A 72,089-nucleotide genomic window follows, 5' to 3' on the forward strand; every position below is an offset into this window, starting at 1 on the left:
TTACACTGCCATTAAGAGCACCAGTTGTGGTCTTCTAAATCTGGAAGGAAAACATAACACCCTCCCCTCCTTCCCTGTTGTAGACACAGGCTCAGTTTGAACCAGTGTGTGTGCCATTCTTAATTAGTAGCATCATGAAGTAGAAGTGCACAGGAACTTTTGCATGTAGAAATAGCCATCCCAGACATCTGGTGCCAAACCTTATCTGCTGTTTTAGCACAAACCTGAACAAAGTGGAATTCTCCCCCACCCTGAGATGTGTCCTCCTTCATTCTTACAGATCTGTGCTGGGAGGGACCAGGTGGGGGGCGGCGCTGCCTTTCTTGGCTTTTCCTGACTGTGTGGCAGGAGGGTTTTGGGCCACAGAGCCCATAAACATGACGTGGCATGTACAGATCCAGGATTTCTAGCAAAAGCACGGTCAAGTAATGAAAAAAGGTCAATGCAGTACCACTGAGTGAGTTAGAATGCCAGGCAAAGGGTGTATTTTTAAATCTGGTTTTAAACTTGGATCCTCTTGGAGTAAGAAAATTCTTTCTAGAATAACACTCTGGTACTATTTCCCCAAGGTCCAAATCTAAGATTCCATCTCCAGGGCACTACAGCTGATCTTACTGTGTGCCAAACCATTGGGGAGAGGTATGATCTCTTAGGTGACCAGGTCCTAGGGGATGGAGTGTATTCTAGGTCAAATGTAGTGCTTTAAAAATACACCAGGTGTGAAAAGGACCTACAGAATATCTGAGGTTCTAAAGGCCTGGAGCTTATTGAAGGTTCCATTAGACCAGGGATGTTTCTTGTTCAGTTGGTAACTATGCACCTAGCACAGCACCTGCACAGACTATTTGCTCAATAAATTATAGTTGGATGAATGCACAGATTTATAGAAAGAACATTCCACAACAGGGAGAATGCCACATTCTGTACTAACTATGTTCCCATGGAAACATAGGAATTATGAGACTTATCCTGTTAGGTTCTAAAAAAGAAATAACTAGTAATGGTTTCTTAATAATACATTTATTCAAAACTGTCTAGACTCTTTTTAAAGTCTCTGTCTAGACCATCGCTGGAAAGTGATGGTGGAAGGTAGTGGAAGGAGTGTTCAAGGAGGAGTTCAGAGGGTAAGTATTCACATCCAGGCTCTGCTACTTACTGGCCCCAGGATCTGGGCTAATAGCTTAATATACGAGGTTAATAGGAGGATTAGATGAGATAATGCATATTTCTGGTCTTTGTATACTGTATATTGTTCTCAAGAATCTCTAATCCCATAAGTCTATTATTTACATCTCAGGATGCAGATTTTAATATCACCTGCTCTATCATAATCACTGCACCTGCCAAGGAAGATGGACATAATGGTTAAGCACTGAGAGTTCAAACTCAGACAGAAGTGTTCGTGGGCATGTTAGTTTACCTCCCTGGCTCTCATGTTCATCATCTATGAAATAGGGATGACAACAGTCTCTAGTGCCCACACTCGTTGCCAGGGATAAATTAAATGATACCGGTAAAATGATACCATGTCAAGCCCATTCAAACACTAAATACACAATATTCTGTTAATATTCTTCACGTTTCTTCCACTGTCTCATGTTTTCTGGTTTAACTCTAAAGTTTTATGTTCAATTTGTTCACTCTCCCTAAATTGAAATTTCCTGAAAACATTGTCCTTGGACCACCTGCATCAGAATCAGCTGGTTTTTGATATAGTTTCCTGGCCTATCAGAACTGTAATCTCTCCTTTGATGATCTTGTCTTCCATTTTTTATCTCAGAGGTTCACTTCCGTTGTCCTAATCTAAACTGTGGCATTACCCAATTGCAAGCATCATCTCCACTGCAAGCATACCGTGATTAATCGCTCTTAAATGGTTAACTCACTCCCTCAAGTACCCTTGGATTCAACCCCACTTCATTTTCATGCCCTTTAATCCATCTGGCCCTCACCTTTTTCCTTACATTGCTGAACTTCCATGTCAGTCACCATTAGCCCAGCCTTGAACACGTCTTCATCCCTGTCATCCCTCCTCCTTGACAAAACACCAAACCTGTTTAAACCCCACTCTCCCCTGACTGTGGGTCTGAGCCCCTGCAACTGGCCATGGCCAGAGGAAGGGTAGAGCCATGCTGACTGAGCTCCTTGTAGATTCATCAAGGAAAGCCTGCAGCCGACCCCAGGCCCTTCAGCATCACACCATTCCTTCTTCATCCCTTTCCTCTTCTACTCTTCTAAATGATTATTTCTTTTATTTTCCCTTCTTAAACTTTTTTTTAAAGGTTTTGTTTATTTGAAAGAGAGATATAGAGCAGGGGCTGAGAGCTGGGTGAGGGGCAGAAAGGGAAGGAGAGGCAGACTCCCCCTGAGCAGAAAGCCAGATGCCAGGCTTGACCCCAGGACCCTGAAATCATGACCCGAAGCCCAAGGCAGACGCAGCCAACTGAGCCACCCAGGTACCCCTCTTGTCAAATTTTAAATACTTCTCCCTTTACTCAGTGGATGCTTCCCATTTCAGTGAGAAAAATAAAGCAATCAGAAGAAAATGTGCAAAGCTCTCAGTACCTCTTGCCCCCTGGCCAACACTTGTACCCACATACTCAGCCTCCTGCCTGTACTGGGGACCTCCCATCCTCTTTCACTGCTCAAAAGCACAATTCACACCTAACTTCAATAACCATGGATTTTTCCCTCTGGGGGAACACCCCAATCAGTATACAAGCATGGTGTTATTTATCCATTAGTTAAAAAACAATGCAAAACAAAAAACAAACAAGTAAACACACACACACACACACACACCCCAAAACTTCTTTTGATTCCAATGCCCTTTTAGCCACCTCAAAATTCCCCTACAGTCTTTCACACAGAGTTCCTCTAGAGTTGCCTGGGCTGGCTTTCTTCAATTCCTCTTCTACCCTCTTGCATGTGCTCAGATACACCCAGAACAGCCCCAGTGAAACTGCCCTTACTACGTGTGCACCATCCATCCCTACTTCACTTCTCATCTTCCTCGGGACCTTCAGCATCACTGACCTAGTTGACCATTGGCTCCCTGTTCTTCACTTGGCTTTCACTGTACCACACAGTCATTTTTTTCCATCTCAAATTCTGCTTCTCTGCTAATTCTGGGTCCTTTGCTAATTCTTTCTCATTTCCTCTATCTTTAAATAGGCTCAGTCCTCAAATCTTTCTCTGTGTACTCTTGCTCCCTTGATAATTTCATGAAATCTTCTGTTTTAAAATACCATCTATATGGTGATAACTCCATATTTTTTTCTCCAGGCTGGATATGCCCTGAACCCCAGAATACAACAAACAGCTTTTTCAACGTCTGTACGCAGATGCCTAATGGACATCTCAAATTTAAATAGTCTGAAATTGCACTTCACATCCTCCCTCACCCCTCAAAATCTGTTCCTTCTTCCTCATTCCAGTTAATGGCAACTCTCTCCTTTTGTTTCTCAAACCAAAAAAAAAAAAAAAAAAAAAAAAAAAAAAAGTAGAGTCATCCTTGGCCTCTTTGTTCTCTTAGGCACTATGTCTCATCTGCCAGAAAATACAGAAAATACATTTTGGCTCTATGTTCAAAATGTACTTTGATTTGACCATTTTTTATCATCTTCCTTGATGCTATTCTGATTTGATTCGCAATTCTCTCCACCCTGGACTTCTTGCTTCCCTACTGGTCTTCCTGTTTGTTCCCTTGCTGCCCACAGTCAACAGAGTAGTCCGAGTGATCCTTCTGATAAGCAAACTGGATCATGCTATTCATCTGCTTAATCAGTTTTGGTGACATAATTTGTGGGGCCAGTACACAATGACCCTGGCAAGGGACAAGGAAGTCAATCTTCTTTCCCACAAGCCTCTGCTTCAGCCCACAGAGGACAAACAATCCTCAGATGGCAGCCTTTACGCTGAGACATGCTCAGTTCTTGGATTCTAGATGGGCAAGACACTCCTGGTGAAGGCTTCTGGGTCTGGCAGCCCAGGAAGAGGAAAGTTACCACCTTGCCTCACCCTGAAATGCCATGGAGCACACACCTGGCTCCAACCCTCCCCACTTCTGTGCCCAGAGAACCACTAAAGGTGGAGGACAATGGTGTTGGGACACAGAGGAGGGTGTGGAGGGGGAGATCAGGCAGGGCTAGAACACAAGGAGGTAGAGAATAAGTAGCAGAAGATCCATCCAAAGGAAGCAGGAAGGTGAAAACAGAACCACTTGTGAGCTGAGGCTCCAAGCCTTTGGTGTGTGCTTCATTGTCCCATCAGAATTCACTTGCAGACCACAGATTCAGAGTCAACGTTGGCAAATGCCATGCAGTGAAGTGTGAGGCCCTTCTAAGCTTGGAGCCCTGTGTGCCTGCACTGGTCACACACTTATGATGCCAGCCCTGGGTTATCTTCATTCAACACCTTCTCATCTTTCACCATAGAAAAAGAACATTTTTCATCTTGGCATGCAAAGCCCTACATAATCTGACTCCTGAGCAACCAGTTTCCTTTAGACCCTATTCATCCGTTCCCTCCCTCCTCTGCATCTACCCTGCTGTCCTTATGATACCTCAAATACACCTAGAAAGATGATCCCATGGTCTTTGAAGATGCTGTTTGTGCTTTCCAGGATGCTTTTCTCCAAGGATCCTAAAGGTTTATTTCATTTTCTTCAAGTCTTCCTCATTCATGAGACCCTTCACCTCCAGCAAAGAATGATAAGGTCATCCTTATTTTGAATAAAAGTCCTCTCTTCACCTTACTTCCCTTAATCCTTACATCTAGGTGAAGAGAAAGAAGCCAGAATCTTTCGCCTCTCTAAGGCCCTTACTCAAAAGTCTGCTTTTGAACCTCTCTGAACCTCTCACTCAAGGTTCTGCCTTTTTCTATGGAAGCTAGCATAGGAGACAGGCTAACCTCCCCATTCTGCGAAAAGCCCACACACTTACCAGTTGGTACTGAGCTTATCCTATAGGTTTCAACTTAGAAGCCACATCAGAATATGCATTAATGTTAACGTGTGACCCAAAGATTCATATCAGGTGAGGGTGGAAAGCAGACTTCGTTAGGGTTTACCTGGAGTATGTGTCTTTCTTTTTTTCCTTTTTTTTTTTTTTTTTTAGTTTAAATAATCTAATGTTAGAGAAGGAATACATGGACTCAGGAGAGATGTAGGGCGTAAAACAGAATCAATATTAAATATTTTTATTCAATTTATTTGACCTTGAAGAGATAGAGGTGAAAAATAAAGTAGACCCAGCTATTCCCAGCTATTCCCTATGGTCAGTCAGGAAAATCAGTGGTTAAATATTGATCAAATTAAGGATTCCACTTATGTTATGGTACAAATGGAATATTTGTCAACACCAGTCTGTGGTGCTATGTTCTAGCAGCCTGAGGATACTCAGACAGGGTGATTATCCATACTTACACTCCTCTCTTGTGTTTTTGTTTATTAATAAAAATTTTGTTTGGAAAAAAAAAGTTAACCTTATATTACTGAAGTAACTGAGTGTTATGGAGACAGCAGTCTTGATGAATAAGCCAGTGGTATATGTACTAGAACCTTTCTCTTGAATGTATTTAAAAAACTACCAAATTGAAGGTTTTTCACTTAAGTATCAAACATAAGGAGCTTCACATCCAGTCGTTTCAAATTAGTGCAGAACAGCTATTTGCTTTTACTTATTGGCCAACAACCCCTCCTATGTACCAGGACACCCTTCACTGCACCATCCCCCAGAGGTGGGGGATCTCCTCTCTTCTTCAAACATCTGGACTACATCTGTGCCCCACCACAAAACCCATTTTCCTAACTGTTGTCCATTCTTCAGGCTTCAATTTAATGAATAGAAGAACATATGGCTTTTAAATGTCAAAAAAAAAAAAAAAAACAAAGAAAGAAAGAAAGAAAAATAGAGTGTCCTGGTGGCTCCCTTTGTTAAGCAGTTACCTTCAGACCCCAGGGTGCTGTGGTCAACCCACCCCCCCATTACACTGGGATCCCTCTTCAGTTGGGGAGCCTGCTTCTCCCTCTCCCTCTGCCCCCCTCGCACTCTTTCTCTCTCTCTCTCAAATAAATAAATAAATAAATCTTTAAAAAAGAGAGAAAAAGAAAAAGAAATAAAATTATCTCCAAGCTTATTTTTCAAACACATTTGAAGAGATGCAGACAGTCGTCTAACCACTATTTGAAAGAAAGTGTGTCAAATGAGACCCTGGGAGTTTGAAAGACTGTTCCTTGGTATCACAATTCTTATGGGATAAGCTAAGAAGATGTATTTTCCCCTAAAATTATAGAGATTTCTGAAGCCTTCAAGATAAAAAGAGTGGCATCACTAATTTTGCATTTTGGAATAAGCAGTCTAGTAGCAGAGTGGAGAATTAAAGAGAGACCTTGTAAAGGACACTTTATGATGTATAATAGTCTACCAATCTTCCATGTACATACTCTGTGCCCAGAGTCTAACACAATGTCTGCCATACTAACAGGCACTTGATAAATATTCTGGGAGAAACGTTTCCCAGATAAATAACCTGTACCTCTTCTGAAGACCATGAGAACAATTAGCGTGATTTTCAAAAACCTAAGTTCCAAAAGCACAGACATCTGGACTGCTCAGAAATCAATAAAAATTTTTTAAGCAAATTTTGAAAAAGTACTATGGAAATTAAAGTTTAGAAGTAAGTTGGGGAAGGAGCAAATTAGTGCTAATGGATACAAGTACCAACAATGACTGCTAGAGGAAATTGGAGGGTTGCATTGCCCCAATATTTTAATTTCCAAATACGCATAGCAGCCCAAGCTGATTAAAAGCAAATACACAAGGATGCAATTTAGGGTTTAAAGTGAAGTGTCTTAAGAGCTGAGAGCACAGGTTTAGATTTGATGTAGAAAAAAAAGAGGGAGACTTGTGTTTTTTTCCATACTTCATAATAGCCTCCAACTGGCAAGGTGTTCTTTGTTTCTGAAGTACATTGGTGAGTCACTGAAGTCTTAAAATGCATTTTCCCATCAGAAAACAAACAAACAAATGGTGATTAAGTCCGCAAGCAGACCAACAAAAACCTGTTTAACTCTGACATAGTTGAAATGTATATCTGCAATAGAAAAGCAGAAAATGCATCGCATCATTCCCATCATTTTACTCACACAAATTTTAAAATTACTATAGTCTTGAATAAGAAAGAGTTTATTTTTATTAGATGCTGGTACTTGAGAGGAAAGACAAATGAAAAAAGCAGATGACCCCCTTCAGGAGAAGGAAACGAATTCCCTCCCTTACCTTCCACCCTGCATGTGACCTGCATTTGGTGACTTGCTGCCAAACAATAGAGTATGGGAAGGGTGGGGTGTAATTTTCCAGTGGAGAAATCTGGCAAACATTCCTTTGGCTAGGTGATTTAGGTCAACATTCACAGTGATAAGTCATGTTGATAGCACATACCCCTAAAAAATGGGATGACGACACTTCTTGTCTGTGGTCTTCCCCCAAACCTACAACTCCAGTCTAAACATGAGGAAATCAACAAAGAAATCCTAATAGAGAAACATTCTTTGAAAATACTCAACCAATATACTTCAAAACCCTCAAAACCATCAAAAATACAAAAAAAAAAAGTCTGAGAAACTGTCATAGTCAAGAGGAAGCTAAGAAAATAAAGATCAAGGATAATGTGGTATCCTGGATAGGATCCTAGAATAAAAAATTAGTGGATAAATTGTTGCAATTCAAATGAAGTTCAAAGTTGGGTTAGTAATAATCTATCAGTATTGGTTTCTTAGTTGTGACCAAAGTAATGTACTTTGTAAGATGTAACACTGAATGAGAGGTATATATAGGAACTCTCAGTGACATCTCTATAACATTTTTGTAAATCTAGATTAGGAAAAAAAAACATGTATTTTCTTATATAAGCTATAAAAAGGGAGTTTTATAAAGATATTGAAGGAGACCCTCCCACTCTCAAGAGCATGAGAAATTGACAGCAAAAATTCTTTATTCTAATTTTACTTAAAAACTTATAGTCTTTGTTTTCTATGATGCAGGAACATCACTGGCATTTTTCTTAATATAAGACTTCAGGGATATAGAAGACAAGAAACAAAACTCATGTTAGACCAGGGGCATGAATAAGAAAAGAGAGGGACAAGATTTTGGTGAAGGCTCAGCTAAGGCATGCTAAGAGATAAGAACAAGAATTTTATAATAAAGAGATGAAATTGCAAGACTGAATAAAATAAAGCAAAGGAGATGAGCCACCACAGTGTGAGGGGCAGCCAGCCTTGGACAAGTTTGGTATTGAGGGTGGGGCTGACCCTCTGGCCCTGAAGTTCTACAGGAAATTGAGACTCCTCTTTTAAGAAATTTATGTGCCATCTGACTTCACCCTGATACTTAGTGAAAAGAACAGCAGTTTTCAAAGTACCTATACTCTATGTGAAGATTTATTAGCTACCTTGAAAGCATTGCTGGAGGTATAGGAGAGAGTTGAACTGGTGGAGACAGAGGCACTGGTAGACACTGTTTTTGCACTCTCTACCTAGCTGGCTAGCATGGGTGAGCAATCTTGGATATGCCATCCTCCTGGTGCCTTCCTAAAATAGGCAGCATGATACATTCATGTCACAATCCCACCACCTTTCAAAAAACAGTGAACATGCCCTGATGCTTTTACTCTCCAGTTGCCTAGCCAAAGCCAGCAGGTATGCACAAGCCACAAAGGGGACACTCTTTGATTGTGTGACCCTGGTGGACAAGGGGCTGGCATTCCTGAGGTCCATGGGAATGTAACAATTAGAAAGACAGTTCTTAACAAGCCACTCCTCCCAGGACACTGCACAGAGTGTAAACTAAAACACAACTTCAATACTCCTTTGATAAAGGCATATTAATCTGAAGCTTCAGCTTGAGGGACAGACTTCAGGTTTCCCACATGTCTACAGGTGAAGAAGGCCCTCCGGGGGAATATGAACAAGGAGACAAACATCATCTTTATACAACCCTTTGACCTTACTGCAGGTCAATAAGACCTCCAAGAAAGGAGCTTATACACTCATCTACTTTTAAGGGACAACTCCTGACCTCCTGGTCTGTAGGCCAGCAGAGATGATGATTACAGTTCTACAAACTGTATATACTTGTATACTTTAAAAGTTGCCACCTGAGGGTCTGGCTTCTAATCAACCTGAACTTGATGCTAAATGAGATTCCTCCTGTTGGAAGACTGACAAATCTTGGCACACCCTCAACAACAGGGTCATATCAAGAAGAAATCAAGTGGTTTAAAAATCACAAAAGTTCAAGAGGCAACCAAGAGATAGGCAAGGTTGAATGAGAAAATCGTCACCTACACAAGGTGACTTCTTCAAGACTGAGGAAGGTAGACATTTCACCTCACACATAGATACAAACCAGAGAATCCAGCAAAATAAGGAAACAGAAAACTATGTTCCAAATGAAAGAATAAGAACAATAAACAATGCCAGAAAAAGACCTTAATGATGTAGGGGCACCGGCGTGGCTCAGTGGGTTAAGCTGCTGCCTTCGGCTCAAGTCATGATCTCAGGATCCCGGGATCAAGTCCTGCATCAGGCTCTCTGCTTGGCAGAGAGCCTGCTTCTCTCTCTCTCTCTCTCTCTCTCTCTCTCTGCCTGCCTCTCTGCCTACTTGTGGTCTCTCTCTGTCAAATAAATAAATAAAATCTAAAAAAAAAAAATCTTAATGATGTGGAGATAAGTTATCTACCTGGTAAAGGATTCAAATTAATGGTCATAAAGATGCTCACTAAATTTGGAAGAAGAATGTGTAAATACAGTGAAAAATTCAATAAAGAGATAGAAGATATTAGAACCAAACTGAAGTCACAGAGCTGAAGAATAAATAACCAAACTGAAAATATACTATAGGGACTCAACAGCAGACTGGATCAAATGGAAGAATGTATCAATGTGCTGGAAGACAAAGCAATGCAACTCACCCAGATAGAGTAGCAAAAAGAAAACAAGAATTTAAAAAAATGAAGATAATTTAAGGGACCTATAAGACAATATCAAGTGGAATAATATTTGAATTATAGGGGTCCCACAAGGAGAAGAGAGAGAGAAAGGGGCAGAAAATTTATTTGAAGAAATAAGGGTTGAAAACTTTCCTGAGGAAGGAAATGGACATTCAAGTCTAGGAGGTCCAGAGAGTTCCATATAAGATGATCCACACCAAGACAAGACATTATAATTAAAATTTTAAAAGTCAAAGATAAAAAGAGAATCTTAAAATCAGTAAGAGAAAAACAAATTGTCACATTCAAGGGAAGCCGCATAAACCATCAGCATATTTCTCAACAGAAACTTTGTATGTCAGAAGGGAATGGCATTTCTTATGCAAGATGCTAAGAGGAAAAAAAAAATTCCAACCAAAAATACATTATCTGGCAAAATTATCATTCAGAATTCCAGACAAGAAAAAGCTAGAAGAGTTCATCACTACCTAACTTGCCTCACAAGAAACATTAAAGACTTTTTTTAAGCTGAGTAAAAATAGCACTTATTAATAGCAAGAAAACGTATGAAAGTAAAAACCTCTCTGATAAAGGGAATTATATAGTAAAGGAAATGAATTAATTATTTAATAAAGCTATTTAAAGGTTAAAAGACAAAGTAGTAAAATTAACAAAAACTACAATAATTAGTTAAGGGGTATGTAAAATTTTAAAAAATGTAAAGTATGACATCAAAAAAATAAAACATGGTAGGTGGGTTAAAATGTAAAATTTTGGAATGAGTCCAAATTTAAGTTGCCATCAACAAAATAGACTGCTATATACATAACATGATACATGTGATCCTCGTGGTAAGCATAAAGCAAAAACTTATAATGGACACACAAATGAAAATAAGGAAGAATCTAAACAACATTAAAGAAAGTCATCGGACCACAAGCAAAGAGAGAAAAACTAGGAACAAAGAGGAACTACGAAAACATCAAGAGGATGATTAACAAAATGGCAATAAGTACATACCCATCAGTTATCACTTTGTTAATGAATTGAAACACCTATATTTGCTGAATGGATAAACAAACAAACAAACGAACAAAAACCAATAAGGCATACCTACATACTGCCTACAAGGAACTCCCTTAGTGGTAAGGACATGCAAAGGTTGAAGGTAAAGATATTTCATGTAAATGGAAACAACAACAACAAAAAAACTTGAGTAGCTATACTTATATCAGACAAGACAGACTTAAAAGACTGTAAGAAAAGACAAGAAAGGGGGCATTATATAATAATGGAGTCAAATTAGCAAAAACATATAACATTTATACATATGTACACCTAACATAGGACCATCAAAATATGTGAAGTAGAAATTAATAGACCAAAGGGAAAACAATACAACAATAATAGGTTTCCATCAAAAAAGGTTCCATCAATGGATGAATGGATAAAAAAGAAACACCCATCCACCAATACCCCCACCAACACACAGTAAAAATCAGCCATAAAAAGGAAAGAAATCTAGCCATTTGCAATGACATGGATGGACCTTGAGAGAATTATACTAAGTAAAATAAGTCAAACAAAGACAAATACTGTATGATCTCACTTATATGTGGAGCTTAATAAACAAAACAAACAAAACCTAAACTCATAGATGCAGATATTAGTTTGGTGGTTAGCAAAGGGGATAGGGTTTGAGGGTGGAATGGGTGAAATAGATAAAAAATACAAACTTCCACTTATAAAATAAGTAAAGCAAGAGGATATAATGTATACTATGGTGAACATAGTCAAAAATATTACACTAACTTTGTATGGTGTCAGATGATAACTAAACTTATTGTGATGATTATGTCAAATAACTATGTTTTATATTTAAAACTAGTATGATATATGTCAATTACATTAAAAAATTAAAAAATATTAAAAATTGCTTGATGATCTTTGAAGAGGCCATAAGGAGGCCAAAGGATTAGCTAACTATGTCCAAGTTGTTCAATATCATGTGTGGATTGTGACAAAAACTCATAGAGGAACAAAAGACCCTCAGTTTTTAAAATAGTACTACTTCATAACTCAAAATCAAAACAAACAAAAAATGTCACCAGAAAGCCACCTGAGTTAGATAGGACTCTCTCATTTCTTTACTAAAAATTTAACTTCGGAGAACTGGGTAGCTCAGTTGGTTGTACATCTGACTCTTGATTCCCTCTCAGGTTGTGATCTCAGGGATGTGAAATCCAGCCCTGTGTTGGGCTCCATGCTCAGCAGGGAGTCTGCTGGAGATTCTCTCTCTCCCTCTACAGCTCCCCCTTCTCTTAAACAAATAGACTCTTTAAAAAATAAAATAAAATAAAATTTTAACTTATTTGGACTCCTACTTCAATTTCATGAGTTCAGATTATCCCTCTACTTTGAAATCTTTTTTCCTAAGAAAGAAAGATTTAATTTTTGCTGACATCTAGTGTGCTTTGGAATGTTAAAAAAGGTGGCTGTATACAGATGTAGTGAAAAGAAGGGCCATCTGTACCCCAATGTTTATAGCAGCAATGGTCGCCAAACTGTGGAAAGAACCAAGATGCCCTTCAACGGACGAATGGATAAGGAAGATGTGGTCCATATACACTATGGAGTATTATGCCTCCATCAGAAAGGATGAATACCCAACTTTTGTAGCAACATGGACGGGACCAGAAGAGATTATGCTGAGTGAAATAAGTCAAGCAGAGAGAGTCAATTATCATATGGTTTCACTTATTTGTGGAGCATAACAAATAGCATGGAGGACAACGGGAGATGGAGAGGAGAAGGGATTTGAGGGAAATTGGAAGGGGAGGTGAACCACGAGAGACTATGGACTCTGAAAAAAAATCTGAGGGTTTTGAAGGGGTGGGGGGTGGGAGGTTGGGGGAACCAGGTGGTGGGTAACAGAGAGAGCACAGATTGCATGGAGCACTGGGTGTGGTGCAAAAACAATGAATACTGTTACGCTGAAAAGAAATAAAAATTTTTTTAAAAATGGTGGCTGTTTGAGTCAGGAACAGCCTATCTGATGAATACATAGATGTAGAAAGCCTTATTGACAGACAGATAGCTGGTCTACCAAGACAAGTCTCCAGTACTAAGACAATAGGCATTTTTGGAGAGCTTAGAAGAAATTCCTACAAGTCAAAAAACCTCCTGTTTCTAGTGTGTAATACTTAGTAGTATTTTATACTCAAACAGTTTTTTTGGAAAGAATATTTAGCTTGATGTCATTGTGCTGTACTGACACCAGGAATCAGTCTAATGTGGGCTTGATAAGAGCACAGAGGCATATTAAAATGAATTTTATGTTTGACCATCTTTAGTTTTACCATTACATAAAAGAAAAGGTCTTAAAGGCTGCAGGCAGTTCAGAGAAGTATTATTAAAAAGAAACAAAAAGAGTAAAAATATTCTACAGTAACAATGGAGCCAAAAGAAACACTTCATTGTTATTTTTATGAAATATAGATGATAAACAGTAACAGTTTAATTGTCTTATTGTCCTCATATTTTCCTTGTTGTACAGTGTTACATTTATTTATATTAAGAATATACAATATGAGTATGAAATTTAAATATCCAAGAGTTAAAATAAACTATTGTCAATAAGGACAGAAATATTGTTATATTTTCTCACACATATCATTTAATTAGTCCTACTATTAAATACTACTACTTGCCTCTGTTAATTAGTCTTATTGTTTTATGCAAATAATAATATGAATGTAATAGAAAGTAAATGATATAGATAAACATAATTTTATTTATTTTATTTATTTATTTATATTTTTTGAGAGAGAGAGAGTGCACACATGTGAGAAAGGAAGGGGAAGAGGGAGAGAGAGAATCCCAAGCAGGCTCCATACCCAGGGTAGAGCCCCATGTGGGGCTTGACCGCAGGACCCAGAGATCATGACCTGAGCTGAAATCAAGAGTCAGATGCTCAACTGACTGAGCCACCCATGTACCCCCCAAAACATAATTTTAAATGAACATCTATTTTTCATATTTTATATTAAAGCAATAACACATGCATACAATTCTTTTTCAGTGAGAGTACCCTTCCTTTCAACAGACAGAAAGCAACCAGGAGCTAGATGAGGCAAAAACGATCCTCCCTATAGAGACTTCTGAGGGGATATAGTGCTGCAATTTCTTTTCTTTTACTTTCTTTTTCTTTTTTCTTTTCCTTTGCAAACATGCAAAAATATATTTGGTCAATGTTCATCACACTCTGTGGACCAGTAAGTGCAAAAGGCTAAAAGAAAATTAATCCCAGGGCATCTGGGTGGCTCAGTGGGTTAAGCGACTGACTCTTGGTTTCAGCTCAGGTCATGATCTCAGGGTCAGACTTCTGTTCTCCAGAACTATGAGGATCAATTTCTGTTATTTTAAGCTACCCACCTTGTGGTACATTGCTAAGGTAGCCCTAGGAAAGTAGGGCTTTTCACATCTACCAAAAATATTCAGGAATGGGGTCAGAATGATATAATCATATTACTATCAGCCTTTTAAAATTCATCATGAATTTGTTATTGTTTCCCTCGTTCCAGGTGTCAGAACCTGGAATCCATCCTTCCTTCCTTCCTTCCTTCCTTCCTTCCTTCCTTCCTTCCTTTTACAGAGAGAGAATATGAATGTGGAAGGAGGGGCAAAGTGGGAGAGAGAAAGAGGATTTTAAGCAGGGGCTCGATCTCACAACCTTGAGATCATGACCTGAACTTAAGTCAAGAGTCAGATGTCTGAGATGTCTGTTTAACCAACTTTGCCACCCAGGGGAACTGGGGTTCATTTTCTTTTAGCCTTCTGCTCTCACTGGTCCACAGAGTATGATGCACGTTTAACTAAATATGTTTCTGCATATTTGCAAAGGAAAAGAGAAGTTGGAAAAAAGAAGGAAAGAGCACAGTAAAGATGAAGAGAAAACTCATGTTTTAATAGAAGAGAGGTACAAATGAGTGTATATGCATGGATGTGTGTGCATGCTTGTGTTGCACATCACTGCTTAAATCAGAGGTCATAAAACAAATTGGAAATAAAGTGACTTCCTTGTTGCATAACTTTCTATATGGAACATACACTTTCAGAGCCAACCATATTATTAGATACAGTATCCTTATTTTATCTAGTACCAGGTTTTTTTCAGATCTATTTTGTAGGACCTTTAAGGTTGGAAAAATGTTTTTACATGTTTTATGGACTAGTAAGAAATCATATTTTTTCTTTTTTTTTTTTAAGATTTTATTTATTTACTTGAGAGAGAGACAGTGAGAGAGAGCATGAATGAGGAGAAGGTCAGAGAGAGAAGCAGACTCCCCATGGAGCTGGGAGTCTGATGCGGGACTCGATCCCGGGACTCCAGAATCATGACCCGAGCCGAAGGCAGTCGTCCAACCAACTGAGCCACCCAGGCGTCCCAAGAAATCATATTTTTAATGAAAGTAATTTTGTATAAAAAAAGTAACATGTAAAATAGACTTTGATGATCAACTGAAGGGAGGGTATTGTGGTCCTTTAACACATTTGTAGACTCTGTTCATCTATTTTTATTACAACTGTCCCTCTTCCTCTCCTTTCCCTCTTTCTTTGCCTCTCTGTTTTCTGTTCTTTTTGTATCTTCATATAATCAAGTGAAGTTATATGTGAGCTGTGTTGACCTGGCTCATGTAAGTAATATTCTATTTAGAAATTTTGTCTTCTAATTGTCCTGGTTACCAAGTAAAATTATCTTTAAACCCCAATGATAATTTCCTTCACAGAAAAGTTACTAAAATAAAAAAAAAAACTAAGTAATAGAAAATTAATAATACTATTGTTAAAATAAATAGAGTATTTTTAAAAAAATTTTATTTTTCAGTTAAACATGCAGTGTAATATTAGTTTCAAGTATACAATTTAGTGATTCACCACTTCATACATCACCTGGTGCTCAGCACAAATGCCCTTCTGGATCCCCATCAGCCATCCTCCCACCCATCTCCCTTTTGGTAACCAGCAGTTTGTTCTTTATAGTTAAGAGTTGGCTTCTTGGTTTGCCGAGAGTATTTTTAATAAAAATACAAACCTGGAATTTTAGTAAAGAAGTAACATCAATTTTTTTTAAATAGTGACTTTGGAATAGACTATTAAGTCTAACTCTAATTCATGAATAAACAAAAATATAGATCAATTGAATTCAAATTCAACAAAATCAATCTCCTTAAATTCTTCCTGCTTTTTGAGTCTGTCACTGTTCTGCATGGTTCTGAAAATACAAAAGTTTAAGTTTTTGTTTTTTGGTTTTTTGTTTTGTTTTGTTTTGTTCTTTAAGTAGGCTTCACACCCAATGTGGGGCCTGAATTCACAACCCTGAGATTAAGAATCACATGCTTGGGGCACCTGGGTGGCTCAGCCTCTTAAGTGCCTGCCCTGGGCTTAGGTCATCATGCCAGAGTCCTGGGATCCAGTCCCTTGGAACCCCAGCTTCTCCCTCTCCCCTTTGTTCCTGCTCTCCCTCACTAGCTCTCTCTCTCTCTTGCTCTCTCTCTCTCAATTAAATAAATAAAATCTCTAAAATTTAAAAAAAAAAATCGCATGCTCTTTTAACTGAGCCATCCAGAAGTTTCAATTTCATAACCAAGAGAAGGTCTAATGAGACTGAAGCATCTCTTCCCTGGGAGCCAGGAAGGCTGGGTTCTAAATGCTGTATAAACCAGGATCCCCTTTTATGTGGCTGTAGCTTTGGGGGATCTTGGTTAATAGAGAAAGAAGTGGACACAAGGTCTGGATCACAGAAACATAGGAAACTTCTGTGATGTCATTTTTCTAGCCAGCATCATGGGGACAAGGTATTTTGTTTGTTTAAAAGATTTTAACCCACTAATCCATGCAGGTGCCTCCCCTTTTCAAAGATTTTTTTTTTGTTGTTTATTTGACAGACAGATCACACGCAGGCAGAGAGAGAGGAAGGGAAACAGGCTCCCATTTGAGCAGAAAGCCCAATGTGGGGCTTGATCCCAGGACCCTGGGATCATGACCTGAGCTGAAGGCAGAGGCTTGTTTAAAAGATTTTATCATTTATTTAGAGAGAGAACATATGAGTGGGAGGAAGGGCATAGGAGGGAGAGGGAGAGAGAGACTCTCCAGCACACTCCATACTGAATGTGGAGCCCAATGTCCCAATGTGGGACTTGAACTCACAACCCTATGAAAATGACTGCACCAAAATCAAGAGTCAGCGGTTTAACTGACTGGACCACACTGGTGCTCCTCATGGAGATAAGGTTTTGATGGTCTCCCAACGTTAGTCAAGTAAATAGTTTTGGCCATGGCTATATAGTCACTCACCACAATATTCCCTCATCTTTTTCTAGTCTAGACTTTCTTTGCCCTCCCTGCATTGGCCTCTCATTGCCACAACAACTCACATCTGAATAGAAGCGACTTGAGCATTATTAAGAGAAAACACAAGTGTAACTTTAATTGCCAACTCTGCTTTGGACAACTCATCCCGTAATTTTCTTGTGAGTTCTTGTCATCAACATCTAGAGCAGAAATGTTTACAGTAGATCTGGTCTTATTCCCACTTTGGAACCAAGGGAGGTTACACTGGCTATCTTAACCTTCAATCCCCCATACTCAGAATCTAAGAGACATGCAAAGTCTGAACATGCACAGGTAAAGGCATGATCTTCTACAACAAAACAAGGTACAGGTTATCAGCAGTTCGTCCTATTCAGTAAAGAAAAAAATACAGAAAAATGAAATGCTAACCTATGCCTACTGCTCAAGAACAGAGAAGTAAGTAATACTCAGGCATGTGTTGGTTAGCATGGCTCCACATCGTTAAGCCCAGATCACTACCAATTCTGGCCAAAGTTCCTTTACCAGTCCCCTCTTTGCCACTTGTTCTACAGTTAACTTGAACCATGTCCGCTCATCTTGTGGATTCTACTCCACTTATGTGACCATGAGGGAGGTACCCTCAGTGTTTTGTGTATCTCACTCTTCATATTCATGCAGCTCTTACATGAGGGGGATTTCCTGGGGAACGAGAAATGATGCAATAGCTCTGTCTTCTAGGATCTATTACTTCTAGAAACTGGCATCTCTCTTTCTGACCAGGAGCTGATCTTCATGCACGTAGTACAAATCACCACCAAGCATGGTCTGTGTTTTTAAAATCAATGACTCCATTAATTCCACAAACACTGCATACATACTTTCTAAATGTCTGCAGGTGTGATCTGTATAGCAGTCTGCAGGATGTGAGAGCATAGTGGTACCTTAAGTGAGTCCAGACTTTAGGACTCACTCAAGCCATGATTAAGTGGGTGATTTCATTCTGGACTGGAATTCTGGGTGTTTCCCCTTGGGAATGTTGTTTCTGTGAACAACATCGCTTGAGCTCAGTTTCTTCACCTAAAAATAAATTGGAGATACTACAGCCTCTTTGTGTGATGGCTGTGAAACTGCTATGAAAATTATGGTACATAATCTATCTGTCTATTGATGTATCGATCTATGATGTATCGATAAATCGATCTATTGATGTATCTACCAGGGGCCAGGTTTAGTTGTGTGTGGTAACCTGGCCCCTGATAGATGAGCATAAAAGATGGAGGATGTGTGAATCATTCCTTCAAAATGCTTTAAGTCTAGTGTAGCAAACCCACATAAATACCAGTAACAGGATGAAAAATTCATTAGTGGTATTTGTATGATAGAATCAGGATTTATAGTAGTGCATAATTAACTCTCTGGAATCAGGGATGGCTTTGTAGAGTTTGTTTGTAGAGTTTGTTTGATGAGTTTTCCTAAAAAATTAGTAGGAATTCCTCAGGCAAGCAGAGAGGGAAGTGCAGTCCAGGCAGAGCCAGCAGAATTTGTAAGAGAGAAGAGGCAAGAAATAGTACACCATATTTGCTTAACTATATGAAATTATATTTCACAAGAAGATAAGGATATAAGAACAAGAGAATTGTCAAAACTATAAATAAACTCAAGACAGCTAGTGAAAAATGGGTCTACTAAATCTTTGTTGTTGTAACATGTATGTTTCTGGTATTGATATGACTGAATTCTGTTCCATGGCCCTTGCTCCCCATTACCATCAGTCCTCCTGTAGATTGGCTCCCTGGGCTTCCATCATTCAAAGAAAATGTAGAAAGCAGGTCCTGAAGTGCCAAGAGGCCCCATGTTCACCTCTCATCTCCTCCTCCCAAATCACTTTGGCACCAGGAGCTCCCTTTGAAGTATGAGAGAGTACTGGGCCCTGTTCCAGAGGCTGCTGATTTCCTTTTTCCTAATTAAGTTTCCAAGTTCCTTGAGAAAGAGTATAATAGCAAACTGAGGTGATTAATGCATGCCTCAGAAAATATGAAGGTGTGGAAGACAGTGGAAATGGGAACTCCCTATTATTTATCTAATAAAACTGGAAGTAATTGAAAAACTTAATGGCTTTACATTTCAACTTAACTTCATAAATTATATGTAGATTTAAATTGTTCTTAATTATTCTGATAAAAATATATGAATAAACATAAAAATTAAAATAGGAAATACTGGACTAATTCCCTTTTCTCTTATACTTGAGCTTATATACATTTAAAAAATAAAAACTCAAACAAAAATAAATAAATAAATAAATAAATAAATAAACAAAACCACCAAACTCTCTTCCAGAATTATAATAGGTATTTAATGTTTTAATGGTTCTGCTGCTTCCAAAATGCCCTAGTGCATGTTATAGATAAATTGTGGAAACATAATAAAATAAACCACTTTTCAGGAAGAATAAAGATGTGATAATCTTTTACATAAAAAAATCTCAGAAGAATTTGAATTCAATTGAATTAAATTGAATCATGACAAATTTTTTAAGGTGATGATAATCAGACTTTTGTGAGTAAAACTTTCACCAAAATATATAGATATTATTTTGGACATTGGGCAAATATTAAGGAATTGCATAAATATATTCAAAATGTACAGAAGATTGATGTGAATAATTAAATTAAAGAGCATAAAAAGACTAACAAGATAATTCCTCTACTCCAATGCAGTTTTTATTTTCTAAATTTATCAAGGTTAGGTCTAACTCTGTTTCACATAGGAACAAGAACAAAAAGAATTGTAGTCTCTCATGAAATAATTCTCAAAAGGCAGATTCAGATGGGACACTTGGTTCATTTTACCATGCAGGAGACATGCAATGGATATTAAAGGTTCCCCAATAACTCAAAAGTTCCTGGACTTGATTCCTGAGCAAATGTTCCATAGTGTATTCGACACAAGTATGTTTTTGAATAGGCAAGTTATACACGAAATGGACATGTGCCTTATTCACATGGGTTCCAGTTCTAGTTGAGCAGGATGTCATTGAGTCCAAGGGCACAGAGGTCAATTGGACTCTGTTTTTTGCAATAAAGGATTGGGTTTCCTGCTTCTGGGGAGTACTGTCTTCTCTGAATCAAGAAAATAAGGAGTTGACAGCTTTTTTCATAGGTGATAGGCATATGTCCAGGAAATACTTTGTAGAGAGGAAGAGGATCTGGCCAGAGTGGGAATGAGGCAAATCAAGAATTGTCACTGCCATGGTTCGGGGATCAACAGTGGGAATAGAGATAAGCTCTAGACTCCTGAGTGTTGGGTTGCACTGGAACCCTGAACTGTATTGATAATCAAAATTAGCTGAAGCCCTGCAGGTACCTAATTATACCAAAGTGTTCTTGCCAAATCATCCTCAGGGATAGTTATGCTTCCAAGTGTGTCAGAAACATAGGTGTAAAGACCTGGGAGAAATGCAGAATGTGGAGAAGAGGACAATGATCTTCACTCAGGAACACTGTATTGATGACCATGCAATTAGCCACTACTTGGGATCAGGACAGATTTACTCACTCTTGGCCAATAATGAAAGGGTATGTCAACACTTAAAAAAATAGGAATTGTCTATTGTTGTGTTTTCCAAAAAGGTGAGTAAATTCAGATGAAACCAATGAGTGAAATGGACTTGTATTTTGAAATTTTAAAAACAAAAACCCAAGTATACTACTTAGCTTGAGCTGAAAGAACACTGTAAAAATCGTTGAAGGTGCCTGTACCATGGAACAAATTATTGACAAAATTTCACCATTAAGAAACCTTGAGTAGTAGTCAAATTTTATTATATTGGTAACAACTACAATATATCCAAGGTGATTAATTCAGGTGTGTATTGTTGAGAAAGACGAATTTTAAAGATATCCTACTTGTTTCTAGACTTATGCAGGATTTTTTGGAATGATTTATTTACTAAAAGTACCTCAATTAAATATGTAAACACATATGTGACTATGTACCTCCCCATCCAGACTCTCCTATATTAAATATCTATATGAAGTGCTAGAAATTTTGAAAGCAGAAAGAGAAATGCCCTTTTTATTTGTTAAAATTGGATACCCCATTTTTCAGTTGGTGCCTTCTGTTCCCTTTACAGATAAATCTTTTCTAGTTACTCATTCAGTTGTTCTTCCCAGCACTCCACTCACATAAGCGACATGGGAATTACTCTCTTCTTGAAAAGCCTGAAACTATAATTCCCAAGCACAATCTCTAAAGTCAGAGAGTGCAGTTGGTACCCTCACTACTTGATCAAAATGAAAACAATACATTTGAAAGGGTGTAGAGGTCAAAATACATTCCCTATGTTGTTGATCATCTGGGGATGAACACACTGATCAGACAGACAGGTGTGGTGAAGGCGAGCTCCCCTGCCTCCAGAAGTAATAAGCCACAAAAGGAAAGCATTCTTTATCAGTAGTGGGAAAGAAATAGATTAGTTAGGGCTCATGTAAGCCTGAAAATCAAATATGGTACGACAGAGAATTAATATTATACACAATTAATGGGAAAACCTGGTAATGAAACAGAGCTGATAGCTAGTCACAATGAGATGGTTTAGGATACTGAATATTGATACCAAATAACCAGACTATACTCTGGGATTGGAGTTAAAATCTATTTCAGGCCCTACTGTAACAGTACAAAAGGAAATTATATTTCTGAAGAACTAATATTATGTCATTATTTGTCTACTTGGATTCTTTAAGGAACCACTTGAATTATTACATTTTGGGACACAGAGAAACAAAGATAAACTTCTGAAAGGACTGTATGGTTTTCTGTTGGAAAGTATGGAACATGGTTAGTCAATAATCACTCCTGAATCTGATTTTTAAAAGCAAAAAGGTTTTACTTCAATTCTGAAATTAGCATCATTGCAACATATAGACTTTGTACTAAGCATATGACTACTATGAAGATAACACAAGTCGAGACAAACATTTGGTCTACAAGGAAACATCAAGAGAGCTTGGGCAATATCAGGGTCTGGATCTGACATTTAAAAGCTCCCATGTGTATGTAGAACTAAGACTTTTCAGGTTCATTTTTCTAGTTAATTTTCTCCAACCTCTATACTTTTTATTTCTGATCATAGCAAGAGGCAGATGCCAAATCTTATAAGAAAGGCTGTTCACAGGGTATTTCTAGCCTGTCTGAAAATAGGAAGTGCTAGAAATTTCATAAGGAAGTCAGTTCTTGTTAGCTTTCAGATTCAATTTTTGCAGACCAAAGTGATTTGGATAATTAAAGCCTGGGATAAAACAATAAAATCATAATTATTAGCAAAGGTGGCACTAATCAATGTGATGAGGCAGTAAAGTGTAATGAAAGACCACTGACCATGGATTAAGAAACCAGGAATTTCCTTTAAGTCTGAAATTTGCCATGAGATCTGGGACAAATCATTTAACTTCTTTTAGGCACAATTTTGCAATCTTTAAGATGAAAAGTTTAGACTAAACCAGTGGTTCATATATTTAACTGCATGGTAGCTTATTCAAAATAAATATTATGTGGACATCAAGTAGTAAAAATGGATAAAAATGGAAGCACTCTTTGAAGAGAGGACAGTTGTTACATACTATGTGTTCATTAAATTCTTGAATGACTCTCAAACTCCTTTAAGAGGCAAGTGGGAAACCCCACAGAGTATTCCAGTTAAATTATTTATGAAAATTTGGATAAGAAGTTAAGGCCTTTCTGATATAGAAATATCCAAAGGGAAATATAGAGAAACCTTGGGAAAATTACTGCTAAAATGGAGTATATGTATGATCTTTCTTAGATAACTAGAAGATTGCAGCCATTAGCATGCTTTGGTTGCCAGAAACAGAAAGCATGAGGCAAACTGATTTGAGCAAATTGAGTAATATACTGGTTAATGTAACTAAATCATAGAAGACCTAGCTTCAAGAAAGGCTTAATCCAGAAACGGATGCTGGATTTTGTCAAATGCTTTTCTGCATCAATTGAGAGGACCATGTGGTTCTTCTCTCTCCTCATATTAATTTGTTCTATCACATTGATTGATTTGCGAATGTTGAACCATCCTTGTAGTCCAGGGGTGAATCCCACCTGGTCATGGAGGATAATCTTTTTAAAGTGCTGTTGGATCCTGTTTGCCAGGAACTTGTTGAGAATCTTAGCATCCATATTCATGAGTGATATTGGTCTGAAATTCTCCTTTTTGGTAGGGTCTTTGCCTGGTTTGGGGATCAGGGTAATGCTGGCTTCATAGAAAGAGTCTGGAAATTTTCTTTCTGCTTCATTTTTTTGAAAATTCAGCTTCAGGAGAATAGGTGTTATTTATTCTTTGAAAGTTTGGTAGAATTCCCCAGGGAATCCGTCAGGTCCTGGGCTCTTGTTTTTTGGGAGGTTTTTGATCACTGCTTCAATCTCTTACTAGATATCTGTCTATTCAGGTTGTCAATGTCTTCCTGGTTCAATTTTGGGAGTTTATAGTTTTCCAGGAATGTATCCATTTCATCTAGGTTGCTTATCTTATTGGCATATAACTGTTGATAATAACTTCTGCTGATTGTTTCTACTTCCTTGGTGTTAGTTGTGATCTCTCCCTTTTCATTCATAATTTTATGAATTTGGGGTTCCTCTCTTTTCTTTTGGATTAGTGTGGCCAATGGTTTATCGATCTTATTGATTCTTTCAAAAAACCAGCTTCTAGTTTCATTGATACGTTCTACTATATCTCTGGTTTCTACCTCATTGATCTCAGATCTAATCTTGATTATTTCCCTTCTTATATGTGGAGTTGGTTTGATTTGTTGTTGATTCTCCAGTTCTTTAAGGTGTAGAGACAGCTGCTGTGTTCTGGATTTTTCAATTTTTTTGAGAGAGGCTTGGATGGCTATGTATTTCCCCCTTAGGACTGCTTTTGCTGTATCCCATAGGTTTTGGACCGAAGTGTCTTCATTCTCATTGGTTTTCATGAATTGTTTCAGTTCTTCTTTGATCTCCTGGTTGATTCAAGCATTCTTAAGCAAGGTGGTTTTTATATTTCAGGTGTTTGAGTCCCTTCTGAACTTTTCTTTGTGATTGAGCTCCAGTTTCAAGGCATTGTGATCTGAGAATATGCAGGGAATCATCTCGGTCTTTTGGTATCGGTTGAGTCCTGATTTTTGACCCTGTATGTGGTCTTTTCTTGAGAAGGTTCCATGTGCACTTGAGAAGAATGAGTATTCTGTTGTTTTAGGGTGGAATGTTCTGTATATATCTATGAGGTCCATCTGACAAAATCCAGCGTTCGTTCCTGATTAAAACGCTTCAAAGTATAGGGATAGAGGGAACATTCCTGAACTTCATAAAATCTATCTATGAAAGACCCACAGCAAATAACATCCTCAATGCTAAAAAGCTTGCAGCCTTCCCGTTGAGATCAGGAACATGACAAGGATGCCCACTCTCACCACTCTTGTTCAACATAGTATTAGAAGTCCTAGCAATAGCAATCAGACAACAAAGAGAAATAAAAGGTATCCAAATTGGCAATGAAGAAGTCAAACTCTCTCTCTTAGGAGATGACATGATTCTTTATATGGAAAACCCAAAAGACTCCACCCCCAAACTACCAGAACTCATACAGCAATTCAGCAACATGGCAGGATACAAAGTCAATGTACAGAAGTCAGTGGCTTTCTTATACACTAACAATGAAAATACAGAAAGGGAAATTGGAGAATCGATTCCATTTACTATAGCACCAAGAACCATAAGATACCTGGGAATAAACCTAACCAAAGAGGTAAAGGATCTGCATTCGAGGAACTACAGAACACTCATGAAAGAAATTGAAGAAGACACAAGAAGATGGAAGACCATTCCATGCTCTTGGATCAGAAGAATAAACATTGTTAAAATGTCTATACTGGGGTGCCTGGGTGGCTCAGTGGGTTAGGTCGCTGCCTTCAGCTCAGGTCATGATCTCAAGGTCCTGGGATCGAGTCCCGCATCAGGCTCTTTGCTCAGCAGGGGGCCTGTTTCCCTCTCTGTCTCTCTCTCTCTCTCTCTCTCTGCCTGCCTCTCCGTCTACTTGTGAGCTCTCTCTGTCAAATAAATAAAATCTTAAAAAAAAGTCTATACTGCCTAGAGCAATCTACAGTTTTAATGCCATTCTGATCAAAATTCCACTGGTATTTTTCAAAGAGCTGGAGCAAATAATCCAAAAATTTGTATGGAATCAGAAGAGACCCCGAATCGCTAAGGAAATGTTGAAAAACAAAAATAAAACAGGGGGCATCATGTTACCTGATTTTAAGCTTACTATAAAGCTGTGATCACCAAGACAGCATGGTACTGGCATAAAAACAGACACATAGACTAGTGGAACAGAGTAGAGAGCCCAGATATGGACCCTCAACTCTATGGGCAAATAATCTTCGACAAAACAGGAAAAAATATACAGTGGAAAAAAGACAGTCTCTTCAATAAATGGTGCTGGGAAAACTAGACAGCTATATGTAGAAGAATGAAACTCGACCATTCTCTTACACCGTACACAAAGATAAACTCAAAATGGATAAAAGAGCTCAACGTGAGACAGGAATCCATCAGAATCCTAGAGGAGAACATAGGCAGTAATCTCTTCGATATCAGCCACAGCAACTTCTTTCAAGATATGTCTCCAAAGGCAAAGGAAACAAAAGTGAAAATAAACTTTTGGGACTTCATCAAAATCAAAAGCTTCTGCAGAGCAAAGGAAACAGTCAAGAAAACAAAGAGGCAACCCACGGAATGGGAGAAGATATTTGCAAATGACAGTACAGACAAAAGGTTGATATCTAGGATCTATAGAGAACTCCTCAAACTCAACACACACAAAACAGACAATCATAGCAAAAAATGGGCAGAAGATATGGGCACTTCTCCAGTCAAGACATACAAATGGTTATCAGACACATGAAAAAATGTTCATCATCACTAGCCCTCAGGGAGATTCAAATTAAAACCACATTGAGATATCACCTTACACCAGTTAGAATGGCCAAAATTAGCAAGACAGGAAACAACATGTGTTGGAGGGGTTGTGGAAAAGGGGAACCCTCTTCCACTGTTGGTGGGAATGCAAGTTGGTGCAGCCTCTTTGGAGAACAATGTGGAGATTCCTCAAGAAATTAAAAATAGAACTTCCCTATGACCCTGCAATTGCACTACTGGGTATTTACCCCAAAGATACAGATGTAGTGAAAAGAAGGTATACCCCAATGTTTATAGCAGCAATGGCCACGGTCGCCAAACTATGGAAAGAATGAAGATGCCCTTCAACGGATGAATGGATAAGGAAGATGTGGTCCATATACACTATGGAGTATTATGCCTCCATCAGAAAGGACGAATACCCAACTTTTGTAGCAACATGGACAGGACTGGAAGAAATTATGTTGAGTGAAATAAGTCAAGCAGAAAGAGTCAATTATCATATGGTTTCACTTACTTGTAGAGTATAACAAATAATACAGAGGACATGCGGAGATGGAGAAGAGAAGGGATTTGAGGGAAATTGGAGGGGGATATGAACCATGAGTGACTCTGGACTCTGAAAAACATCCTGAGGGTTTTGAAGGGGCGGGGGGTAGGAGGTTGGGGTACCAGGTGGTAGGTGTTATAGAGGGCACAGATTGCATGTAGCACTGGGTGTGGTGCAAAAATAATGAATACTGTTATGCTAAAAATAAATAAAAAATAAATTTAAAAATAAATTTAAAAAAAAAGATAGGCTTAATTCAGAGGTCCTGGTTGTTAAGCTTGTGCTTTCTTTTGTTGCATTTCCTTGACATTGGCTTCCTCTATGTATTTTCATGATCTGGACCAACTCCCTTCCTGGTAGTATCATAGCATCAGTTCAGATCTTAAATCTACACAGCACACCATGTAGAGAAAGAAACTACCTCTTTCTGGTAGTCTCCAAAGAAGAAGAGGCAGTTTCTTTTCCAGAGGTCCCTCAGTAAGCATCTCAGTCTCATTGGCCCAAATATTAACATGTTTTCAGTCATAGAAAATCCCAGAGAGATGGAGCATAGTGATGGAGCTAAGTCAAGGCTCACCCCTTTGGTGGCGCATGAAGGCAATCCCACCCAAAGGACACAGCTGGGAATTAATAGAGAAGAAAGAAAAGTCTTTCAACAAACATCCAGTCCAGTTTAGCTATTAACATCATTAATTTATGGCATCACCATGTTTCTCCATATAGATCAAGTGAAATATTTTTTGGAGGAAAAAAATGTATCCCCACACCTGAACATTATTCTCTCATGTCATCTTATTGAAAGTCAATATGGACCATGAGCCACTGAGTGGAAGGACAGGGTCTTAATTCAAACTACTTAGGAGCTAACTTGAGTGTATCAAAAATATACACAGACTACAAATTCACAGCATAAGTCTTTATTTGTTCTTTATTTACATAACATTCTAGCAAAGTACTTAGTATTATGAATGAATGGATTACATATTAAAGAGCTTTAAACTCATAATGTTAATAATGTATTGTTTTGATATTCTTCCTAAATAATTATGGGACCCTCATAATTTCATGTGAAGAAATCTGGGAGATAAAATTAGCGCTTACTGAAAAAAAGAGAAGTACATGGAGAATAAATGTTGGGATAAAAGAGCAGATTCACTGGCAAAGCTTCATAACAAGGAGCTTATTAACATCACACTCTGTCAATCACCTGTGTGGAGGAGAGAAAACACATGCTTGCCTCAGGAACAGCCCAGCAGAAGTCCAAGAGGCAGTTAGTAAACATACTCACTAATTCTAAGGACTAATCCCGCTTTATAGGAAACCCAATCAGCTTGCTCATGCCCTGAAGATGAACTAAATTGGGATTTTTAGTTACACTAAAAAAAAAAAAAAAAAAAAAAAAAAATCACGGGTTACTAAGACTTTATCCAAAGCACACATGCAAGAGATAACCCGTTGAAAACCTGCCTTTTTCTCTAAGTTTTATTAGGTGATGTGAGAAAGTCTAAGGGCGAGTTGAAATGTGAAGAACTTTATTTTCTTTTTTGCAAATATGATATGTTTGGTGTAGAATTCTACAGCAGAAATAAATATCTGGCTCCTTGAAGATATTAATTGGTCTTATTATGTAGGAGAATGGCAGGTACTGATATAGGAACTGTTGTTAAAAATCTATAGACAATGTACACAGTTCTTTGAATATGTAGTTCAAAATAGTGAGAAAGTCTTGAACTGCGTGGCGGCAGAATGCCGGAGGAATATACAGAAGCATTATGCCAGAGAGAGGGGAAATGGTCCTTGGTTAGAGAACTTTAGAGTCACTGGAGGGGCCAAAAAGTGCTCATGAGCATTGGGTACACCTTGGTGATAATAGGTGATGAGTAGGGGGCCTGGTGAAGCCCCCACAACAAACCTGCTCTTCCTCTAGAGAGGGATGTATTAAGCGGAGTTTTGGTCTTCTGACCTAGGAGGGATTTAAAGCTTTGCTAAGGCTTGCTAAGAGACTTTGCCCTATTTTAAGTGACTAAAATCCTGCACATTTCAATATTACAGCTTTATAAGCAGCAGCACAGGTAACATCAATGCAGGACGTGAGACCCTGGTTTCTCAGCTGGCTCCTTGACTGACCAGTGAGTGAGTTCCACAATTAAATCTTTCTGAGGCTTGGTTTTTCTGTCTGTGTAGTAAAGAGATCAATACACTGGCTGCAGAGTTTTCAAGCTTTTAAATGAAATGCATGTAGAGTATCTGACGGGATATCTGGTGAAGGGCTATTTGGAAAATGCTCATTTTCTTCCCTTTCCACCTGTATTTCATTCCAACATAGATTACTTTCTGATTTTGAGCCAGTGGTGCTGGGTTGAGAGGATTGAGAAATAAAGCTGAAGATAAAAGCAAAGCAAAGAGCCCAGGTGAGAGATTTATTATTTCATTTTTGGGGGATGGATTATTTGGATATTTCAGGACAAGAGAAAATCCCTGCTTTATGTTTGCTATAAATGAGATAGTTCTTGAGCCATAGGCTTTCTTCCTGGTTCATAAACCTCTTGGATGGCAGGCAGAAGAGCCGATCAGAGAGGATTTGGGGGTGACACCGAAGCCAGGAGGACAGCTTGAAGAGGAACATTTCAGGTTTGAGCAGTGGTTCATATTCTGTACATGCAGAAAGCACTACTCAAAAAGTTAAAACTGAATAACACTACAAAGAAGGGCCCCTTCAGGGTTGGATGGAGCATAAATTCCCATGTCTGCTTCGTCTGGTGCCAGATCCCTCAGTAGGGCATTTTGATTCATGCAGCAAAACAGGTACTAATCAGGAAGGTTAAAACTATCTTTATAAATTGTTATTTAAAGAAGGAAAAATTCTTATTTTATTTGGATTGGCCTAGGTTATAGACTGAATGTTTGTGTTCCTTCAAGATTCATGTGTTGAACCTGAAGTCCTCAGTGTGATATTTGGAGGCAGAGTATTAGGAGGAATTTAGGGGTGACCATGACCATGAGGGTAGGGTCATGGTTCAATGCGATTAGTGTCCTTATAAGAAGAGACTCCAGAGAGCATTCATTCTCTTTTCCCCCTTCACTCCCCATTTACCTCCCTTGCCCCCTACCCCATCTCTCTCTCTTTGTCCATGCACATGTGCTGAGGAAAAGCCATGTAAGAGCACAGCAAGAAGGCAGCAGTCTACTTGCCAAGAATTGAATCAGCTGGTGCCTTGATCTTGAACTTCCCATCTTTCAGACCCATGAAAAATAAATTTCTGTTTGTTTGTTTGTTTTGTAAAGATGTTATTTATTTGAAAGAGAGAGAGATCACAAATAGGCAGAGGCAGGCTGAGAGAGGGGGAAGCAGGCTTTCTACTGACCAGAGAGCCCGATGTGGGGGCTCCATCCCTGAGATCATGACCTGAGCTGAAGGCAGAGGCTTAACCCACTGAGCCACCCAGGCAACCCTTAATTCCTGTTTTTTAAGCCATCAGTCTGTGGTGTTTTGTTATAACAACTTAGGGAAACTAATACAGCCTATCTACTTTGAGAATTATAATAATAGGAAATCTCAATTTCTAAAATGTATGCTACAAAATTTGAACTATTCAGTTTTTTTGGAAATGTATAACAACCAGCTGTATGAGGTCCATTATATTCAAAGTCCTTAGCCTGACATGATCAGATCCCAAGTGACTTTCTAGCCCCATTTCTCCCTCCGTCCCCTCTGTGTTCCAGGCAAGCCAGGGTGCTCCCTCTCCTCCTCTCCCTCTTCATGTGTCCACTTGCTCCCTCTGTTCTCCATTAGCAATGCCTTTCTCTCATATCTGGCAATGCCAAGCCTATGCAATGCCCCCCCTTTTATAAAGCCCTTCTTTACCACCCCAAGAATGTTGGTAAAGAATGTAAGGATATTTTACATTCTTTATATGTATATGTATGTATATTTTACATGGGTGGGTAAACCCCACCTAAAGGTAAAATATCAGTCAGGTGTCTGCCTTCAGCACAGGTCATGATCCCAGAGTCTAGGGATCAAGTCTGCTCCCCATCCCCACTCCAGGATCTATCTACTCTCTCTCTCTCTCTCTCTCTCTCAAAAATAAATAAAATATTTAAAAAAAAAAAAGTCAGAAAAGAACAAACATTGATTTTGGGGTTTGCATTTCATTCCAGCTTTTCTAGTCTAATGTTCCATGGTGATAGGTTCATCTTTCTGTGAAAAAAATCTTGTCTAGCTTGATAAAGGTTAAATGATGTACATTCCTTGTGCTGCACACAATATATGCCAATTAGGAGGGGCTCAACAAATAAATACTATTCCTTTCTTTGCTTTTTTCCCCTGAAGTCTTACCTTGGAAAAACATTTCAAATGCTTGCTTTCCAATTCCTTAACTCCTTCTTAGAAGAATACCAATGTATTAACTCTCACCACCCCCTGCAGGAAAAAACAAACAAACAAACAAACAAACAAAAAACAAAACACCCAGGAAAACAAGACAAACTAAGGAAATTTCCTGCTGGACAAATATTGTCCCTGAACTAAGAGACAGAGAGGGAAGGAGAAGTTGGAGATAAACACTAGAGTAGAGTTATCAGCAGAACAGGGGAGGGTGTCTGTGACTAGGTCATGTGTCCCCAATGTAATAAGGGAGCAGAAAGTCGGAAGCTTACTGGCAGAACAAGAAAAATGAAGCAAGCACATAGAGAGAAGCTAAGAAACCAAGAGACAGAAGAGGCAGAGAGGCTGGTCCCCAAAGCCGACTTGCAACTTATATCTGCTCTTCACTCAATCATTGATTTATCCAATTATTCTACACATATTTACTATGAACTTTCCATGAAGGAGTCTAGATGAGAAAGGGAAGATTAACAAACCTAGGAGCATATACAAGTTGAGATGTTGGTAAGTGATGTGCGCAAAGATAAAGTAGGGTAAAGCAAATAGGTACAAAGAATAGGATAAGTGTTACTGCAGAGCAGGTTTCAAGGAGGGCATCTCTGACAGGTGACACTGAGCAAAAGCCTGAATGGGGAAGCAGCAAGATGTAATACCTGGGAAGGAATATTCCCTTGTTTCAATGCTTCGAGGCAAGAGGGCGCTTAGCAAACTGGCATTAGAGCCAGGAGAATGACTAGACCTGGAGTCAGAGAAAAGAGACAATTCTCTGTGGTCATGGGGTCTGTGTCCTCAGAATGTTTTTTTTTTCCCCCTGACCCTGGGTTCTTATAAGACCAGTCTGATCCCTTCAATAGGAGACTTTATTGCTTTAATTGAGCAGATTTAAATAGAGTTTGGATCCTTGAAACAAAAGGTATTTCTGTGGAAACATATTTCTTTAAGCTTTTTCAGCTTTTTCGGTTTCTATTGTCCTGTGACTTTGTCTCAGTTCACAAGTGCTACTAGGCTTTGTTTGGGTTTGTTTTCCCATCTGGATAAGGCAGGAGGGCCAGGTGGGGATGGAGTTGGCTTGTTTTCTCTTCTCTGGTGAGTGAGCCTCTGATAAAACCCCAATAGTTTAGGCTCTGGTGATGGTTTCTCCTGAGGAAAGGGCTTTTCAAGAATAGAAAGTTCTGGCATATTTCAAAACAGTTTCTTTTTTTCTTCTCCTGATGGAAGCATGAGAGGTTATTTCTCTAGTCTTCACTGTGATAAACTGGTAGAGCTCCTGGAGTTAAAGCTCAAAAAAGTGTAGGGGTTTCTCATGATTAGGTCTCTCCAGAATTCTTAATTCTCACTTGGAGCCCCCAACATCTGTCAGTTATGGCTTAGATTTCCTATCCTGGAATTGGTTCCTGGTGGCTTCTGTTCCTGAGCTTCCACTCCACTAAACTGAGATTCTCAGCATGGCTAGTCTGTCTCTAGAAGCACAGGATAGAAGTTTGGCCTGTAACCTCAGTTCTCTGGTAAATCTAAGAAAAGTTGTTGATTTCCAGTTTCCTTAGCTCTTTTTTCTTCTGTAAATAGGACAGAAATGAAATGGACAAATTACTAGAAAGACACAAGCTACCAAAACTGACTCAAGAAGAAATAGAATATCTAAATAGACTTGCAACAAGTAAACAGATTGCATCAGTAATAAAAAAAAGTTTCAAAAAAAAAAAAAAAAAAAGCCCAGGGCTTGATGGTTTCACAAGTGAATTCCATCAAACTTTTAAAGAAGAATTAATACGAATACTTCTCAAACCCTTCCTAAAAATAGAAAGAACAATTTTAATTCATTCTTTGTGGTCAGTATTACCCTGATAACAAAATCAGACATCCATTTTAAGTTTGTATTTGTTTTAAAACTAGGTAAGAGGTATCTCCCTCTGGGTTCGAGTGAAATAGTCCTCCTTGGAGATCATATATATCAGCCTGTGTGCCTCTTCTGAGGACAATATTGTTGGGTTCAATGAGTAAGTAAAATCTATATAACATTTCTTTGGTTCATACATTTATGTTCTGAATTTTGCATGTGTATGTAGGGAAGAGAATGGCAAAAAATCTAAAGGTAAAAATTAAATAAATAAAAATAAAGAGTCCAGAGGACAGGTTTGTGATTTCATCTCATGGATGCCTCTTTGGACGTTTTTCAAAGCTCAACTCTATGTGTTTGATGCATATGTATTTGCTGCTCTCTTCAAGAGACCTTTAAAACTCTTCCCTAAAAGAAGGTGAGAATGTCAGAGAGAATGGGAGGAAGGTGAAAATTGGGTTTAGAGTAATAATTAAAAATTAAATCCCAGTGTCTATAACAGATAAAGTATTTTACAGGGTGATATTTTGAGTAATTGGATATGTAAGTTAAAATTTGGGGATTTTGAATGGGAAGGGGAATAAACTAAGTGAGCAAAATAAGTCAGCATTTACAGAAATCCCTTAGGGTATCCCCTTCCAAAGGTTAGAAATCTTAAAGATCAAAGAGAGAAGTTAATTTGATTTATTTCTAAAGTAGATATTATTATTTCTTTTTTCCTTTCTTGAACTCTTTAACTAGTAAGTGTTGCCTTTGGGCAAAGACAAGCTGTTTTCTTTTACCAAAAAGTGCAAGAAGTTTAAAAAAAATAACACTGGTTTCCTACTAGTCCTAATCAGTCAGATTTTATTTTTCTCATCCCAATCTTCGGCTTGTTCTTTCTTTCACTCGGTTTCTCCTTCTTCTTCTTAACTTTTCTTACCTCTTTTCTCTGAAACATGTCACAGCTTGCCAGCTATTATCACCTTCTGAGATGATCCCTGGCAAAAATGGTCTGAAACTTGGTAACCTAATAAGAATTCTCAAGGTGTTCTCAGGCCACTGTCCTTACCCATTATGCTGTCTGATTAGCAAGGCCATACTCAGGCACATGCTGGGCTCTCAGAAAAATAGGTCTTTACAGTGTGATATAATTAAGAGAGAACAGAACTTGGAGTCAGAAAACCCATGTTTGAACCCTATGTCTGTGACTTTACCAGTTATATGACCTGATAAAATCACAATCCCACTGAGTTTCATCTTCCTCTACTAAAAACTGGATATTAATGACATCTAACTCAGTGGGGGCTTTGGAGACTAAATGAGAGAATACAAAACTCTTGTATGAGACAGTTTTGTGCACCTACATAAAAAGGTGAATATCAATCATTGTAACATTAAGCTCTTCATGGGCTCTTCATTGGGATGGTGGAACCTAAATCTTCATTTCTGGTTTGAGAAGCAGAGGAAATAACAATAATAATACTAGTAATAATAATAATTTTCTTGATAACAATAGTGTCTACTGCTTTTTTAATAGCTTGCTTGCCCCACATGTTATGCCCTATATTTTACATATATTATATCAGTAAATCCTCAGGAGAATCCAATGAGGGTTCTCATAGAAGCTGAAGCTCAGAAAAGTTAGGGTTGCAAAGCCAATGCATTGTCAATTGAACCTGTATCTTCTCTGACACTGAAGCTTGTGTTTTAATAAGTATGTAACCTGTTTGCTGACAGCCATTCTGTTTTCTACCAGATGCACCTTTGAGATCTACTTCTGTCCATTGGCAGGAAAGCTGCACTCACCCTTACACATGCAGAAAGGAGAGTGGAAGGCTTGTTTAAGGGACAAAGACTAAAGAATACCCCTGTGCTGAGGAAGTGGTAGTGTCTCCTCAGACACAGAAGGGGGTAATCATTAGTAATAGCACCACCACATTTTGTCTGTTGGAGGCATGGGTCTTATCTTTAGGCTACCCCAGGTGAGAAAGCTAAAGTCAAGTGTGCCAAACTATGATAGCTGTCATTTTTGGTCTTCCTAGAACATTTTCCTATACCTTTTCTTCTGATTATGACATCCTTTTCTCTTTGCAGAATTCCTTCCCATTCCTTGAGGTTCTGATGGAGCTATCAAATGGAAGCAACCCAAATGTCCATTAATAGACGAATGGCTGGAAAAGTAGTATATGCATACAATGGAATATTATTCAGCCACAAAAAGAATGAAATTTTGCCATTTGCAAAACATGGATGGAATTAGAGTGCATTATATTAAGTAAAATAAGTCAGTCAGAGAAAGATAAATACCATATGATCTCACTCATGTGTAGAATCCAAGAAACAAAACAAATAAGCAAAAGAAAGAGACAAACCAAGAAACATACTTTTAATTATAGAGAACAAACATGGTTACTAGAGGGGAGGTCAGTGGTGGGGAGGTGTGATTGAAATAGCTGATGGGGATTAAAAAGTACACTTGCTATAATGTATAAGATTATTGAATCACTATATTGGGCACCTGGAACTAATATAGCACTGTATGTTAACTATACTAGAATTAAAATTTTAAAAAAGTAATTAAAAATGAGTATACAAGTTATAAGATGTTTCCACTCCAAGACAAAACAAATTTGTATTGTAAAGAAAGGACTGTATTTTCTCCCTGAACTTCTATAATTGCTACTTAAAAAAAAAAATTCAGCCATAGCTATTGGAGAAAAATACTCAAATGAGAACATATTTTAATATGTTAACCATCCAGATATAGATAAAGAATCTCTGTGTACTTCTTCTTACCACTAGCCTGAGGGTTATAGAGAAATCCTGCTTGAGAGGTATTTATTATTCTCCCCAGACCCCACGCCAAAAGCCATAGCAGAAAGCTTACAGATGTTTTAGAAAGTTATTTAGTGGTGATGGTGGGGGTTATAAGGATAAGTCTCAAAACTCTGCAGATGAGTTTTGATCTCATTTAAAGTACAGTCCAAACAGCAGCTTAGTGAATCACATCAAATTAACAACATGAGGCAACACAAGACCAATTTCTACATTTTAATTTTTCCTGCTCCCATGGTGAAATGCTATTAAAGAATGCTGTTAGAACCTAATGATGTAGATCTTGATGCTCTGGCCAGGTAAGACAGCAAGTCATGGGAGATTTTACTTTTTCTGAGAAAAATAGAGATTACAGAGTAGATTAGACTTAAAGAAGAGAACTCACACCATCACCTTCAGACTTTAGACTCATTGAATATATCAGAGATTTTGGTAAGCATATAACAATTTCAGGTTTCCATTTTGAATTCTTACTACTAACTGTATTTTCTGTTCTTAAAGGCTTCTTTGCTGACGTGGGCAGTTGCAGTGGGAATATCCATGAATTTGGTCAAAAGACAACTAGCTCCACGATATTCACCTCTTTGATCTTCACTCATTTCATTGATAAAATTACAAGTCACTTATCCAGTTTCACTAAACCAAATTTCTGCTAATACAAATACCAATTTGTATTGGTATTTCCCAAAGAATGGCACTTTGTATTCTTCTCACTTGTACAGAATCAGCTCATTCTTAACATTTCAGCATAGTTCTGGCATTTAATAAACATGAGTGGTTGTTTTCTTGGCCTAAGTGATCATGACAGTCTAGTTGATTTGTGTTCATAAAATATAAGAAATATACTTTTCTACCACTATTCCAAGGAGAGATGCTGACATGTAATTCATTGATTTGACTTATGACAAAACACATGAAAAAAAAATAGACTCAAGCATATTTAAGTACATTTATAAACGCTCAGTGAAATTTGATTGAAATGTATGGATTTTTGTATGCTAATATTTTAGTAAACACTATTATATATGCAGATATTCATTTCCAAAGTTAGACAGTCTACCCTATTATTTTAAAATCATTGGTAGAAGAGGATACCTATATAGTCTAGATATTTTTCCCATGACCTTTACACTGCTGAAGAAAGATAAGGATTTCTTCAAAATCTCAACCAGAAAGGGAAGGGTGAATAATAAAAAACTGATTAGAGCAAATCATCCATCAACTCTTCAGTTCTGGCCAAATCCTGACCAGTTAAAAACACGCTGCACAACTATGGATTTGGTAGATTTTATAGATTTGTAGAAGCTGTACATAAAATTGTTTATGTGAATGAGAATTTTCCATAGCTTAATTCATTTATATTTGTTTGTATAAATTGCATTTATAGTAAGTCACTTAAGTCTCATAGTAACTGGATGATGTAAATACTATTGTTATTATCATCGTCCAGATAACTTTACTAAAAGAGAAAAAAGACCTTTCAAAGTCGTAAGCTCCAAGATACAGAGCCAGACAATGAACCCAAGTCACAAAACTCTAGCACCACACTTGTGACCTTGAGGTCATGGAGCCTCTCACCTTGAGGAGGAGATCTAAGATTGACTTTGGAGGATCATAGTTTGTAAGTTGGATATGAATATTTTAGAATGATTTCCATTGAGTGCTGTATAAAGGGAGATACTATAGAGTCTTTTCTTTCTTCTAGGACATCCCTCGTGGTTGGGAAGAATACGGCTACATATAGAGGAGGTCACAGCAGTAAAGATTTGAGCTGCCTGGCTAAGGGGAAATGGGCTCAAATGAACAGAGTATTCTAGTGACACAGGAGGATCCTGGTGGGTAGAAGTATATGGTCTTAAATGTCAGTGAATGTAGGCCAGGGGCATAAATGTCTAGAGCCTAGAGATTATGCAAGAAATTGTGTCCCATTGGTCAGCCACAATGACAGAGAGTAAGTTCATGGGAAATAGATGTTACGTATTCATCTGCAAGAAGTCAGAGATTTTCTTCACCCATTAAGATCCAGAAGCAATCATCACATTCTGCTAGAGGGGACAGGTTGGGCCAGATGTCCAATAAGTGGATCTCAGGGCACCAATCAAGGGGATGGCCAGGCTTGTGAAGAAGCTGGTGGGTAAAGTGAAGTCAAGCTTTAGGAGGTCTAAAAGCCAATGGGATCAGGGGATTTAAAGTCATGTGGCATGGAGACTTGGATTCCCCTCAAATTTCACATGCATCATTCTGGGTGGTTTAACCAGTGTCACACGGGAGCCAATACCCATTAATGAATTCCTAGATGCAAACAAAAAAACCTGAAGCTCTGGAAAGCAGCCAGTGATCTGGCTCTACTGAAACCCTGCTTGCAACTTCTCTGATACTCCAGATGTGAGGCTAATACATGACCCGCAGATTCAGTACACAGGAATCACAATAAAGTGAATTGAAAGTGGGGAACAGAAAACCTAAGAGTATATGCTGCTTTACAGTTCTGAGCCTCAGGAAAGATGGCTGGAGCACAGCTGGACATGAGGACTACTAGAGACAGTGTGACTTTCCAGTTCTTTCTTTTCTTTGTCTTCTTTTTGCAGAAAGCAGGATCAAAAATAGCAACAAGCTCAGCAAACAGCATCCACAGCTGCTAAGGAAAGCACAGCCTTAATTCAAATGCACTGTATAAAGGACAGCTGCTCACACTGGTCTTTCCAGCCTTCCTCGCCCACATATTTAGCAACAGAGTCAGTGGCAGTATCTTTGAATATAAAAGACACTGATAGATATCTGGGATTGCTCCAATTCAGTTACATTTTCCTTAAGGAAAATGTACTGGGTCCTTTACCATTATGCCCGAACATAATTCTCTCTAGTTGTCCCAGATTTCTTTTTGTTTTAATGTGGACTGCCTCGGTCTTTAAAATAGAAAGAGATAGGGCTGTTAAAATAGAGAGAAGTCAGAGCACTAAAAATTGAGGTCTTGGAGCGTGCCTTGGTGGTTCAGTGGTTTAAGCCATTGACTCTTGGTTTCAAGTCATGATCTTGAGGTCATGAGGTGGAGCCCCCTGTCAGGCTGAGCAGGGAGTCTTAGATTCTATCTGCCTCCTTTCTGTGCCTCTCTCCCTACTTGTGCACTCCCTCCCTATCTAAAAATAAATAAATAAATTTTTATTTAAAATATATATATATATTTTTTAAATTTTTTATTTTTTATAAACATATATTTTTATCCCCAGGGGTACAGGTCTGTGAATCACCAGGTTTACACACTTCACGGCACTCACCAAAGCACATACCCTCCCCAATGTCCATAATCCCACCCTCTTCTCCCAAACCCTCTCCCCCCAGCAACCCTCAGTTTGTTTTGTGAGATTAAGAGTCACTTATGGTTTGTCTCCCTCCCAATCCCATCTTGTTTCTTTTATTCTTCTCCTACCCACTTAAGCCTCCATGTTGCATCACCACTTCCTCATATCAGGGAGATCATATGATAGTTGTCTTTCTCTGCTTGACTTATTTGGCTAAGCATGATTCGCTCTAGTTCCATCCATGTTGTCGCAAATAGCAAGATTTCATTTCTTTTGATGGCTGCATAGTATTCCATTGTGTATATATACCACCTCTTCTTGATCCATTCATCTGTTGATGGACATCTAGGTTCTTTCCATAGTTTGGCTATTGTGGACATTGCTGCTATAAACATTCGGGTGCATGTGCCCCTTTGGATCACTACGTTTGTATCTTTAGGGTAAATACCCAATAGTGCAATTGCTGGGTCATAGGGTAGCTCTATTTTCAACATTCTGAGGAACCTCCATGCTGTTTTCCAGAGTGGTTGCACCAGCTTGCATTCCCACCAACAATGTAGGAGGGTTCCCCTTTCTCCACATCCTCGCCAGCATCTGTCATTTCCTGACTTGTTGATTTTAGCCATTCTGACTGGTGTGAGGTGATATCTCATTGTGGTTTTGATTTGTATTTCCCTGATGCCGAGTGATATGGAGCACTTTTTCATGTGTCTGTTGGCCATCTGGATGTCTTCTTTGCAGAAATGTCTGTTCATGTCCTCTGCCCATTTCTTGATTGGATTATTTGTTCTTTGGGGGTTGAGTTTGATAAGTTCTTTATAGATTCTGGACACTAGTCCTTTATCTGATATGTTGTTTGCAAATATCTTCTCCCATTCTGTCAGTTGTCTTTTGATTTTGTTAACTGTTTCCTTTGCTGTGCAAAAGCTTTTGATCTTGATGAAATCCCAATAGTTCATTTTTGCCCTTGCTTCCCTTGCCTTTTGCGTTGTTCCTAGGAAGATGTTGCTGTGGCAGAGGTCGAAGAGGTTACTGCCTGCGTTCTCCTCAAGGATTTTGATGGATTCCTTTCGCACATTGAGGTCCTTCATCCATTTTGAGTCTATTTTTGTGTGTGGTGTAAGGAAATGGTCCAATTTCATTTTTCTGCATGTGGCTGTCCAATTTTCCCAGCACCATTTATTGAAGAGGCTGTCTTTTTTCCATTGGACATTCTTTCCTGCTTTGTCGAAGATGAGTTGACCATAGATTTGAGGGTCTATTTCTGGGCTCTCTATTCTGTTCCATTGATCTATGTGTCTGTTTTTGTGCCAGTACCATGCTGTCTTGATGATGACAGCTTTGTAATAGGGCTTGAAGTCCGGAATTGTGATGCCACCAACGTTGGCTTTCTTTTTCAATATCCCTTTGGCTATTCGAGGTCTTTTCTGGTTCCATATAAATTTTAGCATTATTTGTTCCATTTCTTTGAAAAAGATGGATGGTACTTTGATAGGAATTGCATTAAATGTGTAGATTGCTTTAGGTAGCATAGACATTTTCACAATATTTATTCTTCTAATCCAGGAGCATGGAACATTTTTCCATTTCTTTGTGTCTTCCTCAATTTCTTTCATGAGTACTTTATAGTTTTCTGAGTATAGATTCTGTGTCTCTTTGGTTAGGTTTATTCCTAGGTATCTTATGGTTTTGGATGCAATTGTAAATGGGATTGACTCCTTAATATCTCTTTCTTCTGTATTGCTGTTGGTGTAGAGAAATGCAACTGATTTCTGTGCATTGATTTTATATCCTGACACTTTACTGAATTCCTGTATAAGTTCTAGCAGTTTTGGAGTGGAGTCTTTTGGGTTTTCCACATATAGTATCATATCATCTGCGAAGAGTGATAATTTGACTTCTTCTTTGCAGATTTGGATGCCTTTAATTTCCTTTTGTTGTCTGATTGCTGAGGCTAGGACCTCTAGTACTATGTTGAATAGCAGTGGTGATCATGGACATCCCTGCCGTGTTCCTGACCTTAGTGGAAAAGCTTTCAGTTTTTCTCCATTGAGAATGATATTTGCGGTGGGTTTTTCATAGATGGCTTTGATGATATTGAGGTATGTGCCCTCTATCCCTACACTTTGAAGAGTTTTGATCAGGAAGGGATGCTGTACTTTGTCAAATGCTATTTCAGCTTCTATTGAGAGTATCATATGGTTCTTGTTCTTCCTTTTATTGATGTGTTGTATCACATTGACTGATTTGCGGATGTTGAACCAACCTTGCAGCCCTGGAATAAATCCCACTTGGTCGTGGTGAATAATTTTTTTAATGTACTGTTGAATCCTATTGGCTAGTATTTTGTTGAGTATTTTCGCATCTGTGTTCATCAAGGATATCGGTCTATAGCTCTCTTTTTTGGTGGGATCCTTGTCTGGTTTTGGGATCAAGGTGATGCTGGCCTCATAAAATTAGTTTGGAAGTTTTCCTTCCATTTCTATTTTTTGGAACAGTTTCAGGAGAATAGGAATTAGTTCTTCTTTAAATGTTTGGTAGAATTCCCCCGGGAAGCCGTCTGGACCTGGGCTTTTGTTTGTTTGGAGATTTTTAATGACTGTTTCAATCTCCTTACTGGTTATGGGTCTGTTCAGGCTTTCTATTTCTTCCTGGTTCAGTTGTGGTAGTTTATATGTTTCTAGGAATGCATCCATTTCTTCCAGATTGTCAAATTTATTGCCGTAGAGTTGCTCATAGTATGTTCTGATAATAGTTTGTATTTCTTTGGTGTTAGTTGTGATCTCTCCTCTTTCATTCATGATTTTATTTATTTGGGTCCTTTCTCTTTTCTTTTTGATAAGTCGGGCCAGGGGTTTATCAATTTTATTAATTCTTTCAAAGAACCAGCTCCTAGTTTCGTTGATTTGTTCTATTGTTTTTTTGGTTTCTATTTCATTGATTTCTGCTCTGATCTTTATGATTTCTCTTCTCCTGCTGGGCTTAGGGTTTCTTTCTTGTTCTTTCTCCAGCTCCTTTAGGTGTAGGGTTAGGTTGTGTACCTGAGACCTTTCTTGTTTCTTGAGAAAGGCTTGTACTGCTATATATTTTCCTCTCAGGACTGCCTTTGTTGTGTCCCACAGATTTTGAACCGTTGTATTTTCATTATCATTTGTTTCCATGATTTTTTTCAATTCTTCTTTAATTTCCCGGTTGACCCATTCATTCTTTAGAAGGATGCTGTTTAGTCTCCATGTATTTGGGTTCTTTCCAAACTTCCTTTTGTGGTTGAGTTCTAGCTTTAGAGCATTGTGGTCTGAAAATATGCAGGGAATGATCCCATCTTTTGATACCGGTTGAGTCCTGATTTAGGACCGAGGATGTGATCTATTCTGGAGAATGTTCCAGGTGCACTAGAGAAGAATGTGTATTCTGTTGCTTTGGGATGAAATGTTCTGAATATATCTGTGATGTCCATCTGGTCCAGTGTGTCGTTTCAGGCCTTTATTTCCTTGCTGATCTTTTGCTTGGATGATCTGTCCATTTCAGTGAGGGGAGTGTTAAAGTCCCCTACTATTATTGCATTATTGTTGATGTGTTTCTTTGATTTTGTTATTAATTGGTTTATATAGTTGGCTGCTCCCACGTTGGGGGCATAGATATTTAAAATTGTTAAATCTTCTTGTTGGACAGACCCTTTGAGTATGATATAGTGTCCTTCCTCATCTCTTATTATAGTCTTTGGCTTAAAATCTAATTGATCTGATATAAGGATTGCCACTCCTGCTTTCTTCTGATGTCCATTAGCATGGTAAATTCTTTTCCACCCCCTCACTTTAAATCTGGAGGTGTCTTCGGGCTTAAAATGTGTTTCTTGGAGGCAACATATAGATGGGTTTTGTTTTTTTATCCATTCTGATACCCTGTGTCTTTTGACAGGGGCATTTAGCCCATTCACATTCAGGGTAACTATTGAGAGATATGAATTTAGTGCCATTGTATTGCCTGTAAGGTGACTGTTACTGTATATGGTCTCTGTTCCTTTCTGATCTACCACTTGTAGGCTCTCTCTTTGCTTAGAGGACCCCTTTCAATATTTCCTGTAGAGCTGGTTTGGTATTTGCAAATTCTTTCAGTTGTTGTTTGTCCTGGAAGCTTTTAATCTCTCCTTCTATTTTCTATGATAGCCTAGCTGGATATAGTATTCTGGGCTGCATGTTTTTCTCGTTTAGTGCTCTAAAAATATCATGCCAGCTCTTTCTGGCCTGCCAGGTCTCTGTGGATAAGTCAGCTGCCAATCTAATATTTTTACCATTGTATGTTACAGACTTCTTTTCCCGGGCTGCTTTCAGGATTTTCTCTTTGTCACTGAGACTTGTAAATTTTACTATTAGGTGACGGGGTGTGGGCCTATTCTTATTGATTTTGAGGGGCGTTCTCTGAACCTCCTGAATTTTGATGCTCGTTCCCTTTGCCATATTGGGGAAATTCTCCCCAATAATTCTCTCCAGTATACCTTCTTCTCCCCTCTCTCTTTCTTCTTCTTCTGGAATCCCAATTACTCTAATGTTGTTTCGTCTTATGGTGTCACTTATCTCTCGAATTTTCCCCTCGTGGTCCAGTAGCTGTTTGTCCCTCTTTTGCTCAGCTTCTTTATTCTCTGTCATTTGGTCTTCTATATCACTAATTCTTTCTTCTGCCTCATTTATCCTAGCAGTGAGAGCCTCCATTTTTGATTGCACCTCATTAATAGCTTTTTTGATTTCAACTTGGTTAGATTTTAGTTCTTTTATTTCTCCAGAAAGGGCTTTTATATCTCTCGAGAGGGTTTCTCTAATATCTTCCATGCCTTTTTCGAGCCCGGCTAGAACCTTGAGAATTGTCATTCTGAACTCTAGATCTGACATATTACCGATGTCTGTATTGATTAGGTCCCTAGCCTTCGGTACTGCCTCTTGTTCTTTTTTTTGTGTTGAATTTTTACGTCTTGTCATTTTGGCCAGATAAGAGTAAATGAAGGGGCAAGTAAAATACTAAAAGGGTGGCAACAACCCCAGGAAAATATGCTTTAACCAAATTAGAAGAGATCCAAAATCGTGAGTGGGGATAAAGGGGATAAAAAGAGGTTCAAAAAGGAAGAAAGGAAAAAAAAAGAACAAAGAAAAAAAAAAAAAAAGAAAAGAAAAAAATTTTTTAAAAAAAGAAAACACCTGAGAAAAATGTAAAAAAGGAAAAAATATATATATTAGATAAACTAGTAAAAAATCGTTAAAAAAGAAAAAGGTAACAGTTAAAAAAAAAAATTTTTACCCGAAGGTGAGAAGAAAAAAAAAAAAACAAAAAACAAAAAACAAAAAACAAAACAAAAAATGAAAAAGAAAAAATTAAATTAACTGCAAGACTAAAAAAAATCACAGGAAAAAAGCCATGAGTTCCGTGCTTGGCTTTGTCCTCCTCTGGAATTCTGCTGCTCTCCTTGGTATTGAAACCCCACTCCTTGGTAGGTGAACTTGGTCTTGAACTTCTTGTTGATCTTCTGGGGGAGGGGCCTGTTGTAGTGATTCTCAAGTGTCTTTGCCCCAGGCAAAATTGCACCGCTTTTACCCGGGGCCGGGGTGAGTAATCCGCTCGGGTTTGCTTTCAGGAGCTTTTGTTCCCTGAGCGCTTTCCGTAGAGTTCCGGAGGACGGGAATACAAATGGCAGCCTCCTGGTCTCCGGCCCGGAGGAGCCGAGAGCCCAGGGCCCCACTCCTCAGTGCGCCCTCAGAGAACAGTGCCCAGTCAGTCCCGTCTGCCTGACCTCCGGCCGCGCTCCGGGCTCACCGAGCCTGGGACCGGTTCAAGGTAACACCGAGCTGCGAGCTTACTGTCGGCTCTGTCTCTGCAGCCGGCTTTCCCGTTCCAATACCCGCAAGCTCTGCGACACTCAGACACCCCCGATCCTTCTGTGACCCTGCGGGACCTGAGGCCACGCTGACCCCGCGTGGGCTTCGCTCCGGTTTAGCCTCTGGAGCGATGTCCCTCAGCGGAACAGACTTTTAAAAGTCCTGATTTTGTGCCCGGTTGCTCAGCTGCTTGCCGGGAGCCGGCCCCTCCCCCCGGGGTCTATCTTCCCGTCGCTTTGGATTCACTTCTCCGCCGGTCCTACCTTTCAGAAAGTGGTTGTTTTTCTGTTTCCAGAATTGCTGTTCTTCTTCTCTTCGATCTGCCGATGGATTTTCAGGTGTTTGCAATCTTTAGATAAGCTATCTAGCTGATCTCCGGCTAGCTGAAGCAGTCTCAGCTTGCTACTTCTCCGCCATCTTGACTCCTCCCCCTAAAATATATATTTTTTAGTATGTTATGTTAGTCACCATATGGTAACACCCAGTGCTCCATGCAAGATGGGCCTTCCTTAATATCCACCACCAGGCTCACCCTTCCTTCCACCCTTCTCCCCTCTAATATCTGTAGTTTGTTTCTCAGAACCCATAGTTTCTCAGGGTTTATCTCCCCCTCCAATTTCCTCCCCTTCATTTTCTCATGCTTTCTCCTAATGTCCTCCATGCTATTCTTTATGTTCCACAAGTAAGTGAAACCATATGATAATTGACTTTCTCTGCCTGACTTATTTCTCATAACATAATCTCCGGTCCCATCCATGTTGATGCAAATGTTGGGTATTCATCCTTTCTGATGGCTGAGTAATAGTCCATTGTACATATGGATCACAGTTGAGGTCTTGGGGGGGCTGGGTCAGATTTAGGACTGCACCATATAGATGGATGTCAGGATGTTTTGTGTCTTCTCTCAGAGTTCATATTCTCCTCTTTAAACATTGAGAAATGTACTTTCTAAGTTATCAACTGACACATCTTAACTTTGAAGTGGGGTCAATAGAGCAATGAGGTCCCCACCCAGTCATGATCTGACAAGTGCAGTCAGCAAACAGGCATTTGGTGTCACCAAAGCTGTACAGTCTGTAGTGTGAGGGCCTGCAGAGGGCACCACACAGTAAAGACACCACTGTTCCCCTAGGAGGTATGTACACTCAGACATGGGCTGAGCCAGCACACAAAGCATTTATAACAGAAGGCAGCAAGGCAGAGTAGATGAAGTGTGCACACATGGAGACACAGGCAAATGCTCTAAGGGGATAGAAAGAGGAAGAGTTTACATCCAGGAGAGGGAATCACGAAGTGTCTTGGAGGTGGACCTTAAAGAATTAGCAGGATTTTGACAGAGTAAGATTGATTGGTAGCATGGGGGAGGAGTAAACTTGAGAAACCACGAACTTGTCTAGTTTGGATATAAAAGAAAAGCCGAAAGGAAAGCTGAGTTCTCTTTTAAAGGATTTGGATAGTACTGTGAAGGCTTTGGAGCCAGAAAGTGACATAGTTGGAACTGCAGTTTGAGAAAATGTCCATGTACTCAGATATTTTCCTTGTTATTATTGTTGCTCTGGGAATACAGGAAGACCAGTGACAGGAAAGGATAAAAGAGAGTAACTGCTTTGCATTTGGTCATGTTGGTCAAACTCATCTCACTTTTCAGTCTGGAGATGTGAGATTCATTCTCATAATCTAATAGTAAAAATATGGGAATACATTTCATATTAAAATCTCTCTTCTGAAGTACTGTAAACATATCAACAAGAAGAAAGAAGCACAATCCTATAGGCTGTCCTGATTATAGCAATTAATACAACCCATTCTGACCAAAGTTGGGCAAGTGGTCATTATCTTGCTTTTCATCCTCAGGCATCAGACCCTGGTGATGTCCCAACACCACTTGTGCTCTTCCCTGGCCTCCGTCAACCCCCACCACATTCCTTATGTTCCTTCCTGGCCTCTTTCTCCAATAGTTTGTTCACTGGAGTTTTGACACTTAAAAATATAAAATATATAATATATAATATACCAATATATAATATATTATATATAAATATTAATATATAATATAATATATATAATATATATAATATATAAAAATATAAAAAATAAAAATACTTTATCAGGGTGAGAAACCCTTCACCAATCTTTGCGTCTGTCTTCCTTCCTAGTCTATTTTGGGAGAGATGGGCTTCAAATATGGTTGTCAGGGTAAACATTTCTTATTAGGGAAGACAATCTTGAAGGATTTGGAAACTGATTGGCAATTTGATGTGGGAGAGAAACCAAGAAAATATCCCCAGAAACTTCTCAAAGACCTGTGTGACTATTACAGCAACTGCTCAGGAATTAAGGACAGAACAGGACTTGTGCCACTGGAGCAGGTACCAAAACACATGGACAGTTAACTCTAAGGGACCAGTGTGAACCCTCACCATCACCATGATATTCTATCGTGCCAGTCAAAACTTTGTCCTTTTTACCCAGTCTGCTCTTTTCCCTGTACTCAGGTACCTACTTCGGTGGCCAATATCCTATTTCTTAAAAAAGGAAAAAAGTAGTTGACATAAATATCAAGCATTACTCAGATTTTCTTTAAAACAGAAAATGAGGGATGCCTTGGTACCTCAGTAGGTTAAGCAGCTGCCTTTGGCTCTGGTCCTGGGATCAAGCCTCCCATGGGGCTCCTGGCTCAGCGGGAAGCCTGCTTCTCCCTCTGCCTGCTGCTTCCCCTACTTGTGCTCTCTCTCTCTGACAAATAAACAAGTAAAATTTTAAAAAGAGCATATATAAAAATAAATGAATCATAAAATGAAGAGAATGATGGTATCTCTGTGTATGATGCTAATTTCTTTATGACGACGGGCTTACCAACACTCATCATTGGTCTTTGGAAGGGTCTGAATGGTCCTGCGACCAGGGACATGTAGAGGTTCAGATGAGTTCTCTTTCCCAGTCACCGCTTCCCATGCCTTCAGCACCATTTGCATACACTTGAATTTCATACCCAGTCACAGTGTGCCCAGGTCTTTTGCCTTCTAGGTATTAAGAATGATTTCAGCACCAGAATCAGCTCCTTGTTCTTATCAGTAATGGAGAAAACAAGATTTTGTTTTTGCTTTGTTTTTCTTGAATTTCAGGCCTTTCAGTGTTCATAATGAACTTTCTGACAAGTAAATCAATATAAAAATAAGATTTGTTAGCACTTTAGCTGGAAAGAATCAGAAAAACAGGTTAAACTCAGGTAATAAGCTAGAAAATGTGTCTTCTGAATAACACCTTGTTTTATTTTAAAGATCTTTATTTACTGGAAAGAGAGAAAGAGAGACAGAGATAGTGAGAGAAAGTAGGAGCAGGAAGGAGAGGGAGAACTGGCTCCACTGAGCAGGGAGCCTGATGTGGGACTTGATCCCAGGAATCTGGGGTCATGACCTGAGACAAAGGCAGGCACTTAACCCACTGAGCCACCCAGGAGCCCCAGCCCCCTGTTTTTATAAGAGGACTAATCCCTCCCCTACCATGGAGGAACAGAGTTCAAACATTGTCTTCTCGACTTAGTGGAATGCATGAGTCATCTTTGCTTTATGCTGAACCATGTCCACCTAAGAGAAGGGCAGCCTTGCAGTACCTGGGTGTGAGGGGGAAATCTCTTTCTTCCACTGCAAAACCAGCTCCCTTTTACAGGAGACAGTCTCTTTCCTGCTCAAGTAGGTAGCTGTGCTCTCTTAAAACTGAGTCACTTGTGCCAGAAAAGAGCCACCTGACTGAAAAGTGCAGTGCTCAGATAGAAGTGGTAAAGGATGCGTATTCTTTTTGGGCGTGTTTTAATTAAAAAAAAAAAAAAGTCTCTTGTAAGTAACAATTGTTCCAAAATGATGACTCTTAGCATAGAGCTACAAGCACCTGGTTCTTGGGGTTGAGTGGGGTGGTTAGGAGGTGGGGTTTTCCATTAGCTCATAAATCATACCACCTCAGTCTCCTAGTAAGCTCAGCCCATTAGGATCCACAGACATTTTTTAATTTATTTGAGAGAGAGAGGGAGAGCGTGTAGAGGGAGGGGCAGAGGAAGAGGGAGAGAGAATTCCAGGACTCCACACTGAGCACAGAGCCCAAGGTGAAGCTCGATTTCATGACCCTGAGATCATGACCTCCGCAGAAATCAAGAGTTGGCTGCTTAACCTACTGAATCACCCAGGCACCACATATCCACAGATATTACTGACTCCTAGTTATCTTGTCAAGGGGATTTTCTAAGAATGGGGTGAAACAATGGACAGATATGGGAACTTTCCATTTAAGCTCTGACTCTCACTGGTTCTGTGACCTCAAGATGGTAAGTGTGTCTCCTCAGCTTCAGTTTCCTAATCCATAAAGTGAAGATAACAGCAATCATTTTTACTACAGTGATGACAGTGCAAGTGTGTACTATTAGTTATATGTCCTCACAGGAGTAGAAACTCTAATCCCTGCCCCTCTCTCACCACGATCTTTTGTTAGAAGTCTTACATGGGTTAGGAGCTCTGAGGGTACAGTTAAGATGAAACATGAGAAAATCACATTTCTACTTGAAAACCTGTTTTGGGAGGTGCCTGGGTGGCTCAGTCCTTAAACATCTGCCTTTAGCTCAGGTCATGATCCCAGGGTCCTGGGATCGAGCCCTGCATCGATCCCTTGCTTTGTGGGGAGCCTGCTTCTCTCTCTCCCACTCCTCCCGCTTGTGTTCCCTTTCTTGCTGTGTCTCTCTCTGTCAAATAAATAAAATCTTTTTAAAAAAAGATTATTAAAAAAAAGAAAAGGAAAAAAATCTGTTTTGGTGGGTCCCAAGACTTTTGTATCTCTAATTTTAAAAAATTTTAATAATTCTCTTCTAGGATTATAAAGGGGCTTAGCATGCCTCTCATTTGGAAAGAAGAGCTCTCCTTCATTATAACTCCTGCCCACCTAAGAACAAGAAGGAACAACAACAACAACAACAAAAAACCAGGAAAAAGTCCAAGAAACAGGCATCTTAGGTGTATTCTTAATCTACTCCAAAGCTGTAAACAGCTCTCCTCTCCTGTGCCCCAGCTGTTACATGGGGAAGGATTCTGACTGAGGTTGTGATGGATTATCAGTTTTGGCAGGGGGCATCTCATGGGGCTGCAGAACACGCAGGCCATGAATTCGCTTTCCCAGTCTACTTAAATACCACCAGGCTCACAAGGGGACGTGTCCAGATAGAAATTTGAGGCTAAAGCTATGGTTTGATAATACAGCATACACTTTTGCCTTCACTGCCCTATTGTGTTAATTTTTCCCAGGAACATTCTGTGCTGTGGCCCTGTTAGCCCATCCAGGATTTGGGATCCTGTCTTCTTCCTAAATCCCTTTTCCTGATGACAAATCTGGCATTGCTCAGCAAACCGAAGTTCAGCATGGTCCCCGGAGGCTGGGTCCCTTGGGAGCCCCAAGCTGCAAAGGCAGCTGTGCAACTAATTTACATACTTTTGTTGAGGAGAGGAAAGCTTCCGGAGGGAAGCTGGTTCACAGGTGGGCGGAGGCAGCCCTACTGTACATGCCTGAAGTTGCAGCCTGGCAGACTATAGGATCAACACATCTAGCTGCAGCAAAGAGAGGGACTCTTCTGGGGCCAGGCAGGCTTGCTACTGAAGAGGAAATCCTGAGGCTCAATCCAGTTGGGCCTTTTGGATATTGGTGAATGAAACATTGTTTTCTTTTCCTTTCTCTCTCCTTTCCCAGGAAATGCAAAGCCCTGTTTCTGTTACAAATACTCACAGGAATAAAAAGTGTTCCAGACCAGACGTCTATTTCAACTCAGGATTAAGGTATCAAGAAAGTAGAAGCTAAAGAGAGAGGTTAAAAAAGTGTTCTTTAAATATTTATTAAGGATGCTAAGGAGAATAAGGCGGCCTTGGGGAAGACCTGAGGGCTAGTGTTGCCTCAACTTAAAATTTCTAAAGTTTGTCAGAAAAACAGTGTTTCTGAAGACGGTCTCCTCAGTTGAGGCAGTCTGCACAGTTGTGGGAATATTTTTGCAGTTAACCTATTTATGGGAAATGTCCCCCAAATGCATTTTTTTTAAATTCACTGGTGAGAGAGTCTAGATAACTGGGATAAACAGAAAGGAAAATGCCTTTCTTTTTTTCTCTCTCCCTTTTCCCCATGCACCTCCTCCTACCAACACTGCCTCCATTCTCCTGGACAGCTAATCATGGCATAAAGCTCTAGAAGGCAGCATGGTTTGGCTTCTGGGAATAACCCTGTGCTGGGGAGACACTATTGTATAAGGCTTTATTTTTTTGGTTTTTTTCTTTTCTTTTCTTTTCTTTTCTTTTCTTTTCTTTTCTTTTCTCTTCTCTTTTCTTTCCTTTTCTTTTTTTTTTTTTTTTTTAAGAGAGAGAAAGAGAGAGAGCAGGCGAGTGCACCGCAGTGAAAGGCGGGGCAGAGTGAGAGGGAGAGAGAATCCCTAAGCTGGCTTCATTCTCAGCGTGGAGACCAACTCAGGGCTAGATCTCAGGTCTCTGAGATCATGCCCCGAGCTGAAATCAAGGATCAGACTGGGTACCTGACTGAGCTACCCAGACACCTTTATAGGGTTCTTCTTTATAGGATAAGAACCCTATAAAGAACCCTTTATAGGGTTCTTCTATGCACCTGGGATGTTGGCTACTGCGGAGGTCCCATTAGGCTCTGGGATTTGGGTCTTCTGACATCTTATATATGTAGAGTAGTGGTTGTAATCTACTGCAGTGTTCACAGAGCTCCAGAAACTGAAACACTGGAAATATAATTATGTTATTGTAGGTTTATTCTGCCTTTTAAAAAGGATTTTATTTGTTTATTAGAGAGAGAGTATGAGAGAGAGGGATCACAAACAGGGGAGAGGGGCAGAGGGAGATGTAGACTCCCCACTGAGCATGGAGCCCAGTGTAGACTCAGTCCCAGGACCCTGAGATCATGACCTGAGCAGAAGGCAAACGCTTAACTGACTGAGCCACCCAGGTGCCCTGACTTATTCTACCTTTGAAGGCACACAAAGAACTGGAAAATTTGAGTGGACACTGACCCAAATTTTAGCTACTGAGCCAGAGATCTCAGATTGCAGGGGGGCGGGAGGGGTTAGAATGGGATCCTTTGACTAGAGCTGAGCAAAAGGAAAATATGAGAGGGGGAAAAGCTTTGTACATGGCTTGGAGCAGTCATTTCTCCAAATTAATCAGAGGGAGTCAAAAGGATTCAAACAAATTAATTTGATTTGACTAAAAGTTTATCAGATGATGGGAAATTTAAGCAACTTAGATCATCATTATTCTATCTTATGGACAGGGTTAAAGTCCAGTATACATTGCTCAACTCCATCTGGACTTTGTGGGTTGATCCAGCGGAGCATAACTCGTTAACAGTGATAAGAGTGGGTTCCTGGCCTACGATGTGATCTAAGGGTATTTTTTTTTCTTTTTCTTTAATTTCAGTATAATTTACTGCACAGTGAAATGCATAGATCTCAATTTTACAGTTTCATGAGTTTTGATGAATGTATGCACCTGTGTAATTCACATTCTGATTGAGATACAGACCTTTGGGAGATCATAGAAATACTCTTACTGTAGAAATACTACTCTTACTACATAGAAATACTCTTACTGATCATAAAAAGTCTCATACTGGTCTCTGTCCCTGTTTCTGACACAAGGCTCCCAAAACCATTGCAAATTTCCAGGCATGTTTTGCTCCTAATGAGGCAACCCTGAGTGGGCTCCTAGAGGGCACCAGGATGTGCACTGGCCACCTGAAAACCCAAGCCATGATTAGAAGCTTGGTATTTTCACCCCCAATCCCCCAGGGAGGGAAGCAGAGTTGGGAATGGAGTAAATAGTTTATCATGCCTGTGTGAAGAAGCCTCTATAAAAATCCCAACAATAGGGGTTTAGAGAGCTTCCAAGTGAATGAACACACCGACACTGGAAGGGGGATGCAACCCAACTCCACAGGGACAGAAGCTGTTATGTTCAGAATCTGCCCAGACCTCTCCTTATGTATCTCTTTTGGTTCTTCACCTCTATCCTCTATCACCTCCTTTAATAAACTGGTAACAGTAGGTGTTTCCCTGAGTTCTGTCAGCTGCTTTAGTGAATTAATTGAACCCAAAAAGTAGATCACTGGGACCTCTCATCTACACCCAGTTGGTCAGAAGCATAGGTATGCTCTAAGTGTGTGTGTGTGTGTGTGTGTGTGTGTGTGTGTAGAGGGAATGTTGTGGGATTGAGCACTTAACCAGTGAGATTTATACTATCTCCAGATAGAAGCTTCAGAATTGAATTAAATTTTAGGACTCCCACCTAGTGTCGCAGAGAATCGCTTCATGTGGGGGATAAACCTCCACACGTTTGCCGACCAGACCAGAAGTAGAGTTTTCTGTGAATGGTCAAGGAGACACACGGAAGAGTCATAGAGTAAGGAAGACCGGGTCTCCCGATGTAGGGGGAAAGCTGGGTTTTACATTTCAACTCTCAGCCTAGAAAGCCCCGTTGTGCCTCTTTCCACTAAACATGTCCCCCACAAGCGGCAAGCACGGTTCCTACTTCTATCTCTTTAAATAAGTTTTCTATGTTCTTTAAAATTCACATAGATGGAATCCTGCAGGATTTATTCCTTATATGCATGCTTGATTTGCACAACATGATGTTCTTAAGGTGGCACACATGTACTTGCTGTGCATTCTGTCTATTATTAAGAAGTCTTCTTAATACTTAATACTGTTGTATGAATATGTTGTAATGCATTTCTCCGTTCTCCTCTTGATGGACATTTATGTGACTTTCGGTTTTAGGAAATTATGATGGTCATTTGTGTGACTTTCCGTTTTAGGAAACTATGAAAAAAGCCACTATGAACATCATTAGTCCCTTCTTGAAAATAAGGACACGTGGTTCCACTTTGTCCTAGTAAAGTTCTGTGTTTAGATGTGCAAGAATCTGGCAAATTGCTTTCCAAGATGATTGCACCATTGTATACTCACACCAGCAATACATGAGTTCTAATAACCACAGTTAGGGATTTTAGTCTTTTAATTAGTCATTCAGGTGGGAGGGAATGGTATCTCCTTGTGGTTTCAATGTATCTTTCCCTCAATGTATCTTTCAATATATCTTTCCTTTTTTTTTTTTTGCTTTTTTATTTTTTATTTGAAAACAACTTAAATTTTTAGACAAATGATTTTAGTATATAAATTTGATTTTGTTTTTATACAGAATATAAAGATTTCCCTCATTAATCTTCCACGTGAAGGGTATTACAAGCCTGAAAGGAGACTTTTCTGCCACATGTGTGTATCTTACACACAGGGGACTGGAAACCAATGGTGTAGTGCTTCTACACATAAATTAGGTCAAGGGACATCACATAAGAGAAATATTCTAGTTAATCAGATTCAAGAAGCAAATAGGACACAAAAACTGTGCAGATAAGACCAAGTCAGTAACTAGTTAGGACACTGGGGGTTATACTGGAGTAACAGGTCTGCGAGGTGATCATGGGGACCACATTGGAACAGCAAGGAAGAGCTATTTATATAGAAAGGCTGGAAGGAGGGATTTTCACTAAAGCAAATTAACTTCTTGTCAACTGCCAAAACAAAACCAAACCAAACTGAGCGTATGGATGTTAGTATACCGAGGGCATGTTATACCAGTTTTTGTGCGGCATGCTGAGTTAGTTAGAACTTTTTCACTGGTGCTCATGACTAACGATATTGAGCACCTTTGCTCAATATGCTTTGCCTATGCTTCTTGGCCATTTAGAGATCTTCTCTAAACTATCTGTGTCTTTTGCCATTAAAAAAAAATAATAATTAATGTGTGGGGGAGGAGAGGCAGAGAGAGAGAGTTATAAGCAGACTCCATGCTGAGTTTGGAGACGGTCACTGGCTCGATCTTACGACCCTGAGATCGTGACCTGAGCTGAAATCAAGAGTTGGATGTTTAACCAACTAAGCCACGCCAGCATGCATTTGCCAATTTTTATTAAGTTTTTCTTGTACTTTTTAACTTAAGTACCTTTTTTTTTACTCTTACATTACTTTTTACTTTGCTTTTACTAGTTTTTAAATATAATATAGATACCAATCTTTTCTCAGATGCAATAATTGCAAATATTTTCTGCAATCTGTCATCAGCCTCTTGATTTCTTTATGGTATCATTTGAGGAACAAATTTCTTAATTTTGATACAGTCTAATTTATCCATTTTTTACTATTTTTTTCTTCTTCGTTCTTAGTGTTCTAGGAAATCTTTACCTACTTGAAAGTCATAAATGTATCATCCGATATTTACTAGAAGCTATATCCTTAAAAAAAGATTTATTTATTTATTTGAGGTGGGGGCAGAGGGAAATGGAGAGAATCCTCTAGCAGATTCCCTGCTAAGCACAAACACTGACAGGAGGGGTCTATCCCAGGACCCTGAGATCATGACCTGAGCCAGAAATCAAGAGTCCAATGCTTAACTAACTGAGCCACCCAGGTGCCCCTAGAAGCTATCTATTTTTTGATTTTGCATTTAGGTCTATGCTTCTTATTGAATACATGTATTTATTAAGGTGTGATGAAAGTGTCAACGTTCACTTTTTCCATGAAGTTAACCAGTTGTTCTAATTTTTTTAAAAGATTTTATTTATTTATTTGACAGAAATCACAAGTAGGCAGAAAGGCAGGCAGAGAGAGAGGAGGAATCAGGTTCCCTGTGGAGCAGAGAACCTGATGTAGGGCTCAACCCCAGGACCCTGAGATCATGATCCAAGCCAAGGCAGAGTCTTTAACCCACTGAGCCACACAAGCGCCCGCAGTAGTTCTAATTAAAAAAAAAAAAAAAAAAATCCCTTTCTCCATTGAATTTGCTTTGATGCTTTTGTGGAAATAAATTAACTCTAAGTGAGACTATTTTCAAGATCTATTCCGTTCCACCTATTTGGCTAATATTTTACCAAACATTCATCCTATGGATCATTGTAGCTTTATGACGAATCCTCAAATGAAGTAGTATAGATCCTCTAAACTTTGTGGGTTTTTTTTTTAATATTTAAAGATTTTATTTATTTATTTGACAGAGTGAGAGAGCACAGGCAGCAGGAGCAGTAGAAAGAGAGGGAAAAGCCGTGCCTTTTTCTTTTTCAGGCTTACTTTGGCTTTTCTAATTCTTTTGCTTTTCCATATATATTGTACAACCAGTTTATCAATTTCTGCAGAAGTGCCTGCTGCTATTTTGATTGAGATTGCATTGAAGCTATAGGTCAGTTTAGGGAAGATTGACATCTTAATAATACTGAAACTTCCAGTCAACAAATATACTGTATCTTTCCATTGATCTATATTTTCTTTAATTTCTCTCATAAATGTTTTGTAGTTTTCCATGTAGAGGTTTACACATCTCTGATTTTTTTCTTGTTTTATGCCCCTTGAAGCTGTCATAAATGGTTTTATTTGAACTTCATTTGTCCAGTGTTTGCTGCTGGTACAGTGAAATAAAATGAATTTTGCATATTAATTTTATATCTCATGACCTCGATAAATTCAACTATTAAGTTTAATGAGTTTTTAATTTTTTGGAATATTTCTTTGTGTTTTCTATATACACAATTGTATCACTAATAAATAGAATCAATTTTACTTTTCCATTCCAGTTCAGCTTTATGCCATTTATTTCTTTTTCTTATCTAATTGTACAGGCTAGGAACTCTATTACATGTTGAATACAAGTGGTAAAAGAGGAATGTTTTTGACTTGTTAGGGGATGTGATGGTTAATTTTATGTGTTAGCTTGACTAGGCCACAGAGTTCCCATTTATTCAAACATTATTTTGGGAATGTCTGTCAGGGTGTTTCTTGAGATTAACATTTGAATCCGCAGACTGAGTAAAGCATATTGCCCTCCACCTGTTGATAGGTCTCATGCAATCAGTTGAAATCCTGAGTAGAACAAAAAGTCGGAGTCTTCTGTGAGTAACAGCTCTTTCTTACTCCCTGACAGCCTTTGAACTGGGACATCCAATTTTCTTACCTTTGGATTTGGACTGGAATTTCACTATCAGGTCTCCTGGGTCCCTAGCTTACATACTGCAGATTTTATAATTTAACCTCTATAACTGCATAATCAATTCTTATATAATGGTTCTATTTCTTTGGAGAGTCCTGACTAATACAGGGAAGAAAATACAGTCTTTACCATTAGGTATAATGTTAGCTGTAGGCTTTTATCATGCTCATTATCAAAATGACAGTCTCTTTTATTTATAATTTATTGAAAACTTGTAGGATGAATGGAACTTTCATTCTGTCAAATGCTTTTTCTTCTCTTTAGATGATTACATAATTTGTCTCCTTTATTATGTTAATGTGGTGAATAACATCGATGGATGTTTCACTGTTAAGCCACTCTTTCATTCCTTGTTAAACCTTATTTAAACATAATGTATTTCCTTTTTATATATTGCTATATTTAATTAGCTAATACTTATTAAAGGTTCTATATGTCTAGGTTCATTATAAATGTTGGTCTTTAATTTCTTTTTTGTAATGTTCCCTGTCAGGTTTTTTTGTTTTTTTGTTTTGTTTTGTTTTGTTTTTAGGGCTGTGATAAAATCATTAAATGAGTTGGGAAGCAATAACCCCTCTGTTTTCTAAAAGTTTTTGTCTAAAATTTCTGTTATTCAAAGTAGCCATTTGGGTTCAGATTTTTCTTTATGAAAAGGTTTCTAATTAGAAACTAAGTTTATTTAATAGACAGCTAGTCACATTTTCTATTTCTTTGTATGTCAGTTTTGATAATTTTGTCTCTCAAGGGATTTGTCTATTCTATATAACCTGTAGAATTAGTGGCATAAAGGTGTTTATAATTACTTTCTTTTTAATGCTTGATCAATGGCTATGTCTTCTATTTCACTCTTAATAAATAAATAACTATGAGCTCTACCAGGGTCCCTGGGTGATTCAGTTGCTTAAAAGTCTGACTCTTGACTTCAGCTCAGGTTATGATCTCAAGATCCTGAGATGAAGTCCCACAAATTGAGACCACAAATTGAGTTGAGCGTGGAGACTGCTTGAGATTCTCTTTCTTCCTCTCCCTTGGCCCCTTCTCACCCCAAGGCATGTGAGTGTTCTCCCTCTTTCTCTAAAACAAAACGAAACAAAAATGAGAGAGAGAGAAGTTGTCTTTTATATTATATACATACATATATACATTTTCCCCTATACAGTCAAGTTTCCTTATGGTATAATTTCTTTCCATCTGAAATACTTAAAGTGCAAAGTGTGCTGATGATAAATTATCACAGCTTTCATTTATTTGAGAATGTCACTACTGTACCTTAATGTTTGAAGGATATTTTTCCTTGATAATAGAACAGAATTCTGGGTTGTTAATTACTTTTTCCTTTAACATTTTAAAGATGCTGTTCCATTATCAATCAATTTACATTCTTTCTGATTAGAAATCTGCTATAATTCTTTTTTTTTTTTAAAGATTTTATTTATTTATTTGTCAGAGAGAGAGCAAGAGCGAGCACAGGCAGACAGAGTGGAAGGCAGAGTCAGAGGGAGAGGGAGAAGCAGGCTCCCTGCGGGGCAAGGAGCCCGATGTGGGACTCGATCCCAGGACGCTGGGATCATGACCTGAGCCGAAGGCAGCTGCTTAACCAACTGAGCCACCCAGGCTTCCCAGAAATCTGCTATAATTCTTATTGTTATCTCTATGAATGTGTCATTTCCTCTTGCTACTTTAAAGTGTGTTTTTAAAAAATTATTTTTATCAAAATTAAAAATTTTCTTTTTTTTAAATGCTTTCAGCTTGACACCTAATTGGGTTATAATTTTTTATTGAGATATAATTGACATACAATATAATATTAGTTTCAGGTGTACAACATACTGATTCTGCATTTGTATATATTGTGAAATGATCACCACAATAAGTCCAGTTAACATCCGTCACCATACATCATTGCTATCAGTGTTCCTAGCCTATACTCTAATCTAAGGTTCAGCTGAATTTTTTCTCATTTCTGAAATGCCTCTCTATGTAGAGTTAACCAATTCCACCTGATGATGTCAATATTTAGGTACCTGGCCTTATTTATGGAAGCTGCCATTGTTTGGGGCTGATCTATTAAGAGCTTATTTCTTTCTGTATTTCAGTATATCGGGGCTCACTTGTGTGCACTGTTTCTTGCTAGCTCTGTAGGAAACATGTTCATAGTTTAATCTGGGTTATTTTGTTGTTACTGAGGTAATAAGGGTTTCTTACTTCTGTTTCATATCCTAATTAGAAGCACATCTTTAAGAGATGGGTTGGGGCAATGTCAAACTGGTATAACATGAATACAAACATGTCAAGACAAGTTCAGAAAACTGGCCTTTGAGGGATACAGAGATTTTCTGAAAATTTGGTGGTTATCTTTTTTTGTATGGGACATTGGTGTCATTAAGATCTTCCATGCAGGGCGCCTGGGTGGCTCAGTGGGTTAAGCCGCTGCCTTCGGCTCAGGTCATGATCTCAGGGTCCTGGGATCGAGCCCCACATCAGGCTCTCTGCTCAGCGGGGAGCCTGCTTCCTCCTCTCTCTCTGCCTGCTTCTCTGCCTACTTGTGATCTCTGTCTGTCAAATAAATAAATAAAATCTTTAAAAAAAAAAAAAAAAAGATCTTCCATGCATGAAGAAGGTCAAAATCTTCTCCATCTTATTTCTGTGGAAATTGCTGAGATAGATTGCTGCCAATGACAGATTGGACAGAGACACTAGAGGTGGCACTTTGGGAGAGAGAATATATTTCTTGACTTTGGAATTGCTGACACTGGATGATCTATTTCTTTCCTGGTCTTGTTTAGACTCCATATTTCCATTTTGAAATATTTTTATTTCCCACAAATAATCTATGTAACCAGTGATCTAAAGTTCATCTGAGTCCTCTTCGCACTTGAGAACAGATGAATTTACCTTCCCGTGATGAAGTGAGAACAATGGTAAGATCAGGGGCAAGGGGATAAAAAGAGGAAAGACTGAAGGTTGGTCTTGGTCCAGCCTTATTGGTCCAGCATGAAAGATCATAGGGGATTTGGAACCAAAGCATAACATAGTCTTAGACTTTTTCTTTGCCTAGAGAATTTTATGAAGCCATATCCTTCAAAATATATTGTGACTATAGACAGATGACCAAGAATTCCTTATCTGGGGAGTTTGGCTAAATGTTTCTCCTCTATTATGCATAACCTTATTCCCTGAAATCGTTGTGAAGTACATTAGCTATAGTATAGAAGAGGGCTTTTCAAATATACAATCTTCCATGAAAAATAACCACTTACTTTATTATTATTATTATTATTATTATTATTTTATTTCTGTAAAGTGAGAAATTGGCTGGGCCACATCCATTGAGAGATTGCTGGCTCTCCATGTTAAAGGGAGAGAGAGCTGCCCTCATGGCACAGACTTCTTGTCATAATGAGTTTTAGCAAGGCATCCAATGTCTCTCCTGGGTTTTAGTCACAAAAAGAATGTGAAAAACAGAAATAAATCTATAGCCATGGATGGCTTGCGGCTCCAGTTCTTTTTGCTACAAAATGGTTTGTGGTTCTCTCTTAGTCTGCACTTTCCTTGACAATCAGAGCTGGGTGTTGCTGCTTGTCACTAGGTGACCCTCGCCTGGGCTGGGGGCTGGGAGCACTGTGGACCCCAAATAGCAGAGTTGAGTGTTGAGGGCAACTGGCTTTCTATCCCATTGCATGTAAATAAAACTTCATCTCCTACCTTCTTCTTGGGCACTGAGAAGAATCTATAGGGTTTATAATCCTGAAAGTTCTGCCTTGTGTTCTATGTGCTCTATGAAAGTAATTACAAGGGTTGTTGAAAACAATCCATAGTTAGGGGTCTAGAGGAAAGTATCTTTAAAAGCCTTAATCTTTTTTAATGCCTATGTCATAGGCAGCCCATGTAGTGTGAGAATTCGTCTGTTGAACTCCATGGACACATTTGACCCTTCGTATGACAGCTTGCTTTTTTCACATATGGAGGAGATTAGAAGTCTGCATATTTGCTAAAAGGCCTTCCCCCACATCCCCTACACCAGATTGTCTAGTGAGTTTTGAAGATCAAACTTACTTATTCATTTCAGAAACATAACTCAGCTCTCTTCTTTGGGTTTCCTTCAGATGGAGTGCTGTAATTCCTAATGTCATAGCAAAAGAAAGGATAGAAAGAAAAGTAGCACTGCCTTGAAAAGCTTATCCTGAAAAATTAAAAAACAAAAACAAAAACAAAAAAGCTTATATTGGTTCCTTCTCTGAATGCTGACTTTAAGCAGACACTTAGTGTTCTCAGGGCACCCCAGTGTGACTCAAGGTTCTGCTTATCCATGTTCTGAATAATTCACATTCTCAAAAAACAAACTAAGAAATATTATCCATCATTATTATGATTCCTTTTGGCTATGAGAAACTTCATTATCCCTATTTGATACAGTAGCAATTGAGGTTGGATAACTTGCCAAAGATTCAAAGACTGCTAAGTGATAGATGAAGTTCAAAATACAGAGCCACATCACTTAGCTACACATGCTGCCTCTTGTCCTCCCAATGAGTAACTTTCCAAGGATTACCGCACTGGTCAATAATACAACCAGGGTTCAAACTAAGGTCTTTCTGACTCTGCAGCCCCCGTTTACCTGCTTCTAGGCGAGGCAATGAAACAGATTGCTAACTCCTTCCTCAGAAAGCAGAAGCTAGGATAGTTAACATCTTTTCACATATTCATTTACAAAATATTTTCAAGTGTTCAATGCTTTCAATGCTTACAGTAACACTGAGATGCAAGAATTCTTATTTCCATTTACATTTGAGGAAGCCATAGTCCAAGACTCAAACCATTTGCCCAAAGTCATTGTGTTCAACTCTAATCCACCTCGTTTGGCTTCAAACTCTTTATTTCTTCCAACACACAATTTTGCATAAACATTTTACCCTTGGGAAAGTTAAGTTCATTCTTCATTTTGAAATGTCTCAAAAAGAATAACTGTACCTTTTGTGAATGTGAAATTTGCACAATGACAAGGATTTTTTCAACTTTAGCTTGGTCCTTGGGACTCTCCTTTCCAAAGCAGAACTTTGATCCTTATCTGAATTACCTCATTATACCCTACATTGTGTATAAGTGGATACGTACAGGTACATATGACACAGCATATGATTAATAATTAATTTCTTTTTCTCTTATATGAATTCTTTTGCTGGAACTTCTGTACACTGCTTTCCTCAGCTTTTCACAGAAAATGGACAAATAAATCCACCTAAATATGTTCTGCCACCCAGGGGAATGCACAATAGGGAAAGTGGCTCCCATCACACTTCCCAGAATTTCTGGGGTGAGCAGGGGTAGAATCCAAGGAGAAGAATTTGGCTTTCATGCCTGGGTGATAATTTTTCTTCCTGACTTAAAAGCTGCCCATGTCTCCTGATATCTGTGTTGGATGTATTTTCTTTCAACTCTTTTAGCTTACATTTGATTTGCTGATAAAGAAGATAATGTGATGCCATTTTGACTGAGAGAAGAAAGCAAGCAAGCAAACAGATAAACCCCAAACAACAACTTGAGAACAACAACTAAAACATCCAGGATCATGATCAAGCCATTGAAAAAAAAAATTGGGAAACATTACTAATTCAAAGACAAATGCATTTCCTAGAGAGAATGAAGGATGGAATGCCTTTCTGCCTTTCTCGAGACTTGCTTCTGATTAGAGAGAAAGTCCCTATGTCTTTACTGGTTCTGAAGGTGAAATTTTTAAGGTAAACTCAATTCCCCAGATCAGGAAAATGGCTAGAGATTAAGGTCAACCGACAGTTAAACACTGCTATGTGATAAGAAGAAAAATAAAACAAAAAAACCCCCAAACAAACAAACAAACAAAAAAACCCCAGAAACACAGGGAACTATGCTAAATATAACTTAGAAATTTGCTTTTAAAAGAAGACATTATCTTTTCATTTTAAAGTAACATGTCCAAATACAAATTGAAACAACTGTCACAAAGTAGTAACATGAATTTCAAATTTTCACTACAACTTTCATGATTGTAATAGAATGACAATTACAAACTAATTATGTCTTATTTCAAAGATCTAAAGATGGCTTCATGTATGTTTTTGGTATATGTATATGAATATATATGTTATAATATTTATGTTCTATAACTATAAAGATAACTGTTTCTTCCAATAAAGTATATTTTGATACTTGAAGCTTTAGAGAACAAATCATTTAAGGATTAATCGATTCTGAGATATAGACGCCAATTAAAAGTTTGTAGCAAACATTTAATAAGTTCATAAAGCATGGATGTTTTATGTATTAATTCATAGCTATTCAGTATTTATTGAACCTCATCACTGTGTTACACACTGTATTTGGTGCTAAGGATACAGACTAGTAGGCTGAACCAGAACTGTTATTTTTTTTTTTTTAAGTTAAAACAGCTAGTGGCAATTTAAACAGCAATTTTGCATGATTTAGCCTAATAAGTAAAACCTGCTCCTTGTCTTCATGGGGCTCAGTCTGGTAAGGAAAGCAAATTTATAAACAGACATGTATAGGTACAGGGTGAATAACTGGAGTGGATTTTTAATGGTAGGCTCTTTCTCTCTATATACATAATATATATTTTATAGTATTATGTTATATATAGTATATGTAATATATATATGTATATATATATATATGTATATATGTATACACACACACATATTTTTAAGTAGAAACAAAAAGGGTGAGAACGTTGGACAGGGGTGGAAGGAGAGGACCTGGGAAATGCAATGTGTTGTTGTTTAAAGGTTGCCTATGAAGCAGAGATCATCTGTTGTAGCTGGGGATGGGTGTGGCTCAGGGCATATTTGTTTGCTTTTCTCTTAAGAGAAGAATGGGAAGTCTGTGCTGAGAGGGGAGAGGAGTCAGGAGGAAGGTTATGGAGCGTGACCCTAAAGATGCCCGACGGGAGGGTTTCTGGTGCTATTTATTTGAATCATGTGATTCTATGTACGCTGCACATGACTTAGTAAGTAGGAGGCATACAACAAATGTTTCTTGAACTGAAATAAAAACCGTGCTGGATTTTTCTGTCTAATTTTTGATGGCCCATTGTTCTCCAGGGAAAACAGCTGATGAGAGTCACTTCTGGGGAAAAGTCTTACAATTTCATTTCTAAACGCCTTAAGTAAATAATGTTACAAAGAAAAAAGGAAAGAAGAAGCAACAGTATTTTGAAAGACTTTGAACAGAGCCCAACGCTTCGTAAAAGAACAGTTTGTGATAGAAGCAAGAAAGAGGGGTGCCTGGGTGGCTCAGTGGGTTAAAACCTCTGCCTTCAGGTTAGGTCATGATCCCAGGGTCCTGGGATCAAGTCCCACATTGGGCTCTCTGCTCAGCAGGGAGCCTGCTTCCTCCTCCCTCTCTGCCTGCCTCTCTCTGCCTACTTGTGGTCTCTGCTGTCAAATAAATAAATAAAGTCTTTAAAAAAAAAGGCAAGAAAGAGAGCAGTCTCACATTCAGAACGAATGAGCAGTGCGTATGAAGGATTAATTAATGAAGACCTGGATAAGAAAAAGGTATTAAAGATGAAAAAAATATTATGAAAACAAGAGCAGATTTTTGAAGCTCAAAGCATAGTATTCTAGAAAGGCAGCAAGAAAATTATTAGTCCCCGTTGACAGAAAGAATGTTGTTATTAATTACTTGGTGGAATATAATGGCTCCCTTTGTCTGACAGAAAGCTAGTCCATGTAATATCTGAATGGAAAATTAGCAAACCATTGTATAAAGCTGTGCTCTGCTTGGAAGGTAAAATTTAGAAGGAAGTTCATAGTCAGGACGAGGGATAGGGTTAAAGAATCCCACGTTCTATGGGAAAGAGAGGAGAGAGAGATAACATACTATATAGTCACGAAATAGAAGTATTTCCAAAATTCTGAAGTTAAACAATTGTGTATCTGTCTTTTTATAATCCATGATTAGTTTCCAAATATGTCAAGCCAATTTAATTCTGATGTCAAAGGTTTTTTCCTCCCCAAAGTACTCTTTAAAGGACAGATTGTCTACATTATCTCTAACTGTACACAGAGGGACAAGTCCGTTCTCCTCTAAGCTGGCTGGATCTCTGAGTGCCACCATTCCAATTCTCCCTCCTCTTCAATGTGTCCCTTTCTCCACCCTCCTGTGTGTTAAGACATCTCCATGTATCTCCACTTGAAAACCATTCTGTAACTCGGTCTCTTAAAAATGATCTTTGTAATTTTATAAAGATTTTCTTTATTTTTTTCGAGAGAAAGAGCATGAGAGGAGGGTGGGGGACAGAGGGAGAAGCAGACTCACCAGTGATCAATGAGCCCAATGTTGGACTTGATCCCAGGGCATTGGGACCATGACCTGGGCTGAAGACAGATGCTTAACTGACTTTGCCACCCAGGCGCCTTGATCCTTGTTTTTGAAAATTCTATTTAGTAGGGGTCAAAGTACCCCTTCTAAACCCCAACCCTTTATTCCCCTTCAAATCTCACCTCTGTTATCTTTCTTGGAGATTGTCACTACACAGGCAGTAAGTGTGCACTGGGTACTGGGTGGTGCTAAGTGTGTGTCTGAATTAGGCTTGTTACTACTTCACAAAGGGCCACCTATGCCCCCAGTGTCCCTTACCTTGTCACCAGTAGGAGAACAGACTTAATAAAAGTTTGAAACCCAAAACATCTATGTATCTGACGCCCCAGAGCTCAAAGACAAAAAAATGATCAAGTAACATTTGGACATTTGTATGAGTATGAACTTCAACTCAGATGAATCTAGGTCCAAATCTTAATAATAGACATTAGTGGCCAAGAGAGCATAGCAGTGACTTCACCTTTGAGTCTCAGTTCCGCCAAATGTACAAAGAAGACAGTAATCCTTATAGGTAGCAATGATGTATTAGAAATGATACAGGTAAAACTCCTAACACTATTCTGGCCTCAGAGAAGCCCTTCAATAAATAAAAAGTAATTTTAATATTATTTTTATATGCCCTATATTTTCTCAATGTTTTAAGAATGTTAAAGTTCCCAAAGACTGTCCCAGTGCAACATGGAGATGAAATGAGTTATGATGTGCAATTTATCAGAGTTAGTGTAATGTATACACCAGAGTTGCCTGCTTAAGAACACACTGAAGGCGGTCGATACTCCTAGCCCCAAAACTTCCCTGTCATAACATTCTACTTAAACAATCAATAGACAAATAGGAAGACCTTAATGATTTAGCATATTATTAGCATAATGCAGTGTCTGCTTGGAAGGCGACTTTGAACTGCAGTTGGAATTTGAAGCAAGTGTTTTTATTTAAAGGCCACTCTGCTTTTTTGGCAACTATCCATTGACAGCATGTTACTTTTGCTTTCTTTGTCAAGCACAGAAAAACAGGAAGCACAAAATCAGTTTGGACAGGGGGTGGGGGTGGGAGGGAGCTGGCAGAGAAGCACGTTGTTTCCCACAGTGGGGTTTGGTCCACATGAGGCTCTAAGAGATCACTCAGAACTCGGCCTGAGTATCCTTCTGTGCTGCTCCTGCAAGCATTTTTTGGACACACAGAGAAATTCTTCTGTACATGTGGAATTTCTGGATGTCGCCTAGGACCTATTTTGTATTTCATCTTATTTTATTTTAATTTTTCTTACATTCCTGCTGTGTGTATAAGACAGTGGAGTAAATGTGGGACAAGAAGACTGAGGTATGGACTCAGACGCAGCTCTGCAATGAATTAGCCATTTGACCTTGACAAAATAACTGAATATCCCATTTGGGCTCTGTTTTTTCATCCATTAGAAAACTAAACAAGGAGGAAGAGTTTCACACTCAAATTTCAAGCAAATTTCAAGCATTGTGGGAAGGCCCTGGAGGCCACCCAGAGAAGTGAGTTGGGCTGTGGCCAGTTGGGGATATCCTGTGCCCCATCCAAAGACATTCAAGTCCTGTTAAAAAATAGTCATGCTCCAAGAGAGAATACTTTCTTGCTACCAATTTGAGACCTCTGGACCAGATGATGTGGAAGGTCTTTCTTCATTCTATGGTCCAGCCTCCGTGGCACAGGAAAGTACCACCAGAGGATGTTGAAGTAGTGACTTGCCAAATAGCATTTAGCTATGCATTATATCAAAAGCTTAAAGTGTGTAAAAAATAAACTTGCTCTAGATATACTAATTCTAAAGCAAAAACTAAATGAATTCTGACTTAATTAGAATTAAATCTGGGATTAATAAATGGCTCTTAGGAATTTTTAAATATACCCAAAATACCACCTTGAAAAAAAATGTATTAGGTGATGGACATTAGCTTCAGAATCATTTACCATATTCTATGCAACTAGATATGTATGAACCAGACAGTACTTCCCTTAATGGCCACTCAGTAGGGACTCAATCCATCTGTCTCCATTAAAAGAAAGAGGAAGTGTTTTATATATAGAACAACTAAAAGTATCCATTGTTGCTTTTTTCTGCATTATAAAATTATGAAGAAACACAGATGCTGCTTCCCAAACTTATCACCTCAAGTGGGACTTCTTTGATCATTCTTTAGTGAAAGGGGTAAGAACCTAGAAGGAAGTGACCCAAATTATCACCCGGTGGACAAGTCTCTCAATAAAAAAATCACATATACTTTAAAGGGCTCTTTGATTCTGCCACACGGGGCATCATACAGACAGCGAGTTCCACAGAGCATCAAAGGCAAATTAGGATTTTTTTTTAAAGCTTCTTGTTTTTGAAGTAAATATAAGTTCATAGGAAATTGCGAAGATAGCACAGAGAGGAACTACATACCTTCACCCTGTTGCCCCCACTGGTTACCTGTTACAAAGAGCACAATCTCAAAACTAGGAAACTGACACTGGAACAAAGTGTGTAGATGGTTCTGTCATGGGGTTGCATGTGTTGATTTGTGTAACCACAGTGCAGTGAGATACACAACTATTGCATCAAGGCAAAGTTCTCCCACGGGGTTCCCTTTTGTAGTCACACTCACCTCCTTAACCCACCAACTCTAACCCCTGCCATGAAAATTTTCTCCATCTCTGGATTTTGTAATTATAAGTGTATTACACAAATGAAATGACATAGGAAATTATAAGATAAGATTTTATGCTGGATTTTTTTCACTTGGCATATCCTTGAGACTTATTTGGGTTGTTCCATGTCTTTTCATTTGTGTGCACTCCTTTATATTGCAGAGGAATACTCTGGAATACTCAAACCCATGGTATGGGTTTGTTTAAACATTCACCCATTTTAGAACATTTTTAGCTTGTGTTAGATAAATGCCCCAAAGGGGAATTGTTGGGTCACATGTTAAGTATGTGTTTAGTGTTTTGTCTGTTTGATTTTTAAATATTTTATTTATTTATTTGATACAAAGAGAGATCACAAGTAGGCAGAGGCAGGCAGAGAAAGAGGGGGGAAGCAAGCTCCCCGCTGAGCAGAGAGCCTGATGCAGGGCTCGATCTCAGGACCCGGAGATCATGACCTGACCTGAAGGCAGAGGCTTAACCCACTGAGCCACCCAGGTGCCCGTGTTTAGTGTTTTTAACAAACTTTCAAACTAGTTTTTGACACGGCTGCACCATTTTCAATCCCCACCAGCCATGTATGCGTGATACAGTCTCTCTTCATCCTCACCAGCATTTGGTATTGTCACTATATGTTTTATTTTAGTTTCTTTAATGGATATGTAGTGAGATCTCACCATAGTCTAATGGCTAGTGATGCTGAACATCTTTTATGCCCTTATTTGTTCTCCATATATCTGCTGTTTGACCATTTTTTAATCGGTTTTGTTTGTTTTCTGTTTTTTTACTGCTGTGTTTTGAGAGTTCTTTATATAGTCTAGATATGATTCCTTTAAGTAGACATGGCTTGCAAATATTTGTTTCACAATCTGTAGTTTATCTTTTCATCATCTTAAGAGGTCTTTTGCTGAACAGAAGTTTTGAACTTGATGAAGCCCAGTTTATCATTTTTTTTCTTTTATAAATTATGTTTTTCATGTTTGAGAACTCTAGTGAAACAAAAGGTCCTGAAGTTTTTCTTCTAGGTTTTCTTTTCTTCTAAACATATTATAGGGTTTTTGTTTTTTTTTAAGATTTTATGTATTTATTTGAGAGAGTGAGAGAGTAGGAACACGGGGAGGGAGGAGAGAGAGGTAGACAGAAAAGGAGAATTAGGAGCCCATTGTGGGGCTCGATCCCACGACCCTGAGGTCATGACCTCAGCTGAAGGCAGACGTTTAACCCACTGAAGCCCTCCAGGAACCCCTAGGCATATTATATTTTTATATTTTGCTTTTAAATAGATGATCCGTATTTAGTTATAAGGTATTTATAAGTTATAAGATATTATAAAGGTAAGTTAAAGTCCACACAATTTTTTTGCTTATGGATGTCAAAACTTCATTGCCATATGTCAACAAGTCTCTTATTCCTCCATTGAATCACTTTGGCACTCCTGTTAAAAATCAGTTGGGCATATGTGTGTGGGGCTATTTCTGGATTGGATGATCTGTTCCATTGTTCAAGGTATCCGCTGCTTCACCCATGCCACCCAGTCTTGATTACTCAAAGTCTTAAACCTGGTAGACTGATTGCTCACAGTTTATTCTTTTCCAAAATTGTCTTTAGCTATTCTAGTTCTTTTGTGTTACCATACATTATTTTGGAATAATCTTTTCTATATAAAAAATGCTATGAATTCAATAGGATGCATTAAACCTATATATCGACTTAAAGAGAATTGATATCTTTGTGTTTTTTAAATTTTTTTTATTAAATTTTTTATTTTTTATAACCATATATTTTTATCCCCAGGGGTACAGGTCTGTGAATCACCAGGTTTACACACTTTACAGCACTCACCAAAGCACACACCCTTATTAAATAGAGTTTCCCACGGGGTGCAGATTGTAAGTGATACTGTATTTTTAATTTCAGGGTTCATGTGTTCATTGTTAGTGTATAGACATGGAATTGGTATTTTTGTATTGATCTTGAATCCCATGATGAGGTTCAATTCAACTACTACTTTTAAAAGTTTTTTTCTTTCTTTTGGTAGATTTCTTGTTTGTTTGTTTGTTTGTGTTTGTTTTAACATATATGATCATGCTCTCTGTGAATAGGGAAGGTTTTCCCCCTTTTCTTTCTAAATTCTATGGCTTTATTTCTTTCTCTTGCCTTATTGAAGTGGCTAGCACTTCTAATATTATGTTCAAAACTCGTAATGAAACTGATCATCCTTGCTTGTTACTTGTTTCTCCCAACTTAGGGAGAAAACATTCAATTTTTCATCATGAAATATCATGTTAGTTATAGGGGGTGTTTTGGATGTTTTTTGTCAGTGAAGAATTTCTCATCTGTTCGTAGTTTTCTCATATTTTAATCATAAATAGGTGTTGAATATTGTCAAATAATTTCCTTCATCAATTGATAGAATTATGTGATTTTTTTATGTTAATACGGAAGACTGAATTATTAATCTTTAAATATTGAACTGGTCTTATATTCTTCAACTAAAAGTCATTTTGTTAAGATATAATCATCGTTCTTTCTACATATTGCTAAATTATACTTACTAATATTTTTTTTTTTGAAGAACTTTTTTTTTTTAATTTTTTATTTTTTATAAACATATATTTTTATCCCCAGGGGTACAGGTCTGTGAATCACCAGGTTTACACACTTCACAGCACTCACCAAATCACATACCCTCCCCAATGTCCATAATCCCACCCCCTTCTCCCAAATCCCCTCCCCCCAGCAACCCTCAGTTTGTTTTGTGAGATTAAGAGTCACTTATGGTTTGTCTCCCTCCCAATCCCATCTTGTTTCATTTATTCTTCTTCTACCCACTTAAGCCTCCATGTTGCATCACCACTTCCTCATATCAGGGAGATCATATGATAGTTGTCTTTCTCTGCTTGACTTATTTCGCTAAGCATAATACGCTCTAGTTCCATCCATGTTGTTGCAAATGGCAAGATTTGATTTCTTTTGATGGCTGCATAGTATTCCATTGTGTATATATACCACCTCTTCTTGATCCATTCATCTGTTGATGGACATCTACGTTCTTTCCATAGTTTGGCTATTGTGGACATTGCTGCTATAAACATTCGGGTGCATGTGCCCCTTTGAATCACTACATTTGTATCTTTAGGGTAAATACCCAATAGTGCAATTGCTGGGTCATAGGGCAGTTCTATTTTCAACATTTTGAGGAACCTCCATGCTGTTTTCCAAAGTGGCTGCACCAGCTTGCATTCCCACCAACAGTGTAGGAGGGTTCCCATTTCTCCGCATCCTCGCCAGCATCTGTCATTTCCTGACTTGTTGATTTTAGCCATTCTGACTGGTGTGAGGTGATATCTCATTGTGGTTTTGATTTGTATTTCCCTGATGCCGAGTGATATGGAGCACTTTTTCATGTGTCTGTTCGCCATCTGGATGTCTTCTTTGCAGAAATGTCTGTTCATGTCCTCTGCCCATTTCTTGATTGGATTATTTGTTCTTTGGGTGTTGAGTTTGCTAAGTTCTTTATAGATTCTGGACACTAGTCCTTTATCTGATATGTCGTTTGCAAATATCTTCTCCCATTCTGTCAGTTGTCTTTTGATTGTGTTAACTGTTTCCTTTGCTGTGCAAAAGCTTTTGATCTTGATGAAATCCCAATAGTTCATTTTTTCCCTTGCCTTTTGCGTTGTTCCTAGGAAGATGTTGCTGCGGCAGAGGTCAAAGAGGTTGCTGCCCGTGTTCTCCTCAAGGATTTTGATGGATTCCTTTCGCACATTGAGGTCCTTCATCCATTTTGAGTCTATTTTTGTGTGTGGTGTAAGGAAATGGTCCAATTTCATTTTTCTACATGTGGCTGTCCAATTTCCCCAGCACCATTTATTGAAGAGGCTGTCTTTTTTCCATTGGACATTCTTTCCTGC

The 72,089-nt window shown here is 38.6% G+C and overlaps 1 long non-coding RNA gene across 1 annotated transcript; it reads left to right on the forward strand.

Annotated features, from left to right (window-relative positions):
• The first annotated feature begins 1,002 nt into the window (after nucleotides 1–1,002).
• LOC309858904 lies at nucleotides 1,003–36,663 on the forward strand. Its single transcript, XR_014308426.1, has 4 exons — nucleotides 1,003–1,124; nucleotides 28,922–28,998; nucleotides 29,196–29,280; nucleotides 36,412–36,663. It is a non-coding gene; the product is annotated as an uncharacterized lncRNA (long non-coding RNA).
• Nucleotides 36,664–72,089: the final 35,426 nt, after the last annotated feature.

Source organism: Mustela nivalis (genome assembly GCF_964662115.1).
Source record: "Mustela nivalis genome assembly, chromosome: 2".
NCBI lineage: Eukaryota > Metazoa > Chordata > Mammalia > Carnivora > Mustelidae > Mustela > Mustela nivalis.